Consider the following 63,225-nt stretch of genomic DNA (forward strand, 5'->3'; position numbering starts at 1 on the left):
GGACCAGGACAAGGTGGCCAAGATGTACAGTGACCTGAGGAAAGAGTCCATGGTGAGGGCCCAGGGTGCAGCTGTGGGATGCAGTGCAGGGAGGGGAGCTCAGCAGAAGCTTCTTTAGTTGTGCAGTTCGTTAATCTAAGAAGCGCTAGAGCTGGAATGCCTTTGAAAAATGATATGTAAATACTTTGGCCATTTTGTTTCAGGTGGAACGTAAACATGCGTGCATTTGTCTACCTGGGTATGGGGCCAAGGTCCCTTGAGTGTTGGCCGCTGGTTTTAATTTCTGTGCTGACTTTGTGAATCTCACCCAAACATGGTCTGAACAAGCATCAGTTCTTTCATGGTGGAGTGAAATACAAAGGCAGCTTGCATGCCACTGGAATGCAGAACTTTTTTTTTTTTTTTTTTTTTAAGATTTGTTTGTTTATTTCAGGGATAGAGCGCTTGAGCCAGCGGGGGGAGGGGCAGAGGGAAAGAGTGAATCCCCAAGCTGACTCCCTGCGGCAGGGCTCGATTTCACGACCCTGAGATCACGACCTGAGCTGAAATCAAAAGTCGGCCACTCAGCCGACTGAGCTACCCAGGCACCCCTGGATTGCAGAATTCTTGCAGATTGGTAGGTCTCACCCACCTAACCCAGACAGCAGCTTCTTTGGTTTTTTTGTTGGTTTGATTTTTTTTTTTAACTTTCCAACTTCATGAGGTTCTTGGAGAGCATTTGACTTAGTTTTTATACAAACAGCTTTTTTCCCCACTTACGTTGCACAGGTGTGTGCAGCACTTAACGCATGACAGAAACAGGTTCAGCTGGCCACAGACATCTCGGACTGGGCTGCCCATGTGAGCCTGGGGGAGAGAAGGTGCGGCGGGATGGCGGCAGGCCGCGAGTGTGTGGCCGCCATAGGAGCCGCTGGCCGTGCTGACAAGACCGGACACTGTCCTTCCTGCAGGCCACAGGCAGCATCCCCATCACAGTGCGGCACATCGAGTCCATGATCCGCATGGCAGAGGCCCATGCGCGCATCCACCTGCGGGACTACGTGATCGAGGATGATGTCAGCATGGCCATCCGCGTGATGCTGGAGAGCTTCATTGACACGCAAAAGTTCAGTGTCATGCGCAGCATGAGGAAGGTGTGTGAGAGCCGTGTGGTGGCCACGGTGGGCATCCCGAGGCTCTGGATCCGGGCTCTCTTGTCCTGCCTGGCTGCTCGGGCAGGTCGTGACGGGAGCATGGCGGGGACTGGTCATCCTCTAGTAGCCTTGAGGGTCCTGGTGAGGAAGGGCATCATTTGACTTTGGCTGTTCTCTGCAGACTTTTGCCCGCTACCTTTCATTCCGGCGTGACAACAATGAGCTGCTGCTCTTCATCTTGAAGCAGTTAGTGGCAGAACAGGTGACGTACCAGCGCAACCGCTTTGGGGCCCAGCAGGACACTATCGAAGTGCCTGAGAAGGACTTGGTGGACAAGGTACGGGCCCAGATGGGAGGGCGGGCTGCTTCCTGGGGAGCTGTCCGGCATCTTTGGGGGCAAGAAGTCCTTCAAGCTCCATCATTAAGCGGGCAGGCCTCAGATGGGAGCCACGTATGAAGTGTTCATGATGGGCTGAGCCCGGTTCTGTGCAGTTACACTTGACCATGGTGAGTCCTATTACTGCCATCCCATCTCACACAGGAGACAGACACAGGCAACTGGCAGAGCTAAGGTTTCAAGCCCTGTGTCCCGACTCCAGACCCCGACTCAGTTTACCACCACCACGAACGGGTCTTAAACATTGCACCGGCACAGAGGCTCTGCTGCAGACCAGCGGAGGCTCATTTTCGTGGCTCACTTGACGTTTCCTCTTTTCAGGCTCGTCAGATCAACATCCACAACCTGTCTGCTTTTTATGACAGTGAGCTCTTCAGGATGAACCGGTTCAGTCATGACCTGAAACGGAAAATGATCCTCCAGCAGTTCTGAGGCTCGGGGCCGTCCACAGTAGCTCGCTGAGATGCTGGTGGGACCAACTCCACACTCAGGCTCACAACCCAACTGCTGAGGGACTCGGAGAGAGCGTGCGGGGCCCGAGGCTGAACCATCCAGCTCCCCCCACCATTTCCTGGGTTCAGGCTGGGCTGGGAACGAGGCTGTTTCTTTCTTCAGCTCCACTTTCTGCTCCTCGTGCCATCTTGGGTGGGCTCACTTTGCCAGTGTTCTTCTTTCCCCTGCTCGGCAGCCCACCGCCTACAGGAGATTGGTCCCCACTTTGTTCCTTGGGCCAGAGTCCCTTGTGTTCAGGGTACCGCAGTCCGTCTTAGATGACCGAGCACATGAGGGTGTTATGAGAACTTGTTGCCCTCTTGGTGTGAGTTCCGGTCCTGGATGCTTCTACCACTTTGGCCAAAGAGCAAGTTCAAGGTATTCATAGTGTTTTTCTGAGCTCTGTCCTGCAGGTTTCTCTGGGCTTCTGTGAGCGGAGAAAATGTGGGCTGAAGAGCACACAACATGTGGCCCAGTGCCTTCCGCACCCCCAGGGCCAGGGATTGCTGTGGTCGAGAGACGGGAATGAGGCTTATTCCTGGTACCACTTGTGCCTAACCAGGACTGGCTGTCACCATTCCTCTTCTCCTTTGTTTTCTCCTACTAGCCACTCCCCATTCTCTCGTTGTACATTCAATTTTTGTTCCTGTAGTTTTTATTTTTAATAAAATCTAAATAGTGGTGGCTGTTGGCCTGGATTATATCTTCATGTCATCACACAGGCTCTCCACTCCCCTTGAAGGCCTTTCCCATCTTCCATTTTTGGTGTTTGTTGGAGGTAGATTTGTCTGTAAGAGCTGTCTTGTTTGTGGGCGTGCAAAAAACAAAAATGTTGTGGCTTTGCCTAGGGAATTCAGTTGGTAATTGCTGCCTCTGTGATGTCTATGGAATCCATGAGAACAGAGAACAACAGACTTGTACACCTGGAGGGACTGAAGGTAATCTGGCCCTGCCTGCAAACGGAGCTGTGTTGTTCATCTCCACAGCATCGCCATCTAGCCTCTACCTGGAAATGCCCAGCTCTGCTCAGCTGCTCTTGGGATGGGTGGACACCTTCAGTTCTTAGTGTTTCTTAACCTGAGATGAAGCAGAAATGTCTCCCTACGGCTTCTCTCTTGTCCCAATTGTCCTTTCTGGAAATTTCCAGGATGAGTCCTTCCTGTGAAAGTCCTGCAGGTGTTTGATGAACCTCGTATGTTTGATTTCCTTATTCAGTTCCTTGCACATATCCTGGAGAGTCCAGTAAGGGGAAGGCCCTGAGGAATGTGGGGAGATCTCTAAGGAAGCAGTCAAGTACTGGGAAACTGAATGGGGGACAAGAGGGATGAGGAAGTGGCCCTTGTAAAGGTGAGCTCTTTAGGAGGAAGAATGGGAAGGAGCCAGCCCCAAGCAAAGAGCAGTCCGTGTGGCTCAAGCTTGAGGGGTGGAGGGGAAGAGCTGGGGCAAGAGCTGGGCCTTGTGGTTGCAGCCTGAAAGGAAAGATTTTCTTTACACAGAATATTTCTGACACCAGATGTGTGGGTTCTCCACGCCACTCAATTTACTTTACAGTCACACGCTGGGTGGCCCACAATTTTTTTTTTTTTAAGATTATTTGAGAGAGTGCATGAGGAAGGGGGAGGGATAGAGGGAGAGGGAGAAGCAAACTCCCCACCAAGCAGGGAGCAGGGAGCCCCAGATGGACGTGGGACTGGATCCCAGGACCCCTGAGATCATGACCTGAGCCAAAGGCAGATGCTTAACCAACTGAGCCCCCCCAGGCACCGACCACACTTAGGTCCAACTTGCCTGCAAATCAGAGATTCCCATGACCCTGTCCTCAGGTTTGATAATTTGCTGTAACAGCTCACAGAGCCCAGGGCAGCAGCTGACTTGCTATGACCGACTTACTATGTACTGGGGTGCAAATGATCAGTCGGATGGGGAGAGAGACATAGGGCAGGTCCCAAAGTGTACTGTGTGCAGGAGCTTCTGTCCCTGTGGAGTCTGGGGTGCGCCACCCTCCTGGCATGTGGCTGTGTTCACCAACCCAGAAGATCCTTGAACCCTTTCAGTTAGGGGTTTTTCTGGAGGCTTCATTACATAGGCATGAGGATTAAATCATTGGCCATTAGTGATTAACTCAACCTCTAGCCTTACCCTCCCCAGAGGTCAGGGGCTGGGGCTGAAAGTTCTGATCCTTTCATTCCAGGGTTGGTTCCCATGGCAACCAGCCCTCATCCCTTAGGGGTTTTCCAAAAGTCACCTCTTTAAGCTCTGGTGTAGTTGAAAGGGCTTGTTAGGAATAAGGAAAGATACTCTCTTCACCTTTGTTACTTGGAGCTTCAGGAGCCAAGATAAAACCAAGAAAATAGAACAAAAGATGCTCCTATCCTCTTATCACTTAGGAAATTACAAAGACATTAGGAGCTCTGACCAGGACCCCGGCGGGAAGACAAAATATATATACTACACATTGTCCTATTCTTTAGAAACCAAGATGAGAGATCTGATTTTTTTTCATTGAGACATAATTGACATATAACCTTCTATTAGTTTCAAATGTACAGTGTAATGATTTGATCTTTGTACATGTTGCAAAGTGATCACAGTAAGTCTAGTTAACATCCATCACCCCACATAGCTACAGATATTTTTCTTATGATGAGAAATTTTAATGACTTTCTTACCCTTAACAACATTAAAATGTACCACCCAGCACTGTTAACTGTAGTCACCATGCTGTGTACTGTATATTTTTACAACGCTACCCGACAGTATCACACAGACCTAATAAGGGCTTGAGTCTGACTGCAGGAGCCAGCCCTTGAGGGGTGGTAAGCAGGGGAGTAGCAGGGTTTGGCGTGTTTTACAGGAGCTCCTGGCCCCTGTCGACTGCAGGAAGAAAGGAGGAAGAGGGGAGTAAAAGGTGCCGCCTGCAGATGGCAGTGGTCTGAACTAGGGGGCGGGGGAAGGTGGATGCAGTTTAGATGGATGTTGCAATTTCAGCAAAATTCAGTGATGGATAAGAAGTGGGAGAAAAGAAGAAACTGTGGATAATGATAACCAGGTTTCTAGCTTGAGAAACAAGTTGAGGTTTAGTGGGGGGAACCAGGAGCTTCACTGTGGGTGTATTGGCTGGAAATGCCTTGTAGACATTAAGTAGCAGTGGAACTTTGCAGGCAGATTTGAGCCTGGACTGCTGATAAGAGTTTCGGGCATGAGCTATACTCATCTGACAGCCGTCATGGTGGGCTGGGTGTAATCATCCAGCAGAGTGCAATGAGAAATGAGCACTGAAGGAGACTTGAGGGCCCATTATCTGAACCAGCAAAGGACACTTAGGAGTGGGCAGAAGGCGGGAGGAAAATGAAGGGAGGGGTGCTTATGGAAGCCAGAAGAAAACAATTCAGAAAGGTTGAGGTCAGTTGGGGCCAACATAGCTGTAAGTTCAGGTAAAATGACAAGCCTGTCCACCGTACTAAGTTTCATTGCTTCTAAGATGCCATCTACTATAAAAATCACCATTATTTTATGTGCTGCTAAGACAAAAATGCTAACATTTAGAATGATTAGATGCCATCAACCATAACACATCCCAGCTTAGAGATGCTGGGGAATTGTTTCAGATACGCATCTTAAGTGGAAGTGGGGTATTTGTGGTAACATGGAGGCTGGTGGTGACCTTGATGAGCACTGTTCATAGAATAAGGGGGAAGTAAGTGGTAAGGCAATAGAAGTTGCATATCTAGAAAAGTTTTGAAGTTTGGCTTTGAAGGGGCAGCAGGGAAATGGGCAGCTGTCAAGGTGTATAGGATTAAGGGAGTTGATGTATTTTAGAACTGGATAATCAAAACTTGTATTCATGCAATAAGAGTTTAATGGATTAATCTGAAAGAAAACTGAGTGAAAAAATAAGATGTCAAAGGATGTGATCCCAAATACGTAAAATTTAAAAGTATACTGATACTACATACTGTTAGTGTGTGTGCATGTGTTAAAGATAATACAAAGCAGGGGTTCCTGGGTGGCTCACTCCGTTAAGTGTCCGAGCCGAAATCATGATCTCAGAGTCATGAGATGGAGACCCATGTTGGGCTCTATGCTCAGCATGGAGTCTGAGATTCTCTCCGCCTGCCCCTTCCCTCTCCCTTGATCACGCACGCTCTCTCTCTCAAAAAAAAAATAATACAAAGTGTATGCTTATGTTCTTGTGTTTTTTTTACATAACAGGTTTATTGAGATAAAATTTATATACCATATGATTTAAAATGTACAGTCCAATGGTGTTAACATATTTAGAGTTGTACAACCATCATCACAATCAATTTTAGAACATATTCATCACCTCCCCAAAACCCATACCTGTTAACAGTCAACTCCCCTCCCGTTCACTCCCCTCCCCAGCCCTAGGCAAACACTAATCCACTTTCTGTCTCTATGATATGCCTATTCTGGACATTTCATATAAATGGAATCTTAACAATACACGGTATTGTGATGGGCTGTTTCCACTGAGCATAATGTTCTTAAGTTCTATCCCTATAGTAGCCTGTATGAGCACTTCATTCCTTTTCATGGCTGAATAACATTCCATTGGATGGATACACCACATTTTAGTACCTACTCATTGGTTGATGAGCATTTGGGTTGCTTATGATTCTTATGAGTCATGCAACCATGAACATTCCTATAACAAGTTTTTGTATGGACATATGTTTTCTGTTCTCTGGGATCTGTACCTAGGACTGGAATTGCTGGGTCGTTAGCAACTCTAGGTTTTAATCTTGTGAGGAGCCACCAGCCTGTTTTCCAAACAGCTGCATCATTTTGCATTCCCATCACTAGGGCATAAGGGTTTTGATTTCTCCACATCCTGCCTAACACAAGCTTTCTTTTTTTATTTTAGTCGTCTCAGTACAGGTGGAGTACTTTCTTGTTGTGATCCAGATTTGCATTTTCCTGAGGCTAATGAGGTTAAGCATCTTTTTCTGTGCTTATTGGCCATTGGTATATCTCCTTTGGAGAAACACCTATTCAGATTTTTGCCCATTTTTAATTGGCTTGTCTCTTTATTAATAAATTATGAGTTCTTTATGTGTTCTAAACACAAGTCCCTTATCAGATTTATGACTTGGTTCCAAATGTTTTTTTCCCATTCTGTGGGTTGTTTTCACTTCCTGTTTTTTTTTTTAAAGATTTTATTTATTTATTTGAGAGAGAGAGAGAGAAACAGTATGAGAGGGGAGAAGGTCAGAGGGAGAAGCAGGCTCCCCGCTGAGCTGGGAGCCTGATGTGGGACTCCATCCCAGGACTCCGGGATCATGACCTGAGCCGAAGGCAGTTGCTTAACCAACTGAGCCACCCAGGCGCCCTGTTTTCACTTCCTTGATGGTGTCCTTTGAAGCACAGAAGTTTTTAATTTTCTCAATTTCCAATTTTTATATCTTTTGTTGCTTGTGCTTTTGATGTCATCTCAGAAACTATTGCCTAATCCAAGGTCATGAAAATATACCCCTATGTTTTCTTTTAGTAGTTTTAGTTTTAGTTCCTACATTTAGGTCTTTAATCCATTTAGAGTTAAAATTTTTTTAAAGGTTTATTTATTTACTTACTTGACAGATTGACAGCAAGAGAGGGAACACAAGCATGGGGAGAAGCAGACCTCCTGCTGAGCAGGGAGCCCAATGCAGGGCTCGATCCCAGGACCCTGGGATCATGACCCGAGCCGAAGGCAGATGCTTAACGACTGAGCCACCCAGGCACCCCTAGAGTTAATTTTGGTATGTAGTGTGAGGTGTAGGGGTCCAATTTCATTCTTTTGCATGTGGATATCCCTATGTCTCAGCATGATTTTCTGGAGACTGTGTTTTCTCCATTGAATGCTTTGGCACTCTTGTTGAAAATCGATTGACCATAGTCAGGGTTTATTTCTAAGCTCTCAGTTTTTTTCAAGGATGTGTTTATCTTTGTGCCAGTGCCAACTTTGTTTTTCTTTCTCAAGATTGTTTCGGTTATTCTGGACCCTTTGAATTTCCACATGAACTTTAGAATCATCTTGTCAGTTTCTACAAGGAAGCCAGCTGGAATTTTGATGAGGATTGTGTTGAATCTGTAGATTAATTTGGGGATTGCCATTTTAAAGGCTTAGTCTTCTTATCCATGAAAATGGAATGTCTTTCCATTTATTTAGGTCTTTAATGTCTTTCAGTAACATTTGTAGTTTTCATAGTAAGCTTTGTATATTCCTAAGTATTTTATTCTTGATGCTATTGTAAATGGAATTATTTTCTTAATTTCATTGCAATTTGTATTAGTTTTCTATTGCTATTGTAACGAATTACTGCAAACTCAGTGGCTTAAAATAACACACATTTATTATCTCAGTTTGGGAGGTCAGAAGTCTGGCATGGATCCCGCTGAGCTAAAATCATGGTGTCCATAGGTCTATACTCCTTCTAGAGGCTCTGGTGGGAAAATTTATTCCCTTGCCTTTTCTGACTTCTGGAGGCTGCCTGCATTCCTTGGCTCATGGCCCCTTAGTCCACTTTCAAAGCCAGCAATTGCATCACTCTGTGCTAGGCTTCCATCATCACATCTCCTTCTCTGACTTTGACCCTCTTTCTTCCTTCCTCCTTCCTTCCTCCCTCCCTCCCCCTTCTCTCTCTCTCCTTCTCTCTTTCTTTTCTTTCCTTTCTTTCTTTCTTTCTTTCTTTCTTTCTTTCTTTCTTTCTTTCTTTCTTTCTTTCTTTCTTTCTCTCTCTCTCTCTCTCTCTCTCTCTCTCTCCCTCCCTCCCTCCCTCCCTCCCTCCCTCCCTCCCTTCCTTCCTTCCCTTTCTTTCAAGTTTATCTATTTAAGCAATGTCTACACCCAATGTGGGGTTCAAACTCATGACCCCAAGATCAAGAGCCACATACTCTACTAACTGGGCCAGCCAGGCACCCCTCCTTCTTCCCTCTTTCAATTGTAAGAAACCTGTCATTATATTGGGCCCACCTATATAATCCAGGATACTTTCCCATCTCAAGATCCTTAACTTAGTCACATCTGAAAGCCCCCTTTGCCATGTGAGGTAATGCATTCACAGGTTCTGGTGATTAGGATGGGGGACATCTTTGGGGGGCCATTATTCTGCCTACTACACAAGTATATAGAAATACATTTTATTTTGTATATTGATCCTGTATCCTGCTGAATGCATTTATTAGTTCTGATAATTTTTTACTCGATGAATCTTTAGGATTTTCTATACACAAGACTATGTCATCTACAAATGAAGATGGTTTACTTCTTCCTTTCTAATCTGGATGCCTTTTGTTTAATTTTCTTGCCTGATTGGCCAGAACCTCTAGTACAATATTGAATAGAAGTGGCAAGAGTGGACATCTTTGTCTTGTTCCTGATCTTAGCAGAAAAGCATTCGTCTTTCACCTTTAAGTATGATGTTGCTGGAGGTTTTCATAGGTGTCCTTTATGAGATTGAGAAAGTTCCCTTCTATTCATAGTTTCTTAAGTATTTTTTCTTTTTATCATGACGGGGTGTTGAATTATGTCAAATACTTTTTATGCACCTATTGAGATGATCATGTGGGTTTTGGCCCTTATGCTATTGATATGGTGTATTGCATTAGTTTATTTTCAGATGATTTTCAGATTTTGAATTACCCTGCATTCCTGGGATATATCTCAGTTGGTCACAGTGTAAAATTATTCTTATCTGTTGCTGGATTTGGTTTCCTAGTACTTTGAATATTTGTGCATCTATAATCACAAGAGATATTGGTCTGTAGTTTTTGGTTTTGTTTTTTTCATATCTGTGCCTGGTTTTGGTATCAGAGTAATATTGGCCTCATGAGCTGACAAGTATTTCCTCCTTTTCTTTTTTTGGAAGAGTTTGTGAAAAATTGGTATTGATTCTTCTTTAAATGCCTGGTGTTTATTTTTACGTAGTTGTAAAACTCAATCACTTCATTTGTGCATTTTATGATTGATTAATATATTTCCCATATTACTTACCGTTACTTAAACTAGCTTTTAAAGATTATTACATTCAGTTCTTCAGTCTAACTGAGATGATGATATGAAGTATGGATCTAACTTCATGTTTTCAAGTATAATTGACACAACACCATTTACTGAGTGAGTAGCTATTCCCCACTACTTTGAAAAGCTTTCTTTTTTTTTTTTTAAAGATTTTATTTATTTATTTGACACAGAGAGACACAGCGAGAGAGGGAACACAAACAGGGGGAGTGTGAGGGAGAAGCAGGCTTCCCGCGGAGCAGGGAGCCCGATGCGGGGCTCGATCCCAGGACCCTGGGATCACGACCTGAGCCGAAGGCAGACGCTTAACGACGGAGCCACCCAGGTGCCCCAAAAAGCTTTCTTTATCATAAATTTCCATGTGTACTGAGGTTTGTTTTTGACCTCTCTGTTTTATCTCATTGATTTATGCATCTATTCTGCTTTTAATACCACACTATTTTAATTTCTATATTTTATACTATGTATTGTTAAAAATTTCCTTGGCTCTTCTTGGATGTTTTCTGTTCTAGATGAATTTTAAAATCATCTTGTCAAATTCCATAAAAGAGTATCTTAAAATTTTTTTGTTGGCATTGCATCAAATTTTATTAATCTGACATCTTTACAGTATTGAATCATCCTATCCAGGGACAAGATACATTTTTGCCTTTGTGCTGGTATTATATGAAGCTCTAGCATTTTTTCCATTTTGTTCTCATACACCTAGTTTTGTTTATTCTTGGCTTGTTGTTGTGAATGGGATCTTTCCTCCTCCTATTTTTCTAACTGGTTATTGATGATACATATAAAGTTATTGATTTCTGTACATATCTTGTATCCAGAAATCTTGCTGAACTCTTTTTTTTTTAATTATTTATTTGTTAGAGAGAGAGAGTGGGGGAGGGGCAGAGGGAGAGAATCCCCAAGCAGACGCCCTGCCAAGTGCAGAGCTTGACATGGGACTCAAACCCATGAACCATGATATCATGACCTGAGCTGAAACCAAGAGTTGGACACTCAAACAACTGAGCCACCCAGGCACCCATTGCTGAACTCTTATTAAATGTTTTCAATTAGTGTTTATGTTGATTGTCTTGCATTTTCTCAGTATACTTGCAAATAATTAGTTTTACCAAATTTTCCCCAATATTTTTAATCCATTTCCTTTATCATGCTTTATTGCATTGTCTCTTACTTACAAATACTCAATATTTGTGTTAGTAATGATTATCCTTTCCTTATTCCTCACTTAAATGGGGGAATGCCTCTGATGTTTCTTCATTAAGTTTGGTGATTGCTGTAGGTTTCTGGGAGATATCCTTTTTGAATGAAAGAAGTTTCCTTCTATTTTTTGTTTACTTCTTAAGTTTTTGTTTGTTCCTTTTAAAAGGAGTAGGTTTTAAGTCTTATCACATGCCCCTTTTGGGGGCATCTCTTGAGATTTTTTTTCTTGACTCTTAATGCAGAGAACTATATTAGTGACTTTTGCTAATACTCAACCAATCTTATGTCCCTGGGTTAAGCCCTATTTAATCATATATTTTTAGTACATTGCTGCAATCAACTTGCTCATATTTTCTTTATGCAAGTTGCATCTGTGTTAAGGAAGGTTGGCTTAGGGTTTTTTCTATTTGTATTATTCTTAGTTGGTTTTGGCATTGGGGTTACACAAACCTCATAAAGTGAACTGGGACACTTTCTAACTTTGCTTTGTAAGAGTTTATACATTGAAGGTTTGACAGAATACACTCATTCCAAAAGGGGCTTATGTCTTTTTTAATGGTTGATTTTTTTACTGTCTTTTAATTTTCTCCACTGTTATTTGTTTAGCTTTTCCACTATTTGAATCAATTTCAGTAATTTGATCCTTAAAGGTATTCAATTACACTTTAAGTTAAATATCAAGTTTTGCTTATAATTTTGAAATCTTATTTCTAATTTTGTTCCCTTTTTCATTCTTAATGGTATTTACTTATGTCTTCTCTTTTTTATCTTATACTAAAGCTTTGACTGTTTTATTTATCTTTTCAAATAACAGGCTTTTAGCAATCAGTTCTACTGGGTTTCTGTTGTTATTTTAACAACAATAAAAATTTATTGATCCCTGTGTGTGGAGTGTGTGTTTTTGTGTAGTTTAAAGCTTCTTAAATTGAATTCTTAGTTCATTTACATTTAGTACATTTACATTTAACCTGTGTTTTTTTTCCCCTAACAAATGCATTTACAGCTATAAAACCTCTGTGAATTGTTGGCTATATCCTATGGATTTTGATGTGCAATGTTCTCACATCATCATTAATTTCTAAATAGACTAAAATTTATATTGTGATTTACTCTTTAACCTAAGATTATTTAGACAGGTATGCATTTTGGGTTGTGGTTCCCTCCATCAGTTAAATCTCACTTGCTTTTTATCTTCCAAGCATTTCTTCCTCATTTTAGACCACCAATTGATCCCATCTTGTTTTCTAGTGCTGTTTTGGACTTAGGTGTATATATTTATCTTTCCTATCATTTCTAGGAATCAAGAGCAAGAGGGGAAAGCAGGAACATGTATTCAGTGTACCAGCAGCATGATTTCACATCCCTCAGTTTTTTTCTTTCCCTTTTTTTTTTTTTTTTTTTTAAGGTGGAGGTTCTGGATCACATTCGTATCTAATGAAAATGATTCAGAGAAAGAAAAACTGACACTGTCAGAAAAGGGATACCTTAATATGGAAGTCCTTGAAGAGGAGATAAAGAATACAATGATGGAGGAGACTGGCCAGTGATAAAGAGGGGATGTTTCCTTCATTGTAACAGAGGAAAGAAGGAGATAGATGACAGGTCTAGATGCACCCTAGTTTTCTCTTTTCCAAGTTAGATACTCCCAGTTTTAACAGTTGGTTTTCATGACATCTTTCTGGATTTCTCTTCTGTTACTTGGTTCTTCCTAAAAACAAAAAGGTTATTATAAAAATATAATGTTAAGTTCAAACAGTTCAGAATAATAGGACTATTAACTTCCTTGTTCTGGATAATGTACTCATTTTAAATCCAAAATTGCTTTACACTTTGTAGCCATTACCTATTTGTGGGCTTTTTGTATAAACTGCTTTTTTTAAAAAATATTTTATTTATTTATTTGACAGAGAGGGGGAAAGAGAGAGAGCGTGCACAAGCAGGGGGAGCGGCAGGCAGAGGGAGAGAGAGAGGGAAAGGGAGAAGCAGGCTCCCCTGCTGAGCAGAGAGCCTGACATGGGGCTCAATCCCAGGACCCTGGGATCATGACCTGAGCCAAAGGCAGATGTTTAACTGACTGAGCCACCCAGGCACCCCTGTATGAACTGTTATAAATTAAGTCTCCTTTAACTTGTACTTGCATAGAAAATAGCACCCCAAAACACAGTCAACATAATTCAGTCATTCTCCAAGTTCTGTTGGTTGCCTCTGGAGTGTTTTCTCAAATCTGCTATGCCAGCCCTAAGTCAGACTTCTACCATCTGCCACTGAGACTACTGCAGCATTCTCTCCACTGGCCATTTTGCTCTTCCTCCCTGCTGCCCTCAGAATTCTCTAAAATACATGCCTTCTGTTCCTACAGAAGAAATGGAAGCCCAAACTTATGTTCAAGATCTTTTACTATCAGGTCCTTACCTACTTTTCCAGAGCCCATCATGTCCATTGACTCAAATGGCCTATGGAGTTTAAATTGACCATGGGCTAAATAAAATGATGTAGTCCTGTTAATTAAATGAGAATATCTTTACCTTTAAGTTTCTAATTTTATGGTACTGCTTTTTATTATATTCTTAGACCAGTCACTTTCTCCTTGTGTTTCACTTCATTTATAACGTGAGGGCTTACTACTTCGTACAGATTAACCAAGACTCAACAAGATATTTAGCTCATAAGTCATCTTTCTAATCTTCTCTCCTGACCCCATGCTAATCATGAAACTCAGTATCCCCCTAAGTATGATATGCTATCTATTACCATACTGTGTTACATTTTCTTCATGTTCTTTCCTTTGCCTGGGATCCATTTCTGCCCTATCCCTCTCCTCCCCAACTCCTATTTCTCCTAAGTATTTAGGGGAGTCCTTTGGGATCATCTACAATACCTAGTGATATACCCTTAGACAGAGGGATGGGAATATAATTTGAAAAAGCAGGTTCAATATAATTTATTTTAAAGCAATGTTTTCCGAGTATACTACACATAAAGTAAAACTCCAGGAAATTATCGCTGCTGCAGATGTTTAAATTTCACTTATCCCCAAAGGCTCAGGACTTTTTTCTGTTCCTTAAAGAGGCTGAGCTCCATCCTAACTCAGCAATTACTAATGCACTTTTCTCTCTGCCTGGAAGATTCTCTCCCTAACCCGACTTCCTACCTGATACTGATTCATCCATCCAGGTGCCAGCTTAAATGTAGTTTCTTCAGGAAGGCATGTGTAAAGGCTCTTTTCTATACTGTCTCATATTCCCTTATACTTCTTAACAGACCTTACTACAATTTAATCATGCAATCATATGTGTGTCCTGTTGGTCTTCTTTAGGTTTGTGTTCTCCATGAGACTAAGCCCTGAGGATAAGGGTTGTGGCTGTTTTGTTCACTACCATGGTACCTGGCACATGAATGAACTTTAGTTGCCAAAAGGGATCAAACACTTCACAAAAGTTAAGAAACAGTGCTCTGATAATGGAAAGCCCATAAAAAACAGTTGAGGCAACCAAGGCGCAGAGAACTTGCCCAGCTCAAGTGCCCTTGAGAAGCCTTCCCTGACCCCACTCCTCCTAGAGTCCCTATTCAGCCTCTTGATGTAGGATTAAAGACACTCTTCGTGTCAACAGAGTCAGGGGTCACTCCTGTTTTCTCTGATCAGTGTCCTTCCATGCAAGTGACCACCCGCAGTCTTTTGGGCACTCAGGAAATGTTTCCTGTGGAATGGGTGACTAGATGGCTCCGACGTACCCTCCTCCTTCGCTGCACCTCGGGCAGGTGGCCTCTGCTCCCGAAGCCGGGAGGTGCGAGGCCGGGACCTCCAGGTGGTCGCAGTCGCGGCCCCGCCCCTCCAGGCCTCTGCGGTGCTGATTGGCCGGCTGGGCGCCAGGGGCTAAGCGGAGGGGAGGCCGCCCGCGCGCCCGCCTCGTCTCCGCGGGGGCGCGCCCGCGGCACGCGGCTGGGAGGTGCCGAGGGTGAGTGACAGCCACGCGGGCCAATGGGGCGGGCGCGCGCCGCCGCCGCCGCCCGCGCGGCCCCTGACGCCGGCCGAGGCGCCGCGCCGCTGCGGCTGCGGGCGGCGACGGCTGCACCATGGGCTGGCTGCTTCGGGCCGCCGGGCTGCCGCCGCTGTTGCCCCCGCTGCTGCTGCTGCTGGCTGGGGGTGAGTGCGCGCCGCGCGGGCGGGCGGCAGCGGGGCCGGGACAGGCGGGTGGCAGCGGTGACGGCGGGCCGCGGTGCTGGACAGCTCCTCGGCCGCCAACAAAGGGGCAGGCGCGCGAGGCGCGGGAGCGCGGGGCTCGGCTGGGCTGCTGCGCGGTCCGCGACACGCGCGCTCCCAGGGCCTGGGGGGCGTGGGGCCACCGCGTGTGCCTAGTGTGAGAGCGGCTCCCTGGCGCGGGGGCGTGCGTGTGCCCACACAAACACACATACACACACACGCAGGGGAGGCGCGCTGAGTGTGGCGGCGGGCGCGCCTGCACGCGCTCCCTGGGGGCTCTGCTCAGGGGGCCTTTGGGGAGGGCGGGAGCACTGGCGAGAGGAGGGCGGACCCTGGCTGCCAGCTCCGCGACAGCCACACAGGGATGGGGAGACGGAATTTACAGGTCCCGTGTGGCCACCACAGCGAGCGTGGGCGCGGGTGTCTTGCGGCTCCGAGGGGGAAAGTGCCAAAGAGCCGTACACACAGCTGCTGCGACAATGAGGGGGGTGTGTTTACGCGCGTGTGGTGCTACCGGACAGGAGGGAGGGTGTGTCATTGTGAATGGCTGTCTAGACTGCTTGGGCAACTTTATTAGGAGCTGACAAAAAGAAGAGGTATGACAGCAACCAGGTCTCTGCTTGTGACAGTGACACTGCTGGATAGCCTGCGCAGCTGCCACGCAGGGATGAGTGTGAGAGACACTCTGAGATGTGGTTTCCATTCAGCAGTGCACAAGGGCAGTGTGTGTGGACGATGACAGGTTGGGAGTGGGGGGGCAGGTGTGAAATAGATGTGCCTGTGACAGAGCCTGCTGAACACCTTCCCAGCGGCAGACACGGAATTCAGGTGTGTGCCTGGCAGGTGGGCACAGGGTATGTGGCAGCCTCCCAGATAGGCCACCACCATTGAATGGGGATGGGTAGAAGTGCTGTCTGCAGAGGTGGGTCAAATAAGGACATGACTGAACAGCTTCTCCCTGTGGCCAACACAACAGAGGGGAGAGTATGCCATGAGTACATATTAAGGGGCGATTGCTAATTGGTGTTGGTGGAAAGACACACTGAAATGAGTGTGTGCGCCCATGTGTGTGTATGGTTTACATGTTCACTTATCAGATGGCCTTGAGTGACTCCACTTCTGATGGACACAGAGGAGTATAATGTGTGTGCGTGTGTACGTGGGAGTTGACCTGGGACACTGGCTACTTAGTCACCTCCCGTGAAGTTAACCCCCAAAGATGCAGGCACAGGTGTGCATCTGTGTGAGTGAAGGAGAGGCCTTTGAAGGGTCTCTGCCCGAAGGGGGAGAGTGGTCTTTGCTTGATGGTGGCAGTGAGATGGGCCATTGCCATGGGCCCATAGTGACAGAATCCCAGGGAAAATGACTGGGAGGGGAAAGGGGCCTCATGCTCCTGAGCATGCCCTGGGAAGGGTCAGTTCAACGAGGGTACGTTTTCGCCACCATCAGTCCAGAGATGGGTAAGGACCTAAGTGGTGTGCACAGAAATATGTCCATTGGTATTTGTCTCATGCACTCACACACACCTATGTCTATGTTTGCATAGCTTGAATCCTCGCTGGAAGAGGTGAGATTGAACAAATAAATTATATATTGATTAGTCTGCTATTTCTTTGTGCAACAGCCACACCAGAACTGGCAAGCAAAGTGTGTCAGGACCCATGCCCAGCTGTGGCTAGCCATAGATGACTGTGGGCAGCTTTACTCCTTCTACGTTCCCTCCCACCTCCTCCCTCCCCTACACACTTCGTGATGTACATTATTACCTACCTCTTGGTGACATATGTGTCTGTTAGTATGTCTCTTTCTTATATACCTTTCTGTAGACACTCTTCAAGAACCCTTGGGCATTGCTTCTCGGACACATCCAGACACACACATGAGTGTAAGTGTGTGTGTGGTAGGGTGATTGTTCTAGACGACTTCTGTTGTAGCTGACACTTAAGGGTGTGGGGGCCGTGTGGCAGATGCTGCTGGGCAGCTCCGGTATTGGTGTCTGGCAAGGGCTTAGGGAGAGCTGTACTTCAAAGCTGCTGATGAGGGGAAGGGTAGGGGTGCAGCTGATGGTGGAAATCAGAAAAGGATGTTTGGATCAGGAGCAGATTGCAGGGGAGATAAAACATGCAGATTACTAAGGCCTTGTTTTTTTCACCCCCTGAGATATAAGCCTGCTTTCTTTATCTCTTTTTCTGAGTTGGGGTCAGATTTTCAATTCTTTGAGGCTGGTCCCCAAATTGTTTTCATGTGCCTTCTTTTTCTCTCCCTCTCTCTGTTGGGAGTGACGAAGTATCAGAAAATTATAGGTGCTAGAAAGAAAAAAAGAAAATCAGGGGTGCGTAGGTGGCACAGTTGGTTAAGCGTCTACCTCTTGGTTTCGGCTCAGGTTGTGATTCTGGGTTGTGACATTGAGCCCTGTGTTGGGTTCTGTGCTCAGCATGGAGTCTACTTGAGATTCTCTCCCCTCTCCTGTCTCCCCCCAACTCGCGCATGTGTGTGTGCGCGCGTGTGCACACTATCTCAAACTAAATAAATAAATCTTTAAAAAGAAAAAAGAAAATCAGTCACGGAGAAGGTAATTCTGAAATTTTAAATCAGATGGAGTCTCAATTAAGGCAGATTAATTATCAAGTTCAAAAGCAATTATACACAGAATTCTTAGGGTTCAGCTACTATTTTGGTGGGCAAGTTTGAAAATAAGCAACCTCTCGAAATTACCTAAATAATTACCCATTGCCAAGGTTTTTGAAAATATCAAGGTCTATATAAAGAAAAAATAATCATCACAGGGAAAAAGAACTTCAAGAAAATGGAACTATTTACTGGAGAAGGAATGAAAACCCAGATTCCTTTTTTCACACACAGCTTTTCGGCAAGATTATCAAAATCTCTGTTCATTCATATCGGATGGTTGGGAAAGGAAGAGAAGGAGGGAGGGGGGAGAAGGTGGAAGGAAACGGGGGCTTCTCTGCCTGCCAGGTGGAGGAGAGACGTTCAGAGAATGGAGAAACTCACCTCATTGTGGAAATGGTAGGGCGTGGTCCCAGTGAACTCACCAGACCTCACTCAGTCCTCTGCACAGAGAGCTTCACTGACTACATAGTATTTGATTTCCAGAGGTGGGAAATCAACAGGACTCCTGGTCGGACTTCCCTTGAGAAGGCCGAGGCAGTTTCCTCAAGATCCACGCTACTGTGGAGGCCTAGAAGGGACTGACTTCTCTCCCACCATACCCCAGTTCAGCTCTGAGAGAGGCAGCTCTCAGGTTTTTGAAGAGGCAATGCAAGTTTGAGCCTCCAGCGGCTAAAATCCCAAGAATTCCTAAAGAAAACCAGTTTGCACTTTTCTAAAGAGGCTGACATAATGTCTTCCCAAACATACCCACTAGAGGCTGGTGTCTATTGATAAAGGTTTTCACCCAATGGCCCTTTCAAAGATTGGCTGCTCAGGTGACCTGGAGATCTGTAAAATGTTTATATAATTATTACAAACATTTCTTGTCAGTTGACTTTTTTCTTTGTGAACTGTGTTTTTTCCAGGTAAGTTTATCGCATTTGGCTCCCACAATCTTGGGGGTACCACTTCTACAAAACAGGGCTGTTGTATTTGCTGATATCACATTTAAAACTTACACTACACTTTTCAAACAATGGTCATTTTTGAGGGGAGAAACCAGCTAATTACAGCACTTCTGTTAACTAGCTGTTTGACCTTAGGTCCTGAGCTCTCCCTTATTTCACCTATGAAACAAGACGGTTATTTGTTCATTTATTCAAACACCTCTTGAGTTCCTATCATTTTTCAGAGACTGTCGAGGCACTGGACACTCCAAGTTGACTCAGACACGAGACACAGTGAGTGAGGAAAGGAGGCCGTAGATGGCCTGTTACAGTTTGAGAGGAAAGTAATTGGTTCAGAAGGCTGTGGTACTAGGTGTGGTGCCTAGCCTAGACGGGGAGTGGCCACGGAGTAATTCTCAGAAGCCGGGGCCGGAAGCAGGAGCAGGAGCTGGGCAGGTGGGCGCAGGTAGCCCTAGGCATTACCTCTTTCTGGTTAAAGGCTTTTTGAGGTTTGGAGGCTGTCCCATGTTTCCACCCATCGGTCCTTGTTTTGTTTTGGTTTTTGAAGTCACGTAGAATAACTCTGGTCTTTATCATTCACATAAACCTTTTATTTTAATATATTTGAAGATACTGACCATTGTCTCTCTTGAATGTTCTTTTTTCCTGGCCAAGAATGTCCCAGTTCTCTGTTCTTTATGAAGGATAATAATACTTAGATTTCTGGAAGTCTGCTCACTGGAGCACTGTTCACATAGAGCTTACCTCGTTTGAGACCCCTGCCTCCCTGAGGGCTGTGGAATTTTTGCTTTACAGATGAGGACACTGGGGCCCCCGATGGAAAAGCAGCTTACCCAGAGTGGCTCACTCAGGGAAGGCAGAACGCAAACCTGCTTCCCTGGCCCAAGCTCTCTCTACTAGAATATCCTCCTGTGTTTGATTTCAAGACCTGTTTATCTTCATCCACACCTTTTAACTGTGTTAAGCCCCTTTCACTCGGAAGGCTTTCCTTTTGATCAGATGTTGTGTTCATGGTCCTGTGTTGTCCGACCGTGCATACATGGCATGCTCAGTCTCCACCATACTCTGGGTGCCGAGTTTAGGGCTTACCACGACTTCATAGGGTGGTTGTGAAGAATCAGTTTCAGATAACGCTTGCAGAGCATTTAGCACACAGCACCAATAGTGTTAGCTCTCATTTTTTATTTTAAACATCGTGAAAATTTTCCATAAACTATTCAGGCCAGGGCACAGTGCATAACAGGGGGAGAACAGGACGTAACTCTTTACTGCATCATTGAACATTAGTTTTGGAAAAGAAAATTTGGAGGTCATTTCAACCACCTTCCTTATTTTTTGTGATGAGGAGATAGACCCAGAGGTTTTAAGCAACTTTCCAGAAGACACAGAGCAAGTTAGTAATATTTGTGTGACTAAGCTAGCAATTAAGGTGTGAAACTGGCCAATAGTGCTGTCTTCCTCTTCTTAGTGAATGGAGGTAAGAGAGACAGAAAAAAGATGCCCTTTAATTTATTGGGTTTTGTTCGTTTGTTTTATAAATTAGGAGAGAGGGATCCAACGCTGGCTGAGTCTGACCTGCAATCTCACATAGTCTTTAAAGACTGTTCTGGAGATCGTATTGCTGAAATACAAATCTCATTCTTAATGCAGTTTTGGAAAATGTTCAGCTTAGGACAGAAGCCTGGGGAACAGAGTGCACACAAGGTCCTTCAAAGCAGGGACTTGTTCTTCACTGCATTTGTGCCCTGAGCACCCAGCACAGTTGTAGCGAAGATGGGTGCTGGTGGCCATTTCTGAGTGAACAAATGCCCAGCAGGTGCTGAGTCAGATGAACCTCACTCTCTCCTGCCCACCTCCCTTGGTCTCTCTTTTGCCCCTGCCATGGGGAGGGCTAAACAGCTTGGCCTTTGTGGAGTAAGAACAGCATCTCACAATCCCCTGGCAGCCCCTGGGTGTCAGGAGTGTCTCCCCACAAGTCCCCACCGGCACCCTTGGGTTCTTTGCTTTGGAGACATGTCTTTTTTTTTTTTTAAGATTTTATTTATTTATTTGAGAGAGAGAGACAGAGGTAGTGAGAGAGAGCACGAGTAGGTAGGAGAGGGAGAAGCAGGCTTCTTGCTGAGCAAGGAGCCCGACGTGGGGCTCAATCCCATGACCCTGGGATTATGACCTGGGCCGAAGGCAGACACTTAACCGACGAAGCCACCCAGGTGCCCCTGGAGACGTGTCTTGACCCTGTGGCAGGCTGGCCTTTCCAGCCTCTCCTAACTATCTGGCTTTTATGTCTGTGCAGGAGTGTCCCTGGGCACGTGTGCAGCTGGGTCCGATGAGCCTGGCCCAGAGGGCCTCACCTCCACCTCCTTGCTGGACCTCCTGCCACCCATGGGCCTGGAGCCACTGGACTCAGAGGAGCCCAGTGAGGCCATGGGATTGGGAGCTGGCCTGGGAGCCCCTGGCTCAGGTTTTCCCAGTGAAGAGAGTGAAGAGTCGCGCATTCTGCAGCCACCACAGTACTTCTGGGAAGAGGAGGAGGAGCTGAATGACTCCAGTCTGGACCTGGGACCCACTGCAGGTAGCTCTTCTCACCTAAGAGTAGGTGCTCATTGCAGCAGGGAGTGAGGCTGGCTAGGCAAAATGCCAGAGGACCATTTCCTTGCTCCGATCACATCTCTTGTCTCTTCCTGCCAGCTTTTACCATGCTGCTGCCCGCCTGTACATGAGCCAAGTCTCTGGGACCCCTAGTATCTTACTGGTCCCAGAGGCTCTTTTCTCTTTAAATTCACTTCTGTTTAGGGAACCCACGTTCTGTGCTCATGTAACTCCATATAATGCAACAGCCTGGGAGTGAAACTTTCTCCCCATGTAAACATGCAAAAACTGCTGCTCAGAGCGGTTAAAAGCCTGCCTAAGTTCATACAGACGCTCGTATGCTCAGCCATGATCCAAGCTGAGGCTTCCCAAGGTCTAGGGGTGCTGTTTCCCTGCTGCGCTCTATCGTCCCTGTCGAAGGTTCCTGTGCCCCTCCTGAGGTCTCTCTGACTGCCAATCAAGGCACCTCCCTTCTCTCGGTCACGCCCCAGAGCTGGTTCGTGGGTTTCCAGAGCATGGCTGATGGACCTGTGGAGGCCAGCCACCTGAGGCCTGGGGCCACGCTGGAATGCATGCAGTTAGGGGCTGGATGCAGACGTGGCGGAGCACGCTCGCCATGCTCCTGGCTTCAGCAACTGTGCACGTTCTTGGCCAGCAGGAGCCTGTTTGTAAATGCTGGACCGCCACATGGTGTGTATGCTCGCCCGTGCACACAGTGGCAGGCTGTTACAGAATGTAGTTCAAATTTTTCTCTTTAGGGTATATAATATTTTGGATTTATGTCCTCTAATTATGAAAATAATCCCTGGAAATTGTAGAAAATACGAAAAATGCAAAGAAGGAAGCAAAAGTCACCCATAATCTCACAACTAAAAGAGAATTACTATTAATAGTTTGGGATACATCCTTGTAGTCACTTATGTGCCAAATTGGAATCATAATGTTTTCACTTAAATATTTTTTTAAGATTTTATTTATTTGACAGAGAGAGACACAGCGAGTGAGGGAACAAAGCAGGGGGAGTGGGAGAGGGAGAAGCAGGCGTCCCTCTGAGCAGGGAGCCCAACGTGGGGCTCGATCCCAGGACCCCGGGATCATGACCTGAGCCGAAGGCAGACGCTTAATGACTGAGCCACCCAGGCACCCCTCACTTAAAATATTTAATAAATGTATTTCCACATCGTTAAATATTCTTTTTAAACCTGATTTTTGATAGCTACATAGTATTTCATCATGTGGCTCATCATATGTATAAAACCAGCTCCCGGGCGCCTGGGTGGCTTAGTTGTTAGGTGTCTGCCTTCAGCTTGGGTCATGATCCCGGGGTCCTCGGATCGAGTCCCACATCAGGTTCCCTGCTTGGCAGGAGGCCTGCTCCCTCTCCCACTCCCCCTGCTTGCGTTCCTGCTCTCTCTGTCTCTCTCTGTGTCAAATAAATAAATAAAATCTTAAAAACCCAGCTCCCTATTGTTGTTGAATATTTAGGTTGTTTCCAGTTTTAATGTTGCTAAAACTATCATTATGTATTTTTGCACTTCTCTGTTTCCTCATGATAATTTCTAGAATAAAATTGCTAGGTGTAAAGACGTATCAATCGGCATCCCACCCGGAAAAAGAAGACACAACCAAACTAAGATAGTCCAGGGAGGTTTTACTTATAGAACAAGGAACTTAGAAAGGCATGGGCAGGTGATAGGCCAACCACAGAGGAGTCCAGGGCCTGTGGTAGTGGAGCACTCAGTGCCCCTACACCCAAAGGGACTGAGGGAGGGATGGATGAAAGGAACCAGGAGGCACAGAGAGTGGTGGAAAGCAAGTGATCCTGGCAAGAGCAGTGACCCAGCAGGGGAGAAACCAGGGGAGGAAATATCTGATCCCCTTCCCTCCCATCTTCCAGGATCCCTGTCTCTCTCTCTTCCCCTGCCTCTGTTGAGTCTGGTCGGGAAGCAGGGACATGGCCTGTTGTGGTGACTCTTGGGGTCCATCTCCCAGGGCAGAGGACAGGGTAGAGAAGGGTAGAGAGAGGATCTGGAGGGGATGGAGCACGTCTGCCACAAAGGATAGGAATCTTTCCATAGGCTTTTGTTAAATATTTCCAAATCAGCCTCTAGAAAGGTCTTTCCAGTTTGCATAGCCACTGGAGGTGGGATGAATGCCAGGTTGTTGGACCCTTCACCCCACTGCATTTTGTCATTTAGAAATCTTGGTCAACTTGATAAGTAAATTAAAATGGCATTTGATTCCTAGTGAATGTTAGCATATATGTGTGTGTGTGTATATATACATATTCTGACCACTTACAGTCCTTTCCAGTTTGAGGTATAGTATAATGAAGAGCAGGCTCTGGCGTCAGGCAGATTCCAAGGTTTCAGCACCGACAATTAACAGCTATGTGATTTTTGGCAAGGAGCAACCTGAGCCTCAGATTTCCCATCTAGGAAATAGTATCATAGAGTTGTGAGGTTTAAATGCAGTAATTCATTTAATGCACTTAGCACAGCACTTGGTACAACATAAGTACTCTGTATTACCTATTATTACTTTTCCATTTTTTTCTATTGAGGCTTTAATTTTTTCTTACCACTGTACCAATCCTCATATAAAAAGGATACATTCTCTGATATATATAGAAAACATTTTTCCAGTTTATCAATTACTTTTTTTATTTTACCAATTTTTGACATAACATTAATTTTTTACAGACTTGGACAGTCTTTCTTTTGAAATGTATGAAATGTTTTTATGTGTTATTCTTTGCTTTATGTTTAGAAAATCCTTTCCCTCCCTGAGATATATGCGTCTTTATTTCCTTTATTTTTTTCATCTTAAATTTTTGCATCTAACCCTTTATTCTAGCAGTAATTTACTTTGGTTTGTGGTATAAGATAGGGATTTAGTTCATTTCCCCCATAAAGCTAGCCTGTTACTGCAGCAGCACAGATACATAGATAAATCTATCCCCTCGTCATGGAAAAGAAGCACTCGACAATTAGATGTACTTGGGTCTTTTTCTGGGCTTTTCTTCTTGTGTAGACTCTTGAGATTCTAGTCTGGGACAAACAGTCGTTCCGAGGGCCTCGGCCAAGAAAGCCATGACGCTGAGGCTAGGACCTTCCTCAGGATCACAGTGGGATGGCCCTGAGGCTTTAGTGAACTCAAATTTTCTCTGCCTCTCCCTTCCCTTTGCGTCCTTTTCCTCTCACTTCATCTCTCTTCTCCCATTAGCCTCTCTGGGTCTCTTAATGGTGAAAAGAGCTGCCATGCATTGAATATGTGTTCTGGGCACTTTGCATCCATTCCTCTCCTTGTGCCAGCTCTACGGTGTGGTCTGTCTCCTCATCTCTACTAGACGCCCTGAACGACTGTGAGATGGGGACTCAGGTGCCCTGCATGAAGAATGGGCAAGAGCCCCGGAGGAGGGGGTGGAAGGAGGGCTGCTTTTGCCAGGCTCCCTCGTCACTCACCTTCCCGCTGGGCCCTTGCCTTTCCTCGGGTCGGTCTCTTCTCTGTACACCCCCAAGGCAATTTGTGAAAACACAGTACCCACAGGATGAAAGCAAAACGTCTTAGTACTGCAGAAAATGCTCTTGATGTTCTGGCCCAGCCTTCCCCTTGGCCTCATCTCCTTCCCTTCTCCTGCTTGCATCGGTTCGTTAGCCTATTATCATCCCCGCTTGGCAGATGTGGGACTGATGCACAGGGAAGCTAAGTGCTTTAACAAGGTCACACTTGGTATGTGACAGAGCTGGATTGAGAATCAGTGTCTTCTCAGGCCTATTCCCTGAGCCTGTGGTGCCCTTCCTCCTGTCCTGTCTGCCTGGAGCACTCTTCTCAATCCCAAATGCCTGGCAGCCTTGTCGTCATCATCCTGCAACACCCAGCTCAGAAGACACAGTTTCTGAGAGGCCTTTTCATCTCTCCCAAGTGGGCAGGACTGCACATGGTTGTGCGGGTGTTGCCCTGTCCAAGGGCACCTTGCCAAGCAGGGGAGCTCGGGCTGAAGTGCATCCTGCACACTACTCACCGGGTCAGGGGCTGGATGGAAGGAGTGCCTTTTTCTAAGTCATCTGCCCGGAGGGGCATCTCTGTGAGCTAGCAGTGGCCCTGACGTGAAGCTAGTTGTTCCTGCTTCTGCACCCTCACAGTACCTTGATAATATGGTGTGAGGCCATAACAGAGGCAGAAAGTGTTCCAGGTGTGAGGCTCATTTGTACGGGGAGGTAGCCCAGAGAGGACAGTGTCCTGTGCCTCTGCCCTCTGCTGCTCCTCACCCTAAAAGTCCGAGGCTTCCATCTAGGGTTCTCTGGAAGGAAGGAGGGCATTGCCTCTTGGGGTTTGCTCCTCAGGTTGGAGGAGACTCAAGGAACCTTCAAAGGGTCTGCCTGGAGGAGGAGTCTGTCCAGAGGTCAGAGTGACCATGCTAAGTGCCGTCCTAACACACCCCTTGGGGACATGGATATATCTGTTCCCAGGAGCAATGACTGTTGAAAGCCATGCTGTGGATGGGCCTAATCTGAGACCCATTACCTTCCCAGTAATTATGATATTGACCCATATATGAACACCTGGCATGTGCCAGGTGCCATATTAGGTGTTTCAATATATTATCTCATTTAATCTCAACAGAAACAAGTATATATTGTTACTCCCATTTGACCAGTGAACAAACTGAGGCTCCAGGAGTTTGCATAACAGTCTAGCTACTAAGTGTAAGAATCAGGAATCAAACCTGAGTTCTCAGACTCCATAACCTTGGCTCTTTCGATTAGGTTGCCTCTCAGCTCAACGATTTTACTAAGGACTAGCAGTAATGTCTTATATCTTATGTAGTAAATATCACCATCTTTTTCCATAGAATTTTCTCTTTGATAAGCTCATTTGAACTTCACAACCACTCTGTAGGGTCCACAGGCAGGAGTTGTCACTGCTTCACAGATGCTGAAACCCAGGCGCAGAGAGGGTAAGGGTTTTGCCCAAGGCTGCACAGCTTGCTTACGGGTGGAGCTGAGTCTGGAGTCAGTGGCTCCTGAGCGCCTGGGCCTGGCAGCCTGCTGTGGGAGCACAGAGATGGTATGTGTTAGAGAGGAAACCATGTGTCACGAGTACTTTGCTATACGTCTCATTGTGTTTGTTGGACCTAGAAGAGCCAGAGCTGGAGCCTTCCTTCTCCTACAGTGACAATCCTGAGGTCCCACAGCAAAAATAATCACTGGTCTTTCTGCTTGGCTGGTGACGAGCGGTGTGACCTTGAGCAGGTTCTTTGTCCAATCTTGGCTTCAGTCTCTCCTCTGTAAGTGAGGAATGATAGATCGAAGCCTTCTCCAGCTTTAAAATATTATGGTTTTCTTTTTTTTTTTTTTAAAGATTTTATTTATTTATTTGACAGAGAGAGCGAAAGAGCACAGCAGAAGGAGAGGAAGAAGCAGACCCCTTTCCGAGCAGGGAGCCTGATGCGGGACTTGATCCCAGGACCCTGGGATCATGACCTGAGCCGAAGGCAGATGCTTAACCATCTGAGCCACCCAGGCGCCCAAAATATTATGGTTTTCTGACATTTCAGGTGAAAAGAGTGGTCTCAGCCAAATAGGGAGAAAGAAATGGAATGTAGATTGCCCCTCCACCAGCTAGCATCAAGCCAACTTAAGACCTGATCGAGTAATTCAGGCAAGATTGTTAATGATTAAGAACAGTTTCCCGGGTTACCCACTCACCCCAAGGCTGTCTCTCCTGTCACCCTCCACCCTTCCATTCTCCAATATCCTTAATAAAATTCTCTGCATGCAATTTTAATTTTCCTAGTGAACAAACTAATTAGTGTTCTACAAGAAAAGCGATAACTCTTTGGGGTTGGCAAGTTCTAGAAACGCAACTCAAACAGGCTCACAGGCCTGTGTGAAAAAGGGGGTGTTGATTGGCTAGTAACTGCAGAACCCAGGCAGGTGGGATCCAGGTGTTGAAATGGGACATCAGCATCTGCCTTGCTCCGTCATGCCTCGCCTTCCCCAGCTGGCTTCTTTCTCAGGCACGTTGTCCCTGGGTGGTGGCTCAGAGAGCCCCCAGTCACTCCAGTGTCATCTCCTTTCACTCAGCAGCCCCAACAGAGAGAGAACTCTGCTTCCCCAGCACTTTTGGGAAAGTCTCAGGATGGAGGCTCGTTTGTTTGCCCTGGGTCATGAACCCATCTACGACCCAATCCTGAGGCCAGAGGGACTGGGTTCTCTTGTCCAGACTGGCTCTCAAGCACCCCTGGAAGCCAGGGGGTAGTGCCCCACAGTCCTGGACCAACAGGAGGGGAGTACATGCCAAGTGATGGTTGGGCATAAAGGAACATTCATGAGTGCTTATATTATTATATAAATCATATTCACATCATTTTTTTTAACCTCACAGCAGCCCAATGAAATCCATAAAAGCAGGTATCATTAGGATCACTGTTTTATAACTAAGGAAACCGGCTCAGAGAGGTTTAAATGTGGCACTAAATCACACAGGTAATGAGTGGCAGAGTGAAATCTCAAATTTGAGATTTCTACTTTAAGATCTGCTACCCCTCCATGTGAAATCATTCATTAGACCCCTTAAATTACTATTGCCTGTGATGAATTTTGTAGAAAGCAGATTATCAAAGCCAGTCTGCTGGGACCTGAAAATGGTTCCTATGCATTGATACCGTAACTGCTGTTGAATGATTTGACCTTCTGGGTCACTGCACACACATCAGGCATGTTTGCTAAGAAGGCCAGCTGACAGAAGCACTTGCACCTAGATTCCAAAAAGAAAAAGATCTCTGTACTTTTGTTTTACACTAGTAATAAGTATCATTATGTGAAAATTTGAAAATGCAGAAAAGAAGAAAGTAAAAACCACTCCTAATCCCGTCAGCCAGAATTGGCGAATGTTAACATTTTGGCGTATATCTTTCTGGAAATTTTTCCCATATGGGAAATACGTAAAAGATGCTTTTATAAAAAATGGAATTACAGTGCACAGGTCCTGCTCTTTCACGCACCAGCATCTCTCCAAGTGAGCTAACGGAGCTGTCTGCCCACAGTTTTAAGGCGGGAGTAGTCTCCCAAGCCTGGCCCAGCTACCACCCCTTCAGTCAGTGGCCTGCTGCCTGAGCGCTGGATGGCCTCCAGTCTTTTGTTCTGTGAGCTGTGCCATGATGGGAATCCTTGAAACCCGAGTCATTATGAGCATCTTCATTGTTTCCTTACGGTGCATTTCTAGGAGTGAAATGACAGCTTCAGAATGTTTGTTCTTAAAGCTTTTCATTCATGTTAACCCCCCACCCCCAGTGGGGCCTGATTTCCATTCCTGTCAGTAGCAGATTGAGTACCTGTTTCCTGCACTTATCCAATACTCGGTATTATCTTTAAATAAATACGTATATTGTTAAGTTGGCAGCCCCAAAACTGTATCATCTTGTTTAATTTACATTTCTTTGATGACTACTGAGGTTGACCATTAAAAAGTCATTTTTAATTATACTGAAAGCTTCTCCCCTTGCACCGCTGTTTTATGCAAGTCTGTTGTGAATTTCGTGAGTGTTTTATATTAACACTTGGTTGAATAGCTGGCTTGAGTGTTGCACTCGGGGCAATTTTCAGTGATTTGACATTAAGCAAAAGGGACATTTAAAGTGATCTTCCAAGGCCACTGGCTTGGTGCCTGTCTTAATTTCACGTCTTAAACAGGGGAGTCAGTTCATTAATATTTCAGCGGCTGCCAAGGGTCATCCATGAGATTATGGCTACCCTGGAAGGCAGAAACGAAGTCCAGTGTGACCTTGATAAGCTGGGGAAAGAGACTTACAAAACTGATGAAACATAGGAGAGAGGAGATGCAACACGATCTATTTAGGGGACAAAAGCCAGCCCCCAGAGTGAGAGTAAAAGAAAAAGAAAAAGCCTGGAGAATCCAAGTTGTCCAGAGGTCTGGAGCTTCATCAGAGTGGCCCCCTGCTGCCTCCAAGCCGCCAGATCATGTCCAGCGGGGAGAGTGCAGTGTGAGTGCTGTGTTAAATTCAGACCATGCTGCCTGAGTCAAAAAGCCTTACTTTCCAGCTTGCATCAGCTAGCTTCTAGCTCGTGAATCTTGTTCGCTTTTCAGCAATTCACTCAGCAAAAATTTATTGTGTACCTGCCGATTTTGTAACCACTCTTAAAACTGTGGTGAATCCAGAGTTTCCACAAGAGATGAAGAATGACAGGGGGAGGGGGTTGAGAATGAGGGATAATCCCAGTTGTTGAGCCCCAGGCAAAGGAGGCTAAATTGGAGCAACTGAGAAAATATGTAGGTTTTTATCCCCAGGAAGATGCTTCCCAGAAGTTCCTCACTTAAGCAGATAAAACAGAAATGGGTTTAAGTTGTAGAGGAACCACGGCAGTTGGGTTAAGGAATTTGGGGAGAAAAAAAAAGCCACCAACATAGAAAAGCCTCTTTAAGGAGGCATCTTCTTGAAGAGGGCGGCAACCCATCTTACCTAGACTTAGCCATTTCCTATCCAGATGACCTCCCAGGTGCCTTCTTGAGCTAGAACCCCTAGGTCCTTGGAGTCCCATTGCAGGAACACCTGCCTGCAGATTCACCTGCAGTGAGCTCGGGGTGTGGAGTGTGACAGCAGCTCGACTTTAAGAGATGGCCTCAGGGAGAAGAGCATGTTTTCTGGGTGAGGTGATTTGAATGCATCATGTCATTTCACCTCAGCCTCAACGTCCCAGAGGGGTGGTGGGTGGGCCTAGAGGCTGGTCACCCAGCATTCTAGCCCCTGGCTGCAGAACCTTGAAGCTGAGCCTTGAGTCCTTACCTGTCAACTAGTCTGGTGATTCAAGCCCAGCTTCCAAGAGATGGGCCATGGCCTGCAGTGCAGACGGACAGGGAGGGGTGATGCTCCTGCTGTCAGTTTGCTCCTCCCTGGCGTCTGAAGCCAAGTCTGGGCGTTGGCCTAACTGAGCAGGCATGTCTTCAAAGACTGGCTTTAATCATGTACAAGCCTGAGTTTTAAAACTTTACAGCTGTGATAAGTGTAGTTTCACAATTTAGAGCAAGTGTCCTCCCCTCTGTGAGCTTTTCTTTTCCTTATCTGTAAAAGGAAGGCTGTGTCCTTTGGAAGCCTGATTTCCCTCGGACTCTGGGGAAGATGTAGTTTCCAATGAAGGCCACCAGGGGGTACTGCAACTTCACAGAGCTGGCACCCTGTGTTCAGGGAGGGAAGCTGTGGAGGCAGGGGGGAGAGGTTGGCGGAGGTTCCAGGCATTCGTCTGTTGTCTGACCGACAGCAAGGAGACTGAGCTGCCCGTCTCCTGAGTGTCCTTGCAGCATAGCCACTCCCTGACCTTCCATGCTCTGAGGCCAAGCCGGAGCCCCCTCTGGAGGGTCTGAGCTGTGGGGGACCTTTCACCTCTCTTCAGTGTCCCAGCTGTTGCTACCCTCCTGGGGGCAGGGGACAGGCTTTGACTGGCTTTCCTGCTGTCTTGAACATGTCTCCTGGGCATCGCTGCTTGTTCACACTTGTGTCCAGGTATGGGGTGTGCAGGGAGTGCTCTGCAGGTACACCTTTGTCCCAGACAGGTTTTGGGGTTTGCGGGACCCTCCTGTCCTGACTCTAGATGCTGAAGTAGGTGGGATAGGAAGCAAAGCCTAGGGCACTAAGCAGGACAGGCTCTCCCCGTGTGGAGTCACAGCTGTTGGTGAGAGCAGTGGACAGGGCTCAGGACATACCACTGTCACTGCACTGGGAGACCAGGGCCTGGGGCAGCCACCTGCCTTGCCGGGCCCATTGTGCCTTGCCTACTGTGGTGCCATCCTCTCCGGCATCCCTCTCCTTTTCCATCCCCCTGCTTTTCTTTTCTTCCTCCATTGCCAATTCACCCCCTTATCCCCTCTCCAAAATGACTGCTCCAGCTTCCTCTCCCAGGCCAGTGTTGCAAGTCTCTGGAAGCCTGGTCTTCTTTCCTTGGACACCTTAGTGGGAAAAGCACGTTCTTCCCCATCCACTAAGATCATTCACCTCTCACAGCAACTGTGTTCCTTCCTCCTGGAGCCTTTGGAAGCTCCTAGCCCAGGATGACCTGCCCTGTCCCCTGCCATGTTTCACTTCTCTTCTGGTGGCCCTAGCATGTTCACTAGCCAGTACTTAAAGTGATGCATGCTCTCTCCCTCTCTCTAATTCCTTATTTAAAAAACAATTTCAAATTTACAGAAGATTTGCAGGAATAATCCCCATACACCCTTCACTCAGATTCCCTCAGTGTTAACATTTTACCAAATATGTGTATATACTTAGAGACATACAATTTTATTTCTAAACCATTTGACAGTAGGTTGTAAACACAGTGTCCCTTTACTTACGCTACATACTTCAGTGTATATTTCTTAAGAACAGAGACATTCTCTCACAGAATCACGGTACAGTGACCATCAGGAAATTAACATGGATACAACAGAGTTTGATGACAAACTGTATTCAAACTTGCCACACCCCCACCCCCCAGTGTCCACTGTAGCAAAAGAAAACAAAATTATTTTTTACAGTTCACTGTCCAGTCCACACTCATGTACTATGTTTGTTTTCATGCCTTACTTGCCACTTTTATTCTGGAAAATTCTTCAGTCTTTCTTTGTCTTTCATGACCTTAACATTTTTGAAGGAGATAGGCTAGACTTTTGTAGACTACCCCTCAGTTTTGTCTAGTGTTTCCCCATGATTAGATTCAGGTTCCACATTTTTGGCAGGAATATCACAGAAGTGCTGTTGTATCTTTCTCAGTTCATCAGACCGTGGTTCTACTCTTGGACTGAGCACGGTTTCTTTGCTTGTTAGTCTACACTCAGGTTTGGATCTAGTCCCACTACCCACTCTTCCGGCATCCCCGTTTTCATCCCACCTGGGTCTGTCCCCCGGCTGCTCAGGTTCTACTTCCCACCACACCTCTGGTTCATGGTCTGTGTCCCCACTGGGTCTCTCATTAAATTCTTGTTCCTGTGTAAGAGACCTTTCTGAGACTCAGATCATACCTAGGCTTGTCAGGAAAGCATCGATCCTTTCCTGCCCTGCCCTCTTCCCTGGATTCACTTTGACTTATTTACCACTCAGGTGCTTATCCCGCTCCTCAGCCTGTGGAGCAGACTCCCAAAATGGTGCCATTTTTCCTATTATGATTTTACAATATAAAAATTAAATGATAATAAGAAAGAGGAGGAGGTAGAGGAATACTTAAAATCAATCAGGCATTTGCTGTGTAGTGTGGGCTGCGCCCAGGTTTTATCTCAGTGCATCCTGACCATAGCCCTGGGTGCTAGGTACTGTTGTTATTTTACAGATAAGGAAAAGGAGACACATGGAGGTCAAGTGCATGTCCAAGGTCACACAGTGGCCAAGCAGTGGAACCAAGATCAGCAGTGGAACCAAGATCACACAGTAAGAGAGGCAGGAATAACTTTGGATGATGAGAGGTGATTAAAAAAAAAGTAGGAAAAAAGTCCTGCTGAGTCTGAGTGCCAGGGTGTGGCATTTAGTGATTTGTCAAGTCTCTGGAGATGACAGGGCTGGATAGGGTGAAGGCTTGGTGGGAGATGTAAATTTGGGAGTCTTTCGCAGAGAGGCAGTAAAGTCTTGGGGAATCCGTGAACTCACTGAGAAAGGAGTGCAGAAATGATGAGTCAGGGGCTGGCTATCTGGGAGTGATCACAGGTAGGGAGCCTAATGAAGGAGAAGTCTGTGCCATTGGAGGCTATTTTTTCTCCCTAAAGGGACAGGTCCTGGGTTCAGGAGGCAGAAGGTGGCAGGGTTCACCAAAAACACATTGCTCTCTTTTCTGCACTGGGTCAAGCAGGCACTGTATTAGGTGCTGGGAACGTAAGGATGAATAAAATCACCTTGCTCAGCAATCAGAGTTTGTGGTCTCGTAAATCCTATATTATTCTTATTTAGGACAGTAGAAGAGTTGTTGTTTTTAATGCCATTGGTGTGTAAGATACATTTGTCAGAACTATCTCCAAAACGCAGAGTATCAGTGCTAGAAAGATCCTTAGAACTCATATATACAAGCATCCATTTGTCCTATGAAAAACGGAAGCCCAGAGAAACCCAGGAACTGACCATCACTTAGACACGTAAGTTGGTGGCTAAGTCTTCTGGCTGCAGATCCCGCCACCCACAGCATGACCCCTGTTGTTGTCCAGCTTAGTTGAGGGAATTCTGTTGGGAGCCAGGCTATCTCTGGAGGGATAGAGAGCTCAACTTGTAGAAAGTCAGCATCACATTGAGTAGAGGGATTATTTAGTCGGCTTGCCCTCTTGGGAACTCCCCTACCTCAGTGGGATTCTGGTGGAGTGCACCACCATCCACCATATTCCTGGCACATTCTAGGCTTTACTGAACCTATTGGCTAGTTCAAGTACTTCTTGAGGGTTTCCCATGCACTTTGCCTCTAGACTTGACCATTTCTGCTACAGGCATGGCTGCCCCCACAGTCAGCCAGAGTGCCCCCTTCTTACTGTTAGTCAACCAGTGCACACAGGGTATCAAGTCTACCTTGGGGTCATCTCTTGAACCTGTTCTCTCATCATTCCCAAAGTCATCACCTGTGTTTATCTCTCCCGGAAATTGCAGCAAGCCCGCAACTCTTTTCTCTGCTTTCATTCATCCCCTCTCATCAAATTCTTGCACATTGCTGTCAGGACAATCTTCTAACCATAAGATCTCATGATTGTAAGGGATTGTATATGTCCATTTCCCCAGCATCCATGTGACATGCTATTATATCATCTTCCTGTCAAGTGGCCATCCAGCCCATTTCAATTATGTTTTTATGCATTGCATTTCAATTTTAAACAGATCTACTTAAAAGCGCTTATTTCTATTGAAGTAAAATATTTTTATTCTTTTATATACTTGTTTTATGGGTGTAATTTCCTCGAGTCTCTCTGGAGGTGTTAATAAGAAAGGTTTCTAAGTTCCCTTTGTTTACTAGATTAACTCTTCTCTCAGAGATGGGTTGCTTTGCTTTCTCTCCTTAATGCTTCTTCATGAGCCTGGCTTTCCCCTAATGTCCTGTGAATTTTGATCATTCTTTCATGTTTATAAAGGTGATACTAGATTTCTCAGTATTAGAGGCTGGTGTGGGTCTCCGCGGTATTCTGTGTTCTCTGTTCCATGAGGATACCTCTCCCCTGAACACCATGGCTGTTTGCTTTGTGTGGGGAATAGGTAAGCTTCCCTACAGAGTGTGTGCAGGGGATGAGGAGTGGAAGATGTTACCAGTCACTTCTACTCAAAAATAGTATGCTTAACAAAAGAATATTTTAATTATTCATTTAAATATTATAGTGGGTTTTCAATTTTCACTAAGATCATTCAGCTTCTAAAAATTGTACTTTTTCTTATAGGGAGTCAGTTTTTCTTTTTGTAATAATTCTCAGAGCCATATGGATCCGTGTTCTAATTTGAATGCTTATTCTCTAGGCCCATTGCACAGCTTCCCTCTAGAGATTTATTTTCATGACTTCCTCTCATGTTTCTTGATTCCATATCTTCTTTGGGTTTCTTGGAGAACTTCCTTAAGTACTTCTCTCAGAATCCGTGGATTGAAAAACCTTCAAGTCTTTGTATATATGAAAATGTCTATTTTGTAATCACACTTGAATGATAGTTTAGTTGGGTATAAAATACTGGCTTCAAAGTACACTTCCCCCAGAATTCTGAATACATTTTCAATTTCCTTCCTGCAGTCTAGTGTTATGAATTAGAAGCTTGGAGATAATTTGATTATCTCTTTATTATTACTTTATAGTTAACCTGTTTTTTCTCTGAGAGTTTTTAGGGTCTTATCTTGCTCCTTAGAATTCTGAAATATCATGAGAATGAGGCTAGGTGTGAGTCTTTTATCTTTTACCTCAATTATATACCCTTTCAATGTGAAGATTCCCGCTGCTGGGCGTGGGAGATTTTCTTCTTGTTGCTTCTTCATTCTCTCCATTTTAAGCGTTCTTATCTTTTTGGAAATCGTGTTAGTTAGATATTAGACCTCTTGCACTCTTTTAACTTTTCTCTCTTGTCCTCTTACTTTTGCTCTGGTGGCTTTTCCTTGACTTTTTTCTTCCAGCTGTTCTATTGAATTTTTATATTTTGACAATTTAATTTCAGTTTCCACAAACTTTTTTTGTGTACTTGATTCTCTTATTAGCCTGTTCTTATTTTAAAGATTTATTTATTTATTTATTTATTTATTTATTTATTTATTTATGAGAGACAGAGAGAGTGAGAGAGAGAGAACACGAGTGGGGTGAGGGGCAGAGGGAGAAGCAGACTCTCTGCTGAGCAGGGAGCCCAATGTGGGGCTCAATCCTGGGACTCCAGGATCATGACCTGAGCCGAAGGCAGACACTTAACCGACTGAGCCACCCAGGTGCCCCATAGCCTGTTCTTATTTTAGGGATGCAATATCTTTGGGTCTCTCTGAGATACTAACTGGAATTTAAAAATTATCTGAATGTTCTATGTTCTGTGTCCTCGCTGCTCCCATAGTTGTTCTTTCTCCTTAATTCTGTTGGGAAGAGAGCCTCCCTTCTCCACTATCTTTCCTAGTGTTTGTCTTGGCTGAGCTGTTATTTGGTCCTTTGATCTCGTCTGCTATCCACATTCCCAGAAATTTATTTAAACCTTTAAAACTTGAATTTGACAGTTGAAAAGCCATTCTACCATTTGATAGAAATTTTGAGGGAGGCCCTTAAACTGCCTCTTTCATGTCTAAAGAGTATTTTGAAACAGTCTTTGATGTTTATTTTGCAACAAATGGCAGCCAATTAAAGTTGCTACCTAGAAATAGCTTCTGTGTTTTGAATGAATCTCCAACAGAACAGGCCCATGACTTTGCTATGTTGTTACCCTGAAGAGGCCTAGGCTTCACTGAGAAGCCAGAACAAGTCCTGCTGTCCAGGAGGCCTCCTAAATTCTGCACTTCAAGATACGATTCCCAGGAATGGCAGGGAGGATAAAATTCCCCCCTATCACCGCCATCAGCAACCCTGGCCATTTTGGGAGGCTCTGGGCTCAGCCAGTGGACTCTGTTGAGCTCTCCTGACATTTTTTATTTCCCAGCCAGAGCTTAAATCTCAGCAAAAGAGCACAGTTTAGGAACAATTGTCATAATCTCTGTGTCTCGTCTGTCCCTGTGATCAGAAGGTTCTCAGACCTCATTCGAGGGTTTTGCTAAGAGGCCTCCTATTACAACCATTGGGAAAGAGATAAAGGGAACCTTTTCTAGTGAGTTGTCTGGGGTCTTGGCAAACTCCCCAGATGAGGAAACACAAATGCATTATAAGAACGATAGAGATGTTAACTTCTCATCGTGGACTGTTAACGAGGGCTATCTCCAAGGGGTGTGGTCATACATACTTTCTTTCTACTTTATACATTCCTGTACTCATAGAATTTTAGTGGCAGATTTGTGTCATTTTTTTCATCATGAAGGAAACAGGGACTAGCCTGGCCCCTGTCTACCCCACAGTCTGCCCCCCACTCCCACACCATCCAGCCTTATTTCCTACTCCTTTCCAAAAGGACTGGTAATCTGACTCCCCTGTGGGTCTCATGGTTGCTTTATATTATCTGCTCAGTGAATACTGAACAGATCAGTGATGGATGATGAAACTAGCGAATGAGGTTTCTGTCTCTGTCCTTAGACTACGTCTTTCCAGACTTGACTGAGAAGGCAGGTACAATAGAAGACACCAGCCAGGGTCAAGAGGTGCTGAGTCTGCCCTCCCCCTTGCCCAAGATGAACCTGGTGGAGCCACCGTGGCATATGGCTCCTGGAGAGGAGGAAGAAGAGGAAGAGGAGGAGGAGGAAAGGGAAAAGGAGGAGGTAGAGAAGGAAGAAGAAGAGGAAGAAGAGGAGCTGCTGCCTGTGAACGGATCCCAAGAAGTGCAAACTCAGGTCCACAGCTTTTCTCCCACCAGCAGCAGCCAGATGCCAGGGGCTGCCAAACACAGGCATGAAGAATCTGGGGACCAGGCCTCCTCAGATGTGGAGGTGGGGAGCAGCATGGAGCCCAGCCTGTCACCACCTGCAGTCACCCCAAGTACAGTGACCCTGGGGGGTCAGGACTTCATCGGCCAGGAGGCAGGGGGCGCAATGCTACAAGCCGTAGGGCACGGAGTAGAGTTTGAGGCCCCTCAGGAAGCAAGCAAGGAGGCCACTGTGGGAGCTGTGGGGCTGGCTGGCAAGCAAGGGGAGGTGCCATCCTTGGCATCATTCCCTCAAACAGAAGCTCCCAGTGGGGCTGAGAGCCCAGATGAAGACCCCCTTTACCTTGGAGCCTCAGCCTCTTTCCCCGTGGCCCCCCGAGATGTGGAACTGACACCTACCTCTGCTACCTTGGGGCAAGAAGACCTGAGCCAGCAGCCCCAGGAAGGACAGGCTGCCGAAGCCCAGTCCAGAATACCCTGGGATTCTACTCAGGTAAAGTGAGGGCACATGAAGGCCATCTGGCTGCAGCTTTCTCTAAGGAGCCTGGTCATCCCCTGGCTGCACAGTGGGGCTGAGAGGGTCTGCCAGGCTGGGGTGGGAGGCCCCTGTATAGCATGTAGAACCCCAGCAGAACTTTTGGGATGCACACCTCCTCGCCCTGCATGGGTGTTCTCACCACACTTCCATGCAAAGTTCCTGGAAGAGCTCGGCTTCCCTGGCCTGGCCTTGTTCACAGCTACTGCTGCCACCTGGGGCCTTCCCACTGCCTGACCTGTGCCCCCACCCCCATCTCCACCCCCACCCCTGTACGTGCGTTGCCCTCTGCTCTCCTCCTCACGCCTGCCCAGCACACATGCCCAGGCCAGTGCTCACACCTGGGAAGGGACAGAAGGGAAGGGAGGCCCAAATTGCCAGCCTGTGCATCTGGCCTGCAGGCCTGTTTTTGTTTGACCTACGGAACATGAAACCCCTGCAGGGTTGCCACTGAAGGCCTGTAGCTGGGGCAAGCCCTGTCAGGCCCCTCCTCTCATTGAAGACATCCTCTCTGTGGTCCCTGGAGACATCTGGGTTTGTGAGCCTGGCGATGCCACCTTGCAGAGGCTGTCAGCTTCCATCTAGCTGTCATGAACCTGCAGCTGGCCTTCCCCTTCCGGCTTCTCAAAGGGTTTCCATCTGTGCTTTCTCTGGATGCCTTTCCTTGTGCCTTTGTAACTGTCGCCCTTCTTTTTGTTTCACTGTCCAGGTGATCTGCAAAGACTGGAGCAATCTGGCCGGGAAGAACTACATCATTCTGAACATGACGGAGAACATAGACTGTGTGAGTGCCGAGCTAGGTGGGGACCATAGGGAAGGATGGAAGTGGGTGGGCCGGCGGAGTGTGGGCAGAGGGAGCTCATGGGGCATGGGGAGGGGCTTAGCCTAACCTAGGGGAAGAGCCAGCCCCCACCCTTGTCTAAAACCCATGTTTAAATTCCTAAGGGCTCTTTTATTCTTGCCCTACTCTGTTTAATTTCAAGGAATAGTTTTGTTCTCGTGTGCAATGTCTTATCTCCTGGAGGATATTGAAACAGTCTTTAAACAGTTGCTTTCCTCATTTGTTAGTTTTGGCCTTGGTTTTCTCACATGTCTTTGCTCCTCAGATGTCTGGTGGGTTCTTTCAGAGCTATTTAAGGAGGGCCATCAAAAAGCTGGTTGAAGCTTTGAGCTTGGAGTGGGGTTTGTTAACTGTGGCTTCTCAGGTGGGTGGACTGGCTGGGCTATTTGACAGCTTTTAATGTCAACATTTTTAGGTCCTTCCTCTTGGGCGACTAGATTCTTTGAAAAAGGAACATCTGTCCTACTGGGAGCATAAAGGGCTGGTTGCCAGTGTTCTGGGAGCCAGGGTGGGGATAGGGCTGTTCGCCTCAGTGTTAGAGCAGGTGCGCATGGATAAATTCATTTACTCCCTCTTTGAGTGTGAGCCCCCTCCCACAGTTGTACCCCGTGTCCTCTGGGTCAGAGGGCCTCTATTTTACCCTCTTTGCAAAATCAATTTTCAGTCTTCTGCCAGGGGACAGGGACATTTGTCAGCTCTACAGTGCTGGGGAGAGGAATTAGGGATCCAGCTGCTTCTTAAACGGCCTTTCAAACAGTTTTCCTATTTTTAGAACCATTTTCATCCTCCCTTCCAAAGGTAACCAGTGCTGCTTATTCGAGAGCATTTTAGTTGGGAGTTTGACAATGTAAGTGTGATTGCTTCTCAGCTTGTCCCATTTTGGCTTAGGATTTGGCTCTTTGGGGCTTGCTAGATTAGGAAATCCTAACTCATCCGTATGCCTCCAGTGCCCAGACTTTGTTGCTCTTGTTTCCTCTTCCATTTTGTTTTGTTTTTGTCTTTGTGGTTTTAGACCTTGAAAAAATTCTTTACTCTCGTTTAGTGGGTTTGGGGAAAAGTGAAAGTCCGTGCGTGTGTTTCATTCAAAAGTGACCCAGGAGGTTGTTTTCTTTTTTCCCATTATAAATAAATAAACAAGTGGATTTTTTTAAACATGATTGATACATTTTAATCTGTTGCAGTGATTATTTATTCTTCTTGATGCTTACATGCCCCATCTCTGGCCAGTGAGAGCCTCTTTGAGTTGGCTTCTAAGTCTTTTTGACCAACCTGTTACTGTTTGATAGCTTCCTTGCTTTCTGGTGTAATAAGGTGTTTGGGCTCATCTTGTCCTTTCCTTCCCCCAGACATGAAATCATCATTTCTCCAAGCCCTCATTCCTTTTATTGGGAAATGGTACTTGGAGACCACAGTATGGGTCCTTGAGACTCTTAAATTTTGTATATGCATATTTGAACAATAAAGTCTAAAGATAATGTCTATCTTTTTTCCAGGTAACACATACATATATAAAAATGCTTTCATTCTGCTTCCCCCCCCTTTTTTTTAAAGATTTTATTTATTTGACAGAGAGAGACACAGTGAGAGAGGGAACACAAGCAGTGGGAGAGGGCAAAGCAGGCTTCCCGCTGAGCAGGGAGCCCTGACGCGGGCCTCGATCGCAGGACTATGGGATCATGACCTGGGCAGAAGGCAGACGCTTAACCACTGAGCCACCGAGGCGCCCCACTGCTTTCCCTGTTTTTGTCTTGTTAGTTTTTCTCATTTACTATTTGACCTCCGCCTAATTAATCATTATTTTTTTCATGATGGATTTTTTTTTATCGTGGTAAAAAAATCTAACAAAAATTGATCATCTTAACCATTTTTAAGGTATTACAGTGGTGTTGAGTATGTTAACATTGTTATGAAACATATCTCCAGAACTTTTCATCTTGCAAAACTACACTCTGTGCCCATTAATCACTCTCCCAGGCCCCCAGCCACCACCATTCTACTCTCTGTCTCTAGGAATTTGGCTACTTGCATGTCTTACAAGTGGAATCATACAGTATTTGTTCTTCTGTGACTGCCTTATTTCATTTAGTAGAACATTCTCAAGGTCCATCCATGTTGCAGTGTGTGTCAGAATTTCTTCCTTTTTTAATTCTGAATAATATTCCATGGTATGTATAGACCACATTTTGTGATCTGTTTGTCCGTCAGTGGATATTCATGTAACTTCCCCATCTTGGCTATTGTGAATAATGCTGCTATGAACGTGAGCCCACCAGTATCTCTTTGAGACCCCATTTCAAAACCCATACACACCCAGAAGTGGAATTGCTGGATCATATAGTACCTCTATTTTTGATTTTTAAAGAAATCCGTATTGTTTTCCACAGTGACTACACCATTTCACATTCCCACCAGCGGTGGACAAAGGTTCCAGTTTCTCCACATCCTCACCAACACTTGTTTTCTATTTTGTGTGTGTGTGTGTGTGTGTGTGTGTGTGTGTGTGTGTGTGGTTTTTTAAAGATTTTATTTATTTGAGAGAGAGACAGTATGGGAGGTGAGGGGGCGGTGGGGGGGAGGGAGAAGCAGGCTCCCCACTGAGCAGACCCTGGGATCATGATCTGAGCTGAAGGTGGCTGCTTAACTGACTCAGCCACTCAGGCACCCCTGTTTTCTGTTTTTTTTTTAATAGTGGTCATCCTAATGGGTATGAGGCAGAATCTCATTATGGGTTTGATTTTCATTTCTCTGATGATTAGTGATGTTGAGCATTAGTCATTATTATTAACAGTCAGTGCTTATTTTGCTTTATCAATATATTCGTTTCTTTGCTTACACATCTTTTCACATCCCCATTCCTTTCTTGTGAATTTAATTGCCTTCTTCCTGAAATATACCCCTTAGCAGCTCTTTCTACAAGGATATATCTATATCAGCCCTTATTAGTATAAGGAATGTCTTTAATTTTCTCATGTTCTTTTTTTTTGTAGCTTTTTGTTTTGATATAATTTCAGAAGACTGGTACAAAGAAATCCTGTGTATCTTTCAGCCAGAATCACCAGCTCTTAGCATTTTCCAAACCATCTGAGAGTAAGTTGAGACACATTCGAGATATAGTTAGGTTTATTTGTTTCTGTTTGTATTCAGTTTTGGATTTTTTCCCCCTCATCCTTGTTGATTTAGTTGTATTTTTGAGCATGTAAAACACTACTATGGCTCTAAGTATCTAAATGACACAAAAATGTATGCTTAAAGAAACACCCCTCTCCCCCATCACCTCTTGCCCTCCATTCCCACCCACTCCCGCTAGGTAACCAATCTCATTAGTTTCCGGTTATCCTTCTGGGTTTCTTTTTATAAAAATAAGCAGATAGATAGATAGTTTCTTGCAGGAGGGGTAGCATACTATTTATATTTTTATTAGTTTGCTAGGGCTGCCATAACAAAGTACCACACTGGGTAGCTTAAAAACAAATTTATTCCCTCACTGTTTAGAAGGCTGGAAGTCCAAGATCAAGGTGTCAGGAGGATTAATTTCTCCTGAAGTCTCTCTCCTTGGTTTGCAGATGGCCATCTTCCCTCTGTGTTTTCACATCATTGTCCCTCTGTGCTTGATTGTGTCCTTAATCTCCTCCTCTTGTAAGGACCCCATCAGATTGGATAGGGTCACCCTAATGACCTCATTTTAACTTAATTGCCTCTTGAAAGACCCTGTCTCCAAATACAGTCACAGTCTGAGATACTGGGGGTTAGACTTCAACATATGAATTATTGGGGGGATACATACTCAGTCCATAACATTATTCTTTTGTATTTTGCTTTTCTTGCTTAACAGTATATGCTGGAAATCACTTTATGTTAGTGCATGGAGATTATTCTCAATCATTTTAATTTTACAACTGAATAATACCCCATGATGTGTATGTATTATAGATTATTCATTAAATTTCCTTTGTGTGGGCATTTGGGTGGTTTCCAGTATTCTGCAGTTACTTACAAGGCTGCATTGAATAACCTTGTGTGTATGTACTTTTGTGCTGTTGGGATGTATCTTCAGAGTAAATTCCTGGAAGTGGGATTGCATATGCAGTTTGTTAGATATTACCAATTTCCCATTTCTCTCTCATTCTCATTAGAAGTTTATTGGGCCTTATTTTTCTATCTATGATGTCTCTTAACACTTTTATGCTTTCTCTTTTTAAAATTTCTCTGATGAGGGGTGCCTGGATGGCTCAGTCGGTTGAGTATCCAACTCTTGGTTTCAGCTCTTCGGAGTCCTGGGATTGAGCCCCACGTGGGGCTCCATGCTCAGTGGGGAGTCTGCTTGAGGATTCTCTCTCTCCCTCTGCCCCTTCCCCTGCTCATGTTTTCTCTCTCTCTCCAAAATATTAAATCAATCAATCAATCTCTGATGCATTCTGATTGATTTCCTAGCTTTAGCTTCCAAATTAATAACTCTCTTCAGCAGTGTCTAATCTTCTGTTTGATCCATCCATTGAATCTTTAGTATAGATAACTGTTTTATATTTTTAGAATTTCTCCTTGGTTCCAAATCCCTCCCTTTATTCTTCATTTTGTTCCCTTCTTTCATTATGGTTTCTATTCCTTCATTTTCTGAATTATTTTAAGTATATTGATTTCATGATCTCTTTCCTTTTGTTTTAGTAACACGACATCCTGGGATGTCAGTTCTCCTGTTTGGCTTTGTACCTTGTTTGCTTGTATGGATCGTTCTTCATTATTGTGATCTCCTCTTCAAACCCAGGTTGTAAAAGAGTTCCAACAGAGTGGTTTCAGGGAAACTTTGGGAGTTCCAGGAGTCCTAGGTCAGCTTTCATATTAATCTCTTGGCTTGAATTTTTATATCGTGAAGGACTGCCATTTGGACTCCAAACCCAGGTGAAGCACAAGCCTGGATTTTTAAGTGATCTTGGATAACCTTTTTCTCCTACCCATGGACCCGGGTAGATGGCAGAGCCCATTACAGCTCCTCCAGGAGATCAGGAATGTTTTTGAATCCCCATTTCACTGAAAGGGCTGCTCTTTGGGGCTTCAGGCTCCATCCTGGTATTCTGCTGTAGTTCTTCATCTCACGTGGGCCAAGAGCATGTAAGCATTTAAAGCCAAGTCTCCAACTCCTGGGTTCCATTTCTAGGCGCTGGACCCCCACGAATTGCTGCAGCTTTAGCACCTGCTCACTCTTCTGGCTTTGAGTTCCTCTGTTTCTGCCTATATTTCCCCCCGCCCCACCCAGCGTTGCTCTGTGTTTGTAGAAGGTGGAAGCTCTACATACAGTTCTATCTGCTGTATTGCCACAAGTCAAAATGATGGACTGGGTCATATGTCCCTTCCTGGTTGCCATAAGAACCATACCAGACACTTGGAGGAGTTGCATATAACTTCAGCGTTGGAAATGGGTGCTTGAACAGTAGCAGGAGAGCTGGAGCCCTGACTGTGGGAGAAATGGTGTGATGTGAGGGAAGGACCATCCACCCAGGAGTCAGCAGGGAAGATAGCATTGCACTTAAGAAAAGTTCTAATGACTTAGAGTGTACATCCAGAAAAGCACACTGATCATAAGTGTGCAGATTGATGGATCATCACAAAAGGACGTAATCAGCCCCCAAATCAAGATACGGAACATGATCAGCACCGCCAAAAGCCCTTCTCATTTTCCTTTCCAGACACTGTTCCCTCACGGGAAACCATTTTCTTGATTTGTAACCCCATACATTGATTTTGCATAGTCATTTAGTAGGTAGTACTTTGTGTCTGGCTGTTTGCCCTCAATGTTCTGTCTTTGAGATTCCTCTAGATGGCTGCATGTAGTGAAGTTTGTTCATTGTGCTTCTGTCTAGTGTTCCATTTATGTATCCACTCTAATGTTGCTGGGCCTTGGAGTAGTTCCCTGCTTCAGGGGGGGAAACAGGCTCAGAGAGGTGCAGTATTGTGCTAAGGTTCACAGAGCTGATGAATGGCAGAACTGGGATTTGAACCCAGATTTATTTGATTCCAAATTCAGGGCTTTCTCCCCAGGCCACTGACACTCAGTTCCCATCTACAGAATAAATGGCGTGAAATATGTAGTCATCAGATGCTGCCAGAATGGACATTGTGGGTCTGTGGGCCTAAGCCAGGCAGACATCTTGACCCAGAGAATGTGGGGTCTGCACACATGGGGGATCACAGGCCTGTGGCATGGGGGGAGGCATTGCCTGTGGTGGGAATGTGCTTCTTTTGTAAGCAGGGAGGCTGCTGGGTACAGTGCCTGCTGCTCAGGCAGATGCAGGTGTGTACCCCAGCCCTACACACATATGCACACATGTGCACATGAAAACGGTAAGAACTATTTTGGGAACAGGGCTTTCCTAGCTGCACGTGGCTATCTCCAGGTACCAGTTTTCTCCCAAATTCAGAACCGAGTTGGCTTTCTGTTCAGCCAGTGAATGCCAAGGCTCGAGCTTGCACCTGGCACTTGCCATGGTAACAAGGAACTTGAGCCCCCTTGGTGGCCTTTAGGTTGGGATGATGACCAGGAAGCCTCGCTAGCTTGGGCTCTACCAGAAAGGAGATAGGAATGTCAGGGCCCCACATGATCTGATGAGATGCCTGGATCTTGCAGGCAGCCCTGGCTCAAAGCTCTAAGGCAGGGCACTCAAGAGAAAGCTCAACAGCGGGGATAGGTGCATTGCTGGAAGATTTGGAGACCAGGAACAGGGGTCAGTGATTTCCTGGTTGCAGAAGGGAGAAGGCTGCTGGAGAGGAGCCTGGGGGTGGGGAGCAGCCGCAGGGCCAGTGGAGGGTCTCTTCCGTGATGGGAGTAGGTCGGTGGCCTGCCTGGGTTTCTGCCACTCACTGAGTTCCTGGCCAGTACCTGACTCTTGTTCTTGTTTTTTTAAATTACATAATCATATATACACAAGGTTGGGAAAATCTAAACAGTACAAGAGAGTGTCAGATGAGAACGAAATCTGCTTATATCCCTCCTCCTGCCCCGGCCCTGCTTCCAGGAGTCACCATTTTAACCATATCTGTTTTAGTTCCTCTGGTCACCAGTGCCACCATAAGAGTACTCAGATAGCTTTCTTGACTCCCCAGCTTTGGGCTGTATCTCTGCAGTGACGGGCAAGAGGTGAGCATGTTACTGCTCCCCACCTCCGCTCCTGGGTTTGGTGTGCATCTTTGGTCTGTTGCACGCCTGACCTCCCAGTATATTCGTCCCTTGCACTGTACACTTGACTACTCAGGCCCGGCCAGCAGACTTCCGTAGGCCTTCACACACTGCACACCCACTTCCCAGACTTGTTGCACGTGAGTGTATCTGTCCCCAAGCTCAACGGTGAGTATCCCCAGGCAGGCCCCACACCCTCCTTATGTGAGAGGGCCAGGCTGGAAGGAGCACCTGGATGCCCAGTGGATATGTGTCTTGGTGTTCCCACAGTTCTGCCCAAAGGCCAAGCTCAGAGTCTCTCGGTGGTCTCCAGATCTGCAAGAGCAGTCCGCTCTGGAATAGCTGGATGGTCTTTCCCAGTGTTTGGCCACTGGGAGGTTGGAGGTTGGAGGTTGGAGTGGGGACTAGACCTGGAGGTAGGGCCTCAGTAGAGCCCTCACCCTCACTGGCTTGGGGGGCTCTCTTTCCGTCCTTGTAGGAGGTGTTCCGGCAGCACCGAGGGCTGCAGCTTCTGGCCCTGGTGGAGGAGGTGCTGCCCCGCCATGGCAGTGGCCATCATGGGGACTGGCACATCTCCCTGAGCAAGCCCAGCGAGAAGGAGCAGCACCTTCTAATGACCTTGGTGGGCGAGCAGGGTGAGCGGGGGCAGCACATGGAAGGGAGGGCCCAGGGAGGCAGTGTTAAACCAGCACCGTTTCCCGAGGGCCATGGGAAGTCTGCAGAACCACAGGAAAGCACACAGACAGGGCTTTGACCTTGGACCCTAGGATAGCAGGAAGAGGTAGTGGTTGGGCCCCTAGTGTAGGGTTCAACTGGAGTTGAACTGAATTTCTGGAAAAGAGGAGGAGGGTGTAAACGTCGGGACCAGGAGGGGAAGAGGTATGGTTTCAGCACCAGAGGAGACAATGGGCACTGCACACTGGTGGGGTGCGGAGGGGGCGAGTTCAGAACGCAGCAGTGTGGGGCTGTGGGGTGACCGCCCGGTGTCCCACCTGTCATATGGCAGGCATTCACTCATTCCTTTGCAATGAGGCCGCATAGGAGAGAGGGGGAGTGCACACACCATGGGGTCTACTTGTGGTCAGGAGAGGGAAAGCAAGCCTCTGGAAGCTCAGGCCAGAAGCTGTCCCAGGGAGATGGGGGCGCCCCAATGGCCAAGGCTGTGCTGATGATGGTGTCTCCCCCCAGGGGTGGTGCCCACTCAAGATGTCCTTTCCATGCTGGGTGACATCCGAAGGAATCTGGTGGAGGTAAGAAGGCAGGGAGCTCTGGGAGCAGGGCTGCCTTCCCTGAGGGTAGGAGATAGACTGCATGGTGGTGCAAAGGAGCAGGAGACAGAATCTTGCTCCGCACAGCTCCTCCTTTCAGTCCTCCTAAGACACAGTTGCCGTGGGAGAGACCGAGTGCACGAATGCGTAGGAATGTGTGTGCACCACCGCACAGTTTGCGAAAGGGCCCGGAGGGGGTGGTGGTCAGGATAGGACTCAGAGGGAAGGGGACCTCTGAGGGGGATCTGGACAGGTAAGTGGGAGTCTTGTGGGTAGGTGGGAATTGCCCTAGGAATTGGGCAGAGGCCTGGTGGGCTAGGAGAGCGTGATGCAGTTTCAGAAACCACAAGAGAAAGCACGACAGGTATAGGTATGCTCTGGAAGCCATCGACCAGGCACATCTGGCGGGACAGGGCTCGGGCTCAGGGCATGGCCCTGCCATCTTGAGGAGCACCTCTGACTCAGTCCAGTTGGCCAGCTGCATGGCCAGTCCTGGTGACATGGGCTGAGGAGCAGGCTGGCCAAGCTGTCCTGCACAGCCAGCCACCCCTGTGTAGGGCTGAGCAGAGCCAGGGCCTGGGAGGGGAAGGACCCCCTTGGTCCTCCTCTTTGGTCCTCCTGCTCCTTGTTTTACTTTCTTTGCTAGGGAGGACCTTGGGTTCCTCGCCTCCTTTCTTCAGGACAGCCACCATGCCAGCTCCTTACTGTGAAACCCAGTGACCTGGTATCAGTCCTCTCCCTTCTCCAAGGTTCTGCAGTGTTTCACAGCTGGGAAAGATGAGCTGTGCATGACCGTGCGTCCTATCTCCTTATCTATCACACACAAGGCGGAAAGGTGGTTGTGCTGGTGGTTTGGGGTTTTTTTGATAAGCACACTGAATGCTTACTAAGTGCCAGACTGCGCTGGGTTCTCTCACTCAGCCCTCAGTGCCAGCCCGGGCCTCGTGAGGATTAAATAAGGTACCTGGTTGAGTAGTGTTGGTGCCCTATTTAAGATGAGAGCTGTAGCCCAGAGAAGGGAAGTGATTCACCCGAGAACGCACAGCCGGGAAGCAACAGAGCCAGGCTTTGGACCAGGCCTGAATGACTTAAGAGCCCAGGCCTTTAAGCATGATGCTGGCCTTACTGCCTGGATGGCTACCAAGGACCTTTCCAGTTGTGAAATTCTGGGTTCATGAACACGGGGTGGTGGGGGGTGGGCAGGTGGAAACTTGGGCTGGCCTTCATCTTTTTCCCACAGAAACTTCCTGCCTCTCCCGGCCCCTGGGTGTTCTAGCTTTGCTGGACACTATTCAGACTGACCTGTTCTGGCATATTTAGCAATTTCGTTGGTGGGTGAACCTAGCAAGAGAAACTGATCTTCGATAACTAAAAAGTCAATAGAGAAAAGTACTGGAAATAGGATGTTCACAGACACCCAGGAAGAGATGAAACCTGGCCTCAGATAGGGGAGTCCTAGGCAGAAAGGGAGGCTCCCAGGTCTCTGCACTGGGAGCTAGTAGACAGCACCCTCACCCTGGCACCTGTCATCTGATGAGGATGGCACTTCCCCTTCCCTGCTCTCTGCTTGAGATGCTGATTTGTGGAGAGAGCACCTGCCTGGCCCAGTATGGATACAACAGCCTCTAGGCTTAAGAAGACCAGCCCACCCAAGACAGCTTGCAGTGTGGCAGGGGTACTGACCAGCCAAATGCCATTGGTGACCACCCACTCTTATGGGAAAAGGGAGGAAGCTGGGAGGCTGGTGGTGGCCCAGGATGTGGGCTGTCCCCAGCATCCTGTATAGCCCACAATGGTCAGAATGATGCCAGAACACCTCCACGCCCAAGGTGGAAGTTGTGTTCCAGGGACCTGAATCAGTAGTGGAGCCAGACTTCTGCCCCAGCAGGGACACGGTCAGGGCAGAGCCATGGGGGGGTGTGAGCAGAGGTTGAGAATGGGGGCATGGGATCGAGAGGCTTGGGGCTGCTCTCGGGTGAATGGATGGGGATTGGGCAGAGACAGGGAAAGAGCCCCAGGTGAGCACAGGTCAGGAGTATGCCAGCTCTTCTCAAAGCCTGTGCCCTGTCCCTGAGCCCCAACCCCACAGCCCCACGGGGAGCCCTGACACCCAGGACCTCAGCTGAGGAAACCGGCCCCTCCCACCCCCAGATTGGCATCCAGAACTACTCCACTACAAGCAGCTGCCAGGCACGGGCCAGCCAGGTGCGCAGTGACTATGGGACGCTCTTTGTGGTGCTGGTGGTCATCGGTGCCATCTGTGTCATCATCATCGTGCTGGGCCTGCTCTATAACTGCTGGCAGCGCCGGCTGCCCAAGCTCAAACATGTGGTGAGCATGGGGGCACGTCTGCAGGAGGGCTTGAGCTGGGGGTGGTGCCTGTGGAGGACAGAGTACCCAGCAGGGAGACTCACTGTCCTCACTGCCAGGTGGGGTGGCAGTAATGGTCCTGGGATGAGGGGGTCTGTGCCTGAAGCTGCTTGTCCCGAGCCTAGCCCCCAGTTTGTGCCTCCTGTCTGCAGGGCACCAGCCCCGTCATAGGTGCTAGGGGTGCAGTGCGGGGCTGTGGGGAGGGATCAGATGATGTCAGGGTTGTTTAGTGCAAAGGATCATCAGAAGTTTGGTTATGGGAACAGAAGGGAATGGGCATCTATCGAGGGTCCGCTGGGGGTTCCCTGTGTAGGGTTTCACAGACCAGGGAAGGAACAGTGAATGGTTCCGGTGCCGTGCGCCCGGAGCTGTTCGGGCAGGTGGGGGCCTGGGTCGGGGCGCTCGCCCAGCGGCCCTCTCCCACCGCCGCAGTCACACGGCGAGGAGCTGCGCTTCGTAGAGAACGGCTGCCACGACAACCCCACGCTGGACGTGGCCAGCGACAGCCAATCGGAGATGCAGGAGAAGCAGCCCAGCCTGAATGGCGGCGGGGCCGTCAACGGCCCGGGGGGCTGGAGCGCGCTCATGGGGGGCAAGCGGGACCCCGAGGACTCGGACGTGTTCGAGGAGGACACGCACCTGTGAGGGCGCCCGCCCGCCGGCAGCTCTGGCCCGCTGTGACCCCGCGACCGTGCCCTCGCCCCGTTGGGGCTGCGCCGGGACGAGCGGGGCGGACCCGGAGCGGACAGCCGCGCCTCCCCTCCCCTTTCGGCCCCGGCCGCTCTCCCGCAGCCCGGCCCTCGGTGCGGGGTCCTCCCGCTTCCCACCGACTCACGGAACAGTCTCGGCACAGCCCTCCCCATTTCCACCTGACGCCCCGAAAGGCCGGTCCCGGAACTGCCCCGCTTCCCCGGCCACGCCCTGGGACCCCCATTAAAGCCGCCCGGAGACCGCGCCGGGCCCAACCCGTTTGCCTGCCGGACTCGTTCTTGCTCTGGGGCGGGGCGGGGCGGGGCGGGGCAGGGGCGGGCGCGCAGGGGGCGGGGCGGCGCGGCCCGGGTAGGTCCTCCGGGCGCCAGGCGCCGCTGCGGAGCGGGGCGGGGCCGCGTGTGTTTACATCCGGCCGGGGCGCGCCGCCGCCGCCACTGCTGCCTGGGTTCGTTCGGCCAGAGGTCCGAGCCGCCCGCACCATGGACACCAGCGACCTCTTCGCCAGCTGCAGAAAAGGGGATGTGGGCCGAGTGCGGTGAGGACCCCGCAGCCCCCGGGGCGGGGGCGGGGTGGGAGGGGCGCCCTCGGGGCGCCGCCGGCCCCGGCGCGTGCAGTGGACAGGAGCACGCCCGTGCGCCGCCGCAGTCCTGGCGCCGGACCCACCACAGACCGTCCCACGAGAGCGCTTGGGCGCCCAAGCAGGCGGCCGAGGCAGCTTTCCCAGCCGGGGTGCGCCAAGATGGAGTGGTGGGGGTGTTTTGCTCCCTGGGGTCCAGGAGGGCTTCTCAGAGGAGAGGACTGCTACGCGGAGCCGCGGAGAAGTGGGCGGAGAGGAGGGTCGTCCTCTGAGCGCTCGCGACCGGGAGGTCAGACCCCGGGTCGGGCCTGGGACTCCAAACACCTAGGACCCAGAAGCAACCTCTGATCCCCCGGGATTTGGAAACTCCTAAATGCAGTTGAAGCAAATCTGGCGCTGAAATCGCCGTAGAACAGGGAGTGACGGGTGCCTATTTGGGATGTGGGGCATCTCACTTCGTGGGCCCTTCCCTCCCTATTACCTGTATCTGACCCACTACTAGCTCCCTTGGGCTGGTCCCAGGCTTCCTGACTCCCACGGCGTCCCTGGTCCCTCCCCAGCATCAGATGTCACCTAGGAGTTAGCTGATAACCCCCAAAGCTGAGTGCCGCTCAAGAGCACTCCTGGCCCAACTTGGACATCTCTCCCAGGCTTCCTGCCCTCAGTGATGGCTTCATCACCATCCGTGATGACCGCCCCCCTTGCCTCCCACGTGCCATCAGCTACCGTGTCTCCTGCCTTCTGCCTTCTAGAGTCCGTTCGCCTCTCTTCCCGCTTTCGCACCACCAGGACACCTGCAGCAGCCTTGTCCTTGGTCTCCCTACCTCCAGTCCCCCCGTCCGGTCTGCTGGCCCAAGCAGCCAGCGGGCCCTAACAGAACAGATGCGCATCACCACCTCCTCTCCCCCAAACGCCTTCAGGCCAGAATCTTGGCCTCCTCCGCTCTGGGGTCCACTTCTGAGGCTCAGCGTTTGCCTTATGAGTTCCCGTCTCTACAGCTCGTCTGCCTGGTGCTGGTCCCTTGGCTTCGAACGCCTTTCCTGCTTTGATCTGCCTGTCACCTGCCCTCGCCTGGGGGAGACTTCCCTCAGCCAAAAGGGATGTTTTCTTTCCTTCCCCATCCTGTGGGTTTCCTCACAGACAGGGAGCCTGTCCTGACTCAGACTCTGCCCCCCCCCACCCTAGGTACCTGCTGGAGCAGCGGGACGTGGAGGTGAATGTGCGGGACAAGTGGGACAGCACCCCCTTGTGAGTGCCGGGCCGGCAGGGGTGGGGCGGGGGGCTCTCAGGCCTCTCGGCTGCCTCCTGTGCTCCTTGTTTCCCTCCCTCAGGTACTATGCCTGCCTGTGTGGGCACGAGGAGCTAGTACTCTACCTTCTGGCCAACGGTGAGAGAAGGGGCCGGGGCTGTGTGTGTGTGTGTGTGTGTGTGTGTGTGGTTTGCATTTGCAGACGCCCTCGAGTCCTGTCCTTGCGTCACCCCTGCACATACCCAATCAGCAAGTCCTGCTGGTTCTGCTTTTAGAACCTATTTTCTGCCTTGTCCACTTCCCCATCTCCACTGCCACCACCCAGCCCAATTACAGCATCTCTCCCTGGCCCCAAAGCCAGCCTCCTCTGGTCTCCTGACTGCCCCTTTTGCCCCACCTACAATCTGTTCTCCATAATGCATCCCAGTGGGTCTCCTAAGTCTGATAGGCTTAAAGTACTCCAAAGACTTCCCGTTGCATTTAGCGTAAAACTAGAGTGACTTGCCAGTCTTTGTGCTTCTAAGTGACCTGCTCTTCCCCCTCTGGCCTCACCTCCTTTGGCTCCCCCATGTGCTCACTCTTCAGCCACACTGGCCTCTCCGGTGCTCCAGCACTTGGGCACTCCAAGTTTGCTTCTACCTCAGGGCCTTTGCACTTGATCTTCTTTCCATTTAGACTGCCCTTTCTCAGATCTTTGCACGGCCGACTTCCTCATTCCATTCAGGTCTCTGCATGTTGTCATGGACCCAGGGACCTTCCGTGGTCTCTATGTGGCAGTCACAACCACTGTTACCATTTGCTTTGCTTTCTTTTGCTTCATAGCACCTGACATTTATTAACCTGTTTATTGGCGACTGCCCCACTAGAGAATCAATTTAGTCAGCACAGGTATTTGTCTGTTTATGGCTCTGTCTCCAGGGCATAGAACAGGGCAGTCTCTGAGCCTGCTTTGTTTGTAGTCTGTGGTACCCAGATGTGCCTGTGTACCTAGGCCCTGGCAGAGAAGATGCTAGTGTCGGTGTGGGCCCAGGGTATTTGGAAGGGGCTCCAAATTCCAGGGCTGGGCCCTACATGTGGGAAGGTTGCAGGGGGAGAGATGAGGATTTCCCCCAGACCCTCTCCCAGCCGTGGTGTGCATGTTCCTGACCCTGCTGACTGGTGAGCCCTGCTGCCCCTAGGAGCCCGCTGTGAGGCCAACACCTTTGATGGGGAACGCTGCCTCTATGGGGCACTTAGCGACCCCATCCGCCGGGCCCTGCGTGATTACAAGCAGGTGACAGCCTCCTGCAGGAGGCGGGACTACTATGACGACTTTCTGCAGCGGTGAGATGGGGTGCAGGGCTGGGTGTGTGTGGAGGGGGGCGGTGATGTGGAGCTGAGGGCTCTCCGGCAGGGTGGGGTGGGAGCCGCTGTGGTAAGACTGGGGAAAGGTGCATGCTGAACACCCCCTCCACCTACCCCTCCCCAGGCTTCTGGAGCAGGGCATCCACAGCGACGTGGTTTTTGTGGTGCATGGGAAGCCCTTCCGGGCACATCGCTGCGTCCTGGGCGTGCGCAGTGCCTACTTTGCCAACATGCTGGACACCAAATGGAAGGGCAAGAACGTCGTGGTCCTGAGGCACCCACTGGTGTGTCCCTCCCAGGGGCAGAGGGACAGCAGGGGCTTGTGCTGGGTGGCTGCCTCTGACCTCCCCTCCTGGCTATCTCTGCTTGCAGATCAACCCCGTGGCCTTTGGGGCCCTGCTGCAGTACCTGTACACAGGTGAATCTCTGGGCCCAGGGTGGGCGGGCAGGGGGGGCGTTTCTGTACAGCAGCAGACTCAGCTGTAGCCTTGGGCCCTCCCTTTACCTCCTGGTACTTACCCCTGCAGTGTGGGGCGGTTCCAACTCCCTCCTGGGTGGGCTGGGAGACAATGAGCTGGTGTGTCTGCTCAGGAAGAACTTGTCCCATCTGCAAACTGAGCCCTTTCCTGTCTGTCCTGGGGCCTGTAGAACTCAGGCAGCAGCTCCTGAGGGGAAAACCAAGGCAGCAAGTAGACCTAGGAGTCCCAGTGCTAGGGACAGCGGAGGGCTCCCCTCGGGCCCTGAGCCTCCCATGCCGCACCCAGGCCGCCTTGACGTCGGTGTGGAACACGTTAGCGACTGCGAGCGCCTGGCCAAGCAATGCCAGCTGTGGGACCTGCTCAGCGACCTGGAGGCCAAGTGCGAGAAGGTGTCCGAGTTTGGTGCGTCCAGACTTAGGGTCCAGGGCATCGGGCGGGAACTGGCGGGGCCCACTTGGCTCCCTGAAGCTGTACTCTCCCCTCCACAGTGGCATCCAAGCCAGGCACGTGTGTGAAGGTGCTGACTATTGAGCCCCCCACAGCAGACCCCCGGCTTCGGGAGGACATGGCCCTGCTGGCCGACTGCGCCCTGCCCCCTGAGCTCCGTGTAAGCACATGGCGTTCTGGGATGGAGCCCAGTGTGCACATAGCTGTGGTAGACAAGTCCCACTCTTGGGTTCACCCTTGTGTGACCCGGAGCCAGTCACTTCCCTTTTCTTTTCTTTCTTTCTCTTTTAAGATTTTATTTATTTGAGAGAGAGCGTGAGCACAGGAGCAGTGGGAGGGACAGAGGGAGAGGAAGAAGCAAGTTCCCCTGCTGAGCAGGGAGCCCCATGCGGGGCTCGATCCCAGGACCTGAGACCATGACCCAAGCCACAGGCAGATGCTTAACCAACTGAGCCACCCAGGCGCCCCGGTCACTTCCCTTTTCTGGGCCCACTTTACTTTTGTTGTTTGTGTTGTACTCAGATCTTCAAATGGGGCAGCAGTCCACCCCTTGGGGATCAAGCTAGAACAGGCTTTAGACTGGGGCTGGCCCCTCTCCCTTGTCCCACCTGCTCTGAGGGTATCTTTTTTCCCATCCCCCAGGGTGATCTCGGGGAGCTGCCCTTCCCTTGCCCTGACGGCTTCAACAGCTGTCCTGATGTCTGCTTTCGGGTGGAAGGTTGCGGCTTTCTCTGCCACAAGGTGCCGTCCCTCCCCCCCCAAGCCACCACCCCCTTGCCTTAAGTCCCTGGCCAGCTGTCTGGGCCCGGGCCTTGGCCCTCGCCCTTCCTGAGCCCAGCCTCCCCCAGGCCTTCTTCTGCGGCCGCAGCGACTACTTCCAGGCCCTGCTGGACGACCACTTCAGAGAAAACGAGCTGGAGGCCTCAGGCGGCCTCCCGGCCATCACTCTCCACGGCATCTCACCCGACATCTTCACGCACGTGCTCTATTACATCTATAGCGACCACACAGAGGTGCGGGGCTCAGGCCGCATGCGCTGGGCTGGGGGGCATGACATTCGGGACAAGGCCACAGCCCGGGTCTCCACGGGGCTTAAAGGGAGGACCTGGGTCCTGTTTGGCTCCGTGGGGCTGGTTTTCTGGGAAGCTGGAGAGGAAGTGTGGGACACATTTGGATTTGTCTTTCAGGCAGAGGGGACCTCAGTAGATTCCAGAGCAGGGATTAATGGCAGGAGCCACATCATGAGCGCATGCCACATGGGGTCCCCGAGTTCTCCAGTTGGTGGGAGGGTAGGGAGAGTAACCCTGAATTACCACAATAGTGGGGAGCCCTGAGCTTCCTGCTTCTGGATAGCAGCCCATGCCCAGGGTTCTGGATTTCTGTCTCCTGTTCGCTTGTTGCCTCACTGGGTCTTCAGCTGCCCCAAAGCATCCCTAACGTGTGGGTGATGGGGCAGCTGGAGCTAGTGCCGAAGGGGTGTGTGTGCGCGTGTGTGTGTGCGCGCGCGCATGTGCGCGTGTGTGTGTGTGTGTGTGTAAAAGGCCACTGTGATAAAGTAGAGAGAAGTTTGTTTCTCCTTCATGTCTGAGGTGTGTGCACCAGGGCAGGTGGCGTACTGGGACCCAGGCTGCCCGCTCCATCTGTCACTGTGACGTGGCCTAGGGCAGGGGTCTGCAGGCCCTCTCTGAGGACTAGGCGTAGGTGTCATGTGCCTGAGCATCTTTGTCGCGGCCGTTCGGCGCGGCCGTCGTGCAGAAGCACCATAGCCGGGGTAGGAGTGAGCAACTGTGGCCGTGTCCCACTGGCACTTCGTGACAAAATACAGAGCGGCCCGGACCTGGTCCACAGCACCTGAGGTGGTATTCTCCTCTGCATCTGGAGGTCGGGCTACAGGCTGACTCACGCTTAGGAAGCTGAGGAAGACGAGGCAAGCAGTTTCTTTTGTCCTAGGCCAGGTGGAGGCCACACACACCAGTTCTCCTTTGGCTCTGGAGAGAACTCACTTAGTGGCCGTACTTGCCAGCAACGCAGGCTGGGACATATGGCCTCTGGTCAGGAAGAAGGCACAGGGGACAAGCTGGGCTGTGATGTTAGCCTTGTGCTTGGCTCATGTAGCGCCCCCATTCCCATCTTCTGTTTCCGACGACAGCCTTTTGAGACAGGCCTGGTTGCACCTCCCAGAGAGGAGGAAACAGGCACACAGAGGTGAAGTGACTTGCCTAGGGTCCCAACAGAATTTCAGAACACGGGTCTGGGTGATTCATAGCTCAGTCTCTTTACCCTGCTAAGGCCCTGCCTGCATCAGGCCTGCAAGCCTGCCTGAGGCCTGGGAACCCCAGTCTCCTCCAGGCTCTCTGGTCCCACAATGCCTGCAGCAATCTGCACCACCACCACCACCACCCTCCACCCCGAGGCATGGGTGGGAGCTCCTGCCCTGCCTGCAGCCTCCACCCAGCCTTGCGGCCGGGACCCTGAGTGGCCTTGGTGACCTCGGGGCACACCCTCCCTCACCCCTTCTTTCACTGCAGCTGCCCCCCGAGGCGGCCTATGATGTGCTGAGCGTGGCCGACATGTACCTGTTGCCAGGCCTGAAGCGGCTGTGTGGCCGCAGCCTGGCCCAGCTGCTGGACGAGGACAGCGTGGTGGGTGTGTGGCGCGTGGCCAAGCTGTTCCGCTTGGCGCGCCTCGAGGACCAGTGCACTGAGTACATGGCCAAGGTCATCGAGAAGGTGGGCCCGCGGGAGCCGTGGTGGGCGGGGCAGGCTGAGGGCGGGCGGCAGGCGTGCTCTGAGCTGGCCTGTCCACAGCTGGTGGAGCGGGAGGACTTCGTGGAGGCCGTGCGGGAGGAGGCGGCGGCCGTGGCTGCCCGGCAGGAGACGGACTCCATCCCGCTGGTGGACGACATCCGCTTCCACGTGGCCAGCACGGTGCAGACCTACAGCGCCATTGAGGAGGCGCAGCAGCGGCTGCGGGCACTGGAGGACCTGCTGGTGTCCATTGGCCTGGACTGCTGACTGTCAGCTTGTAGCACGTGTGGGCCGCTGTGTGTGTACGCGCACGTGCGCGTGTACAGCTCGTCTTTCTGTTCCTTGTTACGTTGAGGGCATCGTGGGCTGAGGGGGCTCCGTGGGATACCCCTCCCACTACATGCCTGGGGGCCCCAGGGGAGGGTCAGGATGAGCCCCCTCCCCCAACACAAGCCAGCCCCCAAGGCCCTGGGGCTGGGCACTGCTCAGGGAAACCTGGGGTGGGGGTCTCTTTGGGCCTCCCTCCCCCAGGCCCCTCCACACCCCCGCTCTCCTGGCCCTGGCTTGTTTGCTTCCAAGCCAAGGCAGCAAGCAGGCTTCTCTGAGGAGCCGAGGTGGCCCACAGGGAGCAGAGAAGTCTGTGTGTGGTAATAAAGCTTCATTTGCCGTGGGAGCCTGAGCCTGTGTCTGGGGTGGGCACAGGAGCAGGAGTTGGGGAGGACCAGGGAGGAAGCTCTGGATTTGGAGCCCCTCGTCCAAGCTGGGAAGGCCTCGGTGCCCAACAGGGGCTTCTCGGGGGCTGGCGGGGTGTGTCTGTGGGTCTGAGTAGGCAGGCCCTCTCTGCAGGGGCCCTCAGCTTCCCCAGCTGGGCCCAGCCTCGCCACTGGTGGGACTCCCCTCAGGCCCAGCTTTTGCCTTGAGCTCCTCTTGGCGAAGTCCGACCCACCTCCCTGCCCTCCGTGGTCCTGGGGGAGGTTTAGTGCGAGGCTGACTGAGCGATCAGAGGCTGCTTCCCCCTCAGACAGGCAAGGACCGGCTTCTAAGCCAGACATATTTCTAGCACTCATTTGTTGAGCACCGCCTGTACACCAGAGGCTGTTCGTCTAGCTGTGGTCTCACCACCAGCACCTGCATTTTACAGCTGTCAGGAGGGAGGCTGGGCCAGAGGGGCGAGGCCCCGGTCAGCCCTGCAGTCCCAGGAGGAGGGCCGGGGAGGAGGGGTGGAGCTGGAAGGAGTAGGAGGAGGCCCAGTGACCCCAGCTAGCCCCAGCCTGGCTCCCTCCACTCCCCAGCCCACTGGCTGCTGGCTGTGGGGACTAACCTCCATCTGCCCTCAGCCCAGGGCCAGCCTCCTTCTTGGGGCGGCCTCCTGGCCCCTGCCACAGGGGCCGTGACATTATCAGGGATGTCAGAGGCAGCTTTCTCAGGATACCCTGTAGGCTGCCCCCACCGCAGTCCCTTGGGTCCTGAGGCCCAGGCAGCAAGCACCCTGAGGCCTGCCCCCTTCTGCCCTGGGAACAGCAGTGGGTGTCCTGGCCCTCCCTGCAGTTGTTGTTCTGCCCTTTGTGCCTTTTTACTCTTGTCAGTTCCAGAACTTCTGGGATCTTTTCCTTAAGCCCCTCCGTGCTTTTCATCCATATTGGTCTGGCATGTTGCTCACATGTGGTCAGCTGTAAGATCAGTTGGGTCAGTTGAACAAGGTACCCAGTAGGTAAGAGGGTGATTGGTGTGGAGGAGGGGAACTTGCCAAGTAGACAGCGGGGCCTTCTGGGTGGAGGGCAGGGCTTGGGCATGGGCCTGGGAGCCTGAAGAGGCCCAGGATGAGACTGGAGGAGGTCAGCATGGCCAGGGCCCAGGCCCCCACTGCGGCCAGAGTTCCCACCCTCGCTCTACTTCTTACTGCCTGGTCACAGCTCCATGCCTCAGTTTGCCCAGCTGCCTCCCTCCTCGCTTGGGGCATTAAAAGTGAGTTCCTGCTATTTGTGGAGGGGACCACACCGGCCCAGGGAGTGAGCTTGTTGTGTATTTGTGAAATGCTGGGCTCCACCCAAGGTGTGGAGGGAGGGACAAGGAGGGTGCAGCAGGGGCTGTCTTCAGCTTTGCAAGGTCATTCCGCTTGCTCTGGGCACCCAGGCAGGAAGGGTGGGGCCAGGCTGGTGGCCTAAGAGCCACAGGTCCCACCTGAGACCGCACACTAACTCCACGTGCGCCAAGGTATGTAGTAAGAAGTTTAAACATTAAAAAAAGTTTTTTTTTAATTACGATGCATTTTTTCAAAAACGATTTTATTAGAAAGCAAGCATGGGGGGGAGGGGCAGAAGGAGAGGGAGAGAGAGAATCTCAAGCAGATTCCGTGCTGAGGACAGAGCCTGACGTGGGGCTCGATCCCACGACCCCAAGATCACGACCTGAGCCAAAACCAAGAGTCAGATGCTTAACCGACTACACTACCCAGGCACCCCAATTACGATGCATTTTTTAAAAATAGATACTAGGGATGAAAGTGAACTGGCATAGCAAACACATCTTTTTTACAGCTATTACTTGAAAGCGTATTTGTTTTATAACAGATTGTAAGTAAAAACCTAAGTGAGGAGGTTTCAGGGGAAATGCTCTGGATGTGGTACTTTGCAGGTCACCGAGAGAGCGAGTCTGGGGAGCTGTGCCGGCCAGGGAGGCAGTGGGGCCGGGGGAGTCCATGTGCCTGGGACCGTGGCCGGTCCCCTCAGCCCCTGGGCCACAGGGGCATCCACCAATTACCTCATCACACCTTCCTCCTTTTCTCGGCTACTTATGGTCTACGGTGGGGAAGGTGTTCAGTGCGGTGTTGCAAACAGGAAACAGTGAGAACAGCCTCCGGGAGCCCAGCGGGGAAGGAAATGGTAGTAAACCGGTGTGGCCGAGCTTCCGGTCCTGAGGATGCTCGGTGGTGGCCTGTGTACACACGGGGGGTGCGGGGGCTGTCTGCCTGCCTGGCGGTGCTCCCTGGAAGCCCGGGCTCAGAAACACAGGGCCGGCTTCCAGAGTGAGAGCTGAGGGTTTCATCTGATTTCTGTGTTGTTTCCATAGTGTGGCTGTATTGCATTTAGAATTAAAAAGCACATCTGTCCCTCAGGTAGCAACTTTAATTCATTCCTGCCGAGTGAAAACATATGTCCATGAATTTTATTGGGAAAGCTAAGCATTCTATCCCAACTCAAGATACACATTTTTCACAGAAGGAAAAATAGATCAGCTGAGCGCTGACCAAAGAAGCAACAAGCACAGCTTATACAAAGATGTAATGTGGGGATGGCTTGTCGCACCCCCAGGGAGAGAAAAGGAGCCACGGCGGGCTGTGCGGGGCAGGCGAGGCACTCTCTTCTCAGGTGCTGTGTGCTGAGTCGTGCTGGAGCTCAGAGAAACATCAGGAATCCCGATCCTGTCTTTATTTAAAATGCTGCTATTGGGTTCATCATGCATTTTTTATGTTACTTTTAATTTAAATCACATGAAAGTATTATCTTGTTCATGAAGATTCTTGGTGCCCCTTTTACATTGTGTCCCAGGCAAGTGTCTTACTTGGCCTCACCCTGGTCCTGGTCCTGACCCAAACAGTCATTACATGAGGCAGGTCTATGATGAATATATAACATATTTTCTCAACCATCGATTAAAATCTTCCCCACTTGCAAAGAAATAAAAATTTAAAAAAAGAGAGTGATGGCTCTGCATATGTTCTTTCATCCACCTGGAAAACGGCACAGCCTTTAGTGCCCCGTCTCACTGCCAGGACCCAAGGGCTGCCGCTTGTGGGGGAAGGCTGCCATCTGGGCCCTGGCATCACATGGTTAGGGGTGCTCTTGCTAGCACTAAGAGCAGCCTTCGTCCCTGAGCAGACATTTTGAAGGCATAAAAATTTCTCGCTTGGGAAAAGTCTCACCGGCAGGCCTCAGAGGGAGGGCTGGGGCCCTCAGGCTTCTGGGAGTTTCTACTTCTGAGCCAGGAAGCCACCCTCAGGCTGTACCAGGTCCTCCTGGTGGTTTAAGATCTGAGCATTGCATCTGCGGGCCCTGCAACTGGGGCTTTGTTGCCCGCCTTCCTCCTCTGGCGGGGAGGGGGATCCTGCACTAGGGTCTAGGACACCTGGGCTGCGGCCCCGAATCTGCACTGGCTTTGAGCCAATCACTGAATCCCTCAGAGCCGCAGTTTGCTGACCGGTCTGAATGAGGTGAGCACTACCAACCACCCAAAGCTCATGTAAAAATTCTGTGGGGCGCCTCGGAGGAAGTTCCCACCAGGAGTGGCAGCTCAACCAATGTGAATTTCACTGTGAATTTCCATTCTTTCCTGGAAGATAGAACAGGGACAATTTGGGGCATACTTTGTAAGCTTTTCTTATCTGTAGCATGTTGGAGATGTGCATGTGTTCTTTATGTTCCCTCCAGATCCCTTGGCCCTCAAGGGTCACCAAACCTTGTTGATTTAGCCTCTTCAGTAGCCACCGATTCCCTTCTTTGCCCCCTGTCCTGGCCCCAGGACCGGGCCTCACCTCCAGCTCATTCTCGCCCCCTGGTGGCATCTTCCAGGCAGATACTGACCCTGGGCCTCCTGTCCCTGAAAGCTTCAGTGCAGGCACTTTGTTCTCAGGTAGAGTCTGCGTGCCCCCTGATGCCGGAGCCTGTCCTGTTCTGTGGGCACCTGGCCCACCACCTCCCGGCCTCCCATGCGTTTCTGTGGGCACCTGGCTGTGCCACCGGGTTCTAGATGTGAGCTGAGATACTAAGTGCGGTCTCTGGCTTATTCTGTGAAAGGTACATGCCTGCCCCTTTCCTTTCTTACCCTCCTATGGGCTGGAACAAGGGCGCAGTCGCAGGAGCTGGAGCAGCCATCTTGGACCATGTGCTTAAGACTTCCCTGCAGTGAGAGGGGAAGGTGGGAAGAGAAAGGCCAGGCTGCCCCTCCCTGCTAGCCTCCATTTTGTTCATGGCTGTGCCCTCTACCTGAGGCCACAGCCTGACAGGTGGCTGCCCCTCTTACAGGGGCAGCACTGTGCTCCACCAACAGCCCCTCCAGTCAGGGCTGTGGGCTCCCTGTGGCTGGTCCTGACTCTGCACCAGCCCCAGCGGACACCTTCACTGCACTGTCCTTGAGTGCTGCTGTTGGTGCCAACCTGAGCTCCCTCCACCCTCAAGTCCTGTCCTGAGCCCTCTTGCCACAGGACCTCTGCACCCCACTGCCGTTCATCTTTCTGCTCTCCTGCAGGGCCGCCTCTGGGCTGGTCCCCTGTGCTCTCATTGCCCCTCTTCCTGCCCCAACTGTTGGGCACTGGCGTGGCAGGTTTGTGTCCATCTGTCCTCATTTTGGGGGGCAGCCCCAGGACCTGCATCGTGCCTGGTGCAGCAGGCCTTCCCTCCCTCAGCCCCTCCCTCCCTCATTGAACAAGTTTGGAGACCAGAGGCCTAATGCAAGCCCACACACACCCTCCTGCATCTCAGTTCTGGTGGAGGGACAGAGCTACTGTGTGGTCAAGCAGAACACAGATCCTGTCAGATACAGCAGGTGGGGAAGGAGCCAGGGTGGGTGTGCTCGCTTTAGGAAAGGCCTCCGAGGTGGCCAGGAGGGATTGTGGTGTGTGTGGGCTGGTGGACACGGGAGGAAGAGGGTGAAGGCTGGGAGGCCACGGGCAGGTTGTGAGCGAGAAGGGCCACCTCGGACTCAACATCCCCTCCTGTGGCTGTGTGGGGAAGGCAGGAAGGGCAGCCCCTGAGGAGGGCGCTGTCGCCCTCTGGCGGGAGGAGAAGGAAGTAGCAGTGGGGCCGGAGGGAAGTGGCCTGTAGCCCTACCCTGGAGGCGGAGGTGGAGGCAGAGCTGACTGCGGACACAGGAGTGGAGGAGGGCGTGCAGAGCCCTGGGCC

General features: G+C 49.4%; 3 protein-coding genes across 5 annotated transcripts in view; all 3 read left to right on the forward strand.

The window, feature by feature from the left end:
* Positions 1-2,703, forward strand: part of MCM2 (minichromosome maintenance complex component 2) — a 20,137-nt gene extending 17,434 nt beyond the window's left edge. For both annotated transcript variants that reach the window (XM_028101816.1, XM_088026953.1), the window contains exons 13-16: positions 1-52; positions 951-1,133; positions 1,315-1,470; positions 1,852-2,703. The exon at positions 1-52 is cut by the window's left edge and continues 197 nt beyond it. In XM_028101816.1, the coding sequence (XP_027957617.1) occupies positions 1-52; positions 951-1,133; positions 1,315-1,470; positions 1,852-1,962 (502 nt within the window). In that variant the 3' untranslated portion in view covers positions 1,963-2,703. The remainder of the gene's footprint in view (positions 53-950; positions 1,134-1,314; positions 1,471-1,851) is intronic.
* Positions 2,704-15,325: 12,622 nt separating this feature from the next.
* Positions 15,326-50,419, forward strand: PODXL2 (podocalyxin like 2). Its single transcript, XM_028101832.2, has 8 exons — positions 15,326-15,395; positions 21,324-21,602; positions 37,307-38,085; positions 38,837-38,911; positions 46,615-46,771; positions 47,325-47,386; positions 49,556-49,735; positions 50,207-50,419. Exons 1-8 carry the CDS (start codon positions 15,326-15,328, stop codon positions 50,417-50,419), a joined length of 1,815 nt encoding a protein of 604 aa, XP_027957633.1.
* Positions 50,420-50,874: 455 nt separating this feature from the next.
* On the forward strand, positions 50,875-58,001 carry ABTB1 (ankyrin repeat and BTB domain containing 1). Of its 2 annotated transcripts, XM_028101596.2 has the most exons (12): positions 50,878-51,020; positions 52,248-52,310; positions 52,394-52,449; positions 53,490-53,634; positions 53,780-53,939; positions 54,028-54,073; positions 54,420-54,536; positions 54,623-54,741; positions 55,224-55,322; positions 55,430-55,594; positions 57,110-57,310; positions 57,389-58,001. In XM_028101596.2, the coding sequence occupies exons 1-12, from the start codon at positions 50,965-50,967 to the stop codon at positions 57,593-57,595; spliced, it is 1,434 nt and encodes a 477-aa protein (XP_027957397.1). In that variant the 5' UTR covers positions 50,878-50,964; the 3' UTR covers positions 57,596-58,001. The 2 variants fall into 2 exon arrangements, with proteins under 2 accessions (XP_087883084.1, XP_027957397.1); XM_088026958.1 differs by having other exon boundaries at positions 50,875-51,020; positions 57,110-58,001.
* The last annotated feature ends 5,224 nt before the right edge of the window (positions 58,002-63,225 follow it).

This window comes from Eumetopias jubatus, unplaced genomic scaffold (genome assembly GCF_037043125.1).
Source record: "Eumetopias jubatus isolate StellerSeaLion01/CBP00866 unplaced genomic scaffold, mEumJub1_p1.0 scaffold_1, whole genome shotgun sequence".
Lineage (NCBI taxonomy): Eukaryota > Metazoa > Chordata > Mammalia > Carnivora > Otariidae > Eumetopias > Eumetopias jubatus.

Coding starts and splice junctions, on each gene's coding strand:
- PODXL2 (XM_028101832.2), top strand. CDS start 15,326: ATGGGCTGGCTGCTTCGGGCCGCCGGGCTGCCGCCGCTGTTGCCCCCG. Junction 38,086..38,836: donor TACCCTGGGATTCTACTCAG/GTAAAGTGAGGG, acceptor TTCACTGTCCAG/GTGATCTGCAAAGACTGGAG. Junction 47,387..49,555: donor TCCGAAGGAATCTGGTGGAG/GTAAGAAGGCAG, acceptor TCCCACCCCCAG/ATTGGCATCCAGAACTACTC.
- ABTB1 (XM_088026958.1), top strand. CDS start 50,965: ATGGACACCAGCGACCTCTTCGCCAGCTGCAGAAAAGGGGATGTGGGC. Junction 54,742..55,223: donor CCCTGCCCCCTGAGCTCCGT/GTAAGCACATGG, acceptor CCCATCCCCCAG/GGTGATCTCGGGGAGCTGCC. Junction 55,323..55,429: donor GCGGCTTTCTCTGCCACAAG/GTGCCGTCCCTC, acceptor AGCCTCCCCCAG/GCCTTCTTCTGCGGCCGCAG.